Source organism: Nicotiana tabacum, chromosome 20 (assembly GCF_000715075.1).
Source record: "Nicotiana tabacum cultivar K326 chromosome 20, ASM71507v2, whole genome shotgun sequence".
Classification (NCBI taxonomy): Eukaryota; Viridiplantae; Streptophyta; class Magnoliopsida; order Solanales; family Solanaceae; genus Nicotiana; species Nicotiana tabacum.
Genome location: NC_134099.1, coordinates 91,066,242 through 91,138,330, shown reverse-complemented (window position 1 = coordinate 91,138,330; position 72,089 = coordinate 91,066,242). Strand labels below are relative to the sequence as shown.

At 37.5% G+C, this 72,089-nt stretch overlaps 3 protein-coding genes across 5 annotated transcripts; all 3 read right to left on the bottom strand.

Annotated features, from left to right (window-relative positions):
• Window positions 1-2,370: 2,370 nt before the first annotated feature.
• Window positions 2,371-8,453, bottom strand: LOC107807116 (protein EARLY STARVATION 1, chloroplastic). Its single transcript, XM_016631431.2, has 11 exons — window positions 8,064-8,453; window positions 6,548-6,639; window positions 6,229-6,422; window positions 5,616-5,655; window positions 5,363-5,444; window positions 5,147-5,224; window positions 4,927-5,052; window positions 3,933-4,054; window positions 3,238-3,277; window positions 3,011-3,085; window positions 2,371-2,877 (listed from the first exon to the last, which is right to left on the bottom strand). The coding sequence occupies exons 1-11, from the start codon at window positions 8,222-8,224 to the stop codon at window positions 2,727-2,729; spliced, it is 1,161 nt and encodes a 386-aa protein (XP_016486917.1). The 5' UTR covers window positions 8,225-8,453; the 3' UTR covers window positions 2,371-2,726.
• An 11,355-nt stretch (window positions 8,454-19,808) lies between these two features.
• Window positions 19,809-26,658, bottom strand: LOC107817355 (O-fucosyltransferase 16). The gene is made up of 10 exons (XM_016643158.2): window positions 26,096-26,658; window positions 25,844-25,894; window positions 25,654-25,744; window positions 25,222-25,298; window positions 23,889-23,977; window positions 23,563-23,746; window positions 22,471-22,652; window positions 21,834-21,936; window positions 20,975-21,306; window positions 19,809-20,893 (listed from the first exon to the last, which is right to left on the bottom strand). The coding sequence occupies exons 1-10, from the start codon at window positions 26,273-26,275 to the stop codon at window positions 20,401-20,403; spliced, it is 1,782 nt and encodes a 593-aa protein (XP_016498644.1). The 5' UTR covers window positions 26,276-26,658; the 3' UTR covers window positions 19,809-20,400.
• Window positions 26,659-28,602: 1,944 nt separating this feature from the next.
• On the bottom strand, window positions 28,603-31,903 carry LOC107817354 (cyclin-B2-3-like). Of its 3 annotated transcripts, none has more exons than XM_016643155.2 (12): window positions 31,637-31,903; window positions 31,446-31,507; window positions 30,977-31,106; window positions 30,827-30,883; window positions 30,674-30,746; window positions 30,448-30,603; window positions 30,247-30,375; window positions 29,928-30,017; window positions 29,618-29,839; window positions 29,386-29,484; window positions 29,101-29,279; window positions 28,603-28,996 (listed from the first exon to the last, which is right to left on the bottom strand). In XM_016643155.2, exons 2-12 carry the CDS (start codon window positions 31,498-31,500, stop codon window positions 28,852-28,854), a joined length of 1,335 nt encoding a protein of 444 aa, XP_016498641.1. In that variant the 5' UTR covers window positions 31,501-31,507; window positions 31,637-31,903; the 3' UTR covers window positions 28,603-28,851. The 3 variants fall into 3 exon arrangements, with proteins under 3 accessions (XP_016498641.1, XP_075097496.1, XP_016498642.1); XM_016643156.2 differs by having other exon boundaries at window positions 28,606-28,996; window positions 30,674-30,722; window positions 31,637-31,902; XM_075241395.1 differs by lacking the exons at window positions 30,827-30,883; window positions 30,977-31,106 and having other exon boundaries at window positions 28,605-28,996; window positions 30,674-30,722; window positions 31,637-31,902.
• Window positions 31,904-72,089: the final 40,186 nt, after the last annotated feature.

The window sequence follows — 72,089 nt, the reverse complement described above, 5'->3', positions numbered from 1 at the left end:
GCACCGTTGGGGATTGTGACTTGGTCCGTCCCGAGAGATGTTTTTACCGTGTTTTCTACTTGAACTAAATTGAGAATCATCCTTACTTGGATTTAATTGTTACATTTGGGCTTCTTGCCAATTATTTGAATCCTTCAGGGATTGATATCACTGCTTTCGCATATTTTGCATATCATTTGACCTCAGTCCAAGGTTTTAAATACTGTTTTGCAAACTCAGCCATCTTTCTAAGATTTGAAAACTTAAATGATATTTCGGGCTGAGAACTACTGTTTTACAAATTCCCAAGGGGCTTATGATGATTTCTGGACTGAGCATGGATCGGGTTGCGCACCGCAGCAGTGTTATATTGATATTGAGGCCGAGAGCCTGGTTGATTACATTGATATTGAGGTCGAGATCCTGGTTGATTACATTGATATAGAGGCTGAGAGCCTGGGTGATTATACTGAGATTGATATGAGGCCGAGGGCCTAGATTTGATGTCACGAGATGGCTTGATATTGCGCTTGGGCTGTAGGAACCCCTCCAGAGTCTGCACACACCCCCAGTGAGCGTCGTCGACGATAAATAAATGGATGGCTCGGGCTGCACACCGTAGTGGGTACTAGAGTGTACCATCATATGCATTGCATTGCACTCATGCATTTGTTTTTATCTGTTATACATGTCTCAGTATTTGGTACTCTGACTTAATTGACTTGTTGCTTCACTATTTGTTGTTCTAAACTGCCAGTTATAGTTTACTTTGTATTTTTCCATGATTTCTTATTCTCAACCTTTATTTATGTTTATTACTCACTGGGTCGGAGTACTCACATTACTCCCTGCACCTTGCGTGCAGATCCAGGTACACCACAGGCTAAGTGAGGAATTGTTTAGCTGAGCAGGCAGTATCCGGGAGTATTGAGGTAGTTGCATGGCGTTCGCAGCCTTGATCTCTCCCCTCTATCTCTATCTTTTATTCCGTATTTTTCCTAGACAGACTTGTAATAGGTGGATATTCTGTATTAGAGGCTCATATACGTGACACCGGATTCTGTTGGGCTATGGTGTGATATTTTAATTGAACTTCCGCAGATTTTATTATTAATTATACACTTGAATGAAATGACTTAATAAATTCTCTGTGATATTTATCTATAATCTGAATAAGAATTTGAGATAATGTTGTTGAATGGTCGGGCTTGCCTAGCAGCGTGTTGGGCGCTATCATGACCGGGGTTGGGGTCGTGACATTAAATATGCTAATTTATATGGGTTGTTAAATATTTAAACTGAAATATTTGGTCGTAAATTTTCAGTCAAAAAGATATTAAAAGTATCATAAAGAGATGGTAGAATCATGAACGATGTTTGATTAGTATTTTTTCTTTGTTGAAAATATGACACTAATTAGCTATATCATAAAGAGGAGACTTCAATGCCGCGTCACTTCTCTTGAGACGATATATATATATATATATATATATATATATATATATATATATATATATATATATATATATAAAGAGAGAGAATATTAGGATTTGCAACTGCTATGATTCATATAAGGGGTGGTGGGCATTTAAAATTGGTAAGAATAATAACTAACAAGAGAAAGAAGATGATTTTTGAAAATTTACGTAACATAAGGAGGAGAAGCAAATGGTTTATTTGTCTGGTTGAAAGTGAAAAATAATGGAAGGAAGGAATGAAATAAAAAAACAGAAAAAGTATAAAGAAATTGTACCATGAAACTTGAAAGAGGGAGAAGAGCAACAATTTATAAAAAGAATGAGAAAGGAAAGAAAGAAAACAAGGGGGAAAAGGAAAGGAAAAAAGAGGAGAAAATAAGTAAAATTGAATATCCCTACCATTTGTTTTTCCTGTCAGATAATTAGAAGTTTTGGATTGCTACATGTTACGATTAGAACATGAGGGGAAAAAGGGATAGGGATACAATAGAAAAGAAACAAAAAGAAATAAAGAAAAGGAAAAAAGAAAAAGAAAAGGACAAGTGTTAGAAATTAGGGAATTTGAGACGAGATACATTCAATTGAATTATATTCATATTTTTATTTCTTACCCCCCCCCCCCCCCTTTTTTTTAAGTAATATCAACCTTATGAAACATAAGTAATAATAATTCATACTAAATAACAATATAATAAGGATATCGTGGAGTAAGAAGAAAAGGCGAATAACATTTCACAATTGCATCTTTAAGATTTCTAAATTAATATTTGTTCATTTTTCTGTTATTCTTTTATTCTTTCTTTATATTCACAAATATTCAGTTGTTTTCATATTTAACCCGAAATGTTTCTCATATATGTTTTCTATCATAGGATTTTAGGACTGCGCAAAGGGCAGACATGTATACTAGTTCTATAAAATAGGTGAATTCCCTCTTTGGACAAAATCAAACGGGCCTAAACAACATGTCAAACATACAAAAGAAAAGCAAAAACCACAATGTTAAAAGAATGAAATAAATGGATAATAGCAAAAAATTACAAATAAATTTCTGACAAAATTGTAAACTCGCTATTTTAAGAATCAAGCTTGGCCAATAAGACGATGCCTTGTCATTGTGCTAAAGTTGGAGGTGACTTATCGTTTTTTGATAAAGTGTTGTCCATGCCAACTTCGCGAATCCCGACTATACCACTACAACCCGCTGACTCACACCAGTACAGGGACCGGATAACTCTGTCCACCAAAACTTAAGCAAATGGAAAGAAGTCACCTAGTTGGAGGGGACTCATCGTCTGGAGGCACAGACAAACCAAAATCAATATTTGGATACACACCACGAGGTTGTTCTCGAGGTTGTATAGAGAACAACTGGCTTGAATCACCAACCACGTCTGCCCACCCATAGTGAGGTTCATCCCTTGAATAACAAGAAAGTCATTTTACTTTGATGTATCTCGCGACATAAAGGAAAACAAGCAAATATAGCTTCATAATTCAAAACAATAGCTCATAAAGGGAAGTTTTACTGCATATGAGTGAGTCTCACTTACTCATAATACGTTTCTTCATCTACAACCATGTCCCAGCTTTCGCCTGTTGTGCTCTTGCCAAATTTGTGCACTTTGCTGATTCATTAAGAAAAAATAGGCATAACTTGAGTCATTTTTATATTATATCATTTGGTTTTAAAGGAGGAAAACATATCGAGGAAGTGAACTTGCAACTTGCAAGATATCATAGAACATAACGAAATATTAGATTTATAGTCATGAAATACCCATTTCCAAAGTGCTCCTCTCCCCATGTCCTTGACCACCCTGGATAATTAGAAGGAAAAAGTATTAGGTTAAGTGTCACATTAATTGTTCAAGAAATGACAATTAATTTGCCCCTAAATCTGAATATAGCTAGCATCTTTAAAATTATAAATTCAGGAAATCCTTGACATCAGAACTTACAGACGTAGAAACTGATATATTTTGGATGGGTTCCCTTCTAGCTTAAACAATCACTTATTGTAGGAAATTAAGTTGTGCAAGACCATTTCATAAAATGTTAACATGTTTAAAGAAAATAAGTATACGACAATCACAAGCTGATGTTTGTTGATCTTCGCCCTAGATTTCCAATATATACATACCCTTATCTCCACAAGTAATTCTGGTTAGCTTTTCAATCATTTTCTTGTTCTGATTAGACTTTTCAATCTTTTCTTACATCTACTTGAGCTGCAGTACACATTCTTGTGAAATAGATAACTATCACGTTCTTTTTATTTACTTATGAGGTGGGTGTATTCCATTTTGTAGCTGAAGTTTCATTTTAACAAAAGCTTCTGGTTATTGGGTTTTTGTTTCAACATCATAGTCCGTTCCGATAAGTCAAAGGTAAATGTCAACACCCTAGTACTTTAAGGAGACAAAAAATGTGCAATCCAAGTTGACAACCAATAAAAAACAAGATAGGACCTACTTTCACTGCTGGGTGATGCATGCCAAGTCTCCCCTTGTCGTGAACCAATGCCGCCAAAAAATTTCTCCTCCCATTTATCTCCCCATTTCGTTCCCAGTTCAGTTTCTGCCCACTTGTCCGTCCTGAGAAAAGGAGTAATAAAATTCTGTAAGCAATAAAAACCCCTTTTTTCAGTGCCTCGGAACATGGAGCAAGCTTGAAGAAAGTTCTCAACCATTTCACAAGGTGAATAGGTCATAAAATAAACAGTTAAGCACGTTATCATCTTATAATGCCATATCATTAACCTAATTGTACTATTACTGAAGGTTAATATCTCAGCTTTCACATTCAAATATTGTCGAATGAAATTATAAAATAAGTTGAACTTCCTATCGGGATGGTTGTTTATAAAAAAAGTTAAAAGTTTTTAGAAGTTTGTATTTAGATGTTGCCTCTTAAAAATGAAAGATTACCCAATGAAGGGTATCTTGAAAGTACCTAAAATACAAATATTTACTTGACCCATTAAATAGAGTATCGTATAACCTATTAGATTGAAAAAACCGGAAGAAAAAATGTTTGATGACAAAATGAAGTGAATAAATACAGGTGTTTTTTTCCCAAACACAGTTCAAAAGTTTCAATTGCATGTAGATCCTACTTGAGAGGGCCCCCCTCAGTTGAGGGGATACCAGCATGACCAATTTTTATTTCATCCCCCTATCAAATTCTGGAACTTGAGTTTGTTTTCCCCATTAACACATATGTTAGCATAAGAGATATTCATCATACAAAGTATCCATGTGACACAGGATGTAAGTTGTTCAAGGCAAAAACAGACTCTAGGATTTTCAACCAACTGTGCAAATGATTAGCAGGTCAAAGCAGTTAGCACTTAGCAATGCTTAGATGAAAAGTCGACGTTTACCAATCGAGGAGTCTGGAACCCAAAATGAGTAATGGCAAATGAAAAATAAGACGACCTTTTTATTATAAGGGAAAAATAAGATACCATTTAAGGACAGATCCTCTTCCATCATATTGCTCTCCCCATTTCTCCCACCATGACTGTTCATTTAGTCTACCATACTTGTGGGCCCCTTTCTCTGTCCAACCCTTTGCGTCATATTTTTCCGACCTGCAACAGAGTAATGTGCTCTAACAACATAATTGCAGGTAGTTTCATTGTTCATAACAGCATGATTATGAATCTTCCATTTCTCAAGTCTTACCAATTCTCATACCACCCGGCGTTCTCTGTGCCTGATTTTGCTTGTTTTTGTGCACTCCTTTCTATCCTAGCTAGATTGCTGCAGTAAAAACATGCAGCATTATATATTTATAATGGCTTTGTCAAAGCATAAAATCCAGTTATGTTACACCACAACGTAACCAGGAGAATTCAGCAGCTTATGAGATCACAGAAAGTTGGATAACATATATACAACCTCCACTCGTCTTGGTGAAGAACTTCCTGCCATGTTTCCAACCACGAATCTCCTTCAGCATTTTTTCCAGATTTTTCTGCACCTGCCAATCATCAAATAAAACGAAAAATGGATAAATCATGATTTCCCGGAAGAATAAAGTGAAAATTGTTTGACTTCAAAATAATACTCAAATCAATGCTTAAAACGGATACGACATAGAGAACTTGGCCAAGTGAAGTAAACTGATACAACAACAAAAAATTAGCATTACCTAGTTCTTTGTAACCAGTCCAGTCGCTTTTTTCCCACCACTGTCAAGGAGATCAAGAAATCCAATTAAATGCATCCACCTGGGATGATACTAGATAAGGTTATAAAATAATGTCAACAAATTACTATTGCAATCAGCAATGATCTAGCATCATACTATATGCTTACAAACTTGTAAATAGGACTAACTAGAAAAGCCGCAAAGGATATTCCTAGATGCAGATCACTAGCTTTTCTCCAAGTACCCGTTAGTTCTTTAACTCTGAGGGTAAACCTTAGCTTAACAGAAAAGCTCAATAATCTGCAAGCATCCCCAGGATCTAACCAGAATATGCACTGCTTCCCAAGTTCAAGTGTTCAAACATTTTGGTCTCTCATATGTACATATATCAAGTTTTGCCACAAAAAATAATTTGTCAACAGTCATTGAGGCACTATTTTTTTTTTTAAATGGATCTTTGATGATAGACTCGAGAATTTACACAGTTGAACACTCAGTCAATTTAAAATGTGCTACATATAAATGCTTGGCAAAGTATTTCCATGAAACATGTTGGCTGACTATAGTTCTTCAGCATAATCTTATAGAAACATGACTATAAGGACATATGTACCGTTTCTTTCCATTCTGAGGTACCATCATGGCTCTGCCCACCCATCCTTGTCCATCGGCATCGGTATCCATTGTCACCAATATCTTCTCCACTCTTCCGATACCAAGTACTGCCATCTTCATTAGTCCCAGATTCATTGACATTCTCGTTCTGCAGGTTGATGCCCCAATCTTTCTCGTTAGCGATACCGGTGTCTGGAGAAGGAAGCAGAAGTTAGAAAATTATGATCAAGTGCCACTAAGACCCTTGCATAATTAGAGTAGGCGACTGAATTTTGGAAAAATCTTATGAATGCCAAGAAGGTTGGAATCATTAATACCTCGTTTTGGTGGAGAGTCATGGGACTGAGGGCCTGAATTTCTTGGGGTGCAGCGTGGAAAGAATTGTTCTTGCTTTGAAGCAAATCGCGATCTACAGAGTAAAAGTCTATTATGAACGGACAAAAAAAAAAGCAAACATCTGTTTGCAATCAATCATAGCAAGACGAGTCAATTTGAGGCTAAACAATTGATTAAATTTGTTGTTACATATATTTAATTATTAGAATGTAATACAACCTTAGTTTATTCTATTTTGCAGACTAAATGACCCCACAGAAATTTGAAATTTGACTCAACTTAGGTTGCTTTCTACTACTCGAGCTTGGTTGAAAAAACTCTAGCAAAGTGTGGGAGCAGAGGCATTGTCAAGCTACAAACCTAAGCTGAGCTCGACTTAGATATTAATTTATTAATGATTAACCAAGCCTGATCTCGTTGAATAGTTTAGATAACATGATTTTTAGTTTGCACTATATATTTATCAAAAACAAAAACTTATGAACACAACTCATATGCTACAAGCTACATTGATTGTAAATCATTAACAATGATAAACAAGTAGAAGGTTTTGCTCCTACGGGAGTGATCTAGCAGTAGAAAATCCCTAAGAGAAGATAGTAGGTAAATCTTACCATCTGCCCATGTCTTCTTGAGAGAATAACTCAATAACTATGCTAGTGAGCTAGTAGGTATCTGGTGTAGAAATCGAGATGGGCACAAGCCGACATGGATGACAACATTACAGGAAAAAAAAAGTCTGAATTTCAACTAAACTATGTTCTTGGCCAATTTAATTGACTGACTCCTTTACATCCTCATGTGAGGAAGGTTGTAACTCCTATTACATGCATTGCCATAGTGCATTGTTAATGAAATAATTTTACATTGCCTATAAAAGAAAAAAGAGCCTATGTACTAGTACGCTTTAAATGACTGGAAAGTGCAAACAACCCACCTCAAGCTGAAAAGAATAACAAAACTCTAGGTTATTTCATTCACTAATCTCTTTTAAAGTTTATTTAAGTGAAAATTACTATTTACAAAATTTAACAGATAAATCTTTTTTTTTTCCTTCAAAATTCCTCGAACATGGCAAAGTCTAAAACAGCTTATTATCTTAGTAAGACTAGGCTTAATTATTTTACTCGTTCCCAGGTTAGCAAAAATCAAATCAAATTGATGACAAATGTACAACCATTTTAAAAGCAAAATAAGGTTTAGTTTGCACTGTCCCAAATGGAAAACCTTTACCCTCCATTAAACTTTTGCTCTAGAATCACTCCGCAGTTAGTATTGAGCTTCAACCTAAGGGTAAAGTTGGGACCTTTTATCGAAAAATTTGGGTAAAGTTCACATTTCATTTTAAAGCTCTGTCAATGGTAAACGTAAATACAAGATAACGGTATCAATGGACTAAAAGTTGGAAAAATTGCAAAATTGACCAATTTGGGATAGTACACTGACAAATTTGGACCTTTTCTAAGTAAAAGAGTAAAGTTTGAAGGAAAAACTCACTGTGGAGACGCAAAGGGCATAGTAGAAGAAGAAGCCTGGACTTTTACACCATAACTATGACTAATCTTCTTCCGCTGCAACTTTACAACTCCAATTCTAACATCGAGTCTTTTGAGCTTAAGACCGAATGGCGCCGTTAATCTGTGGGAAGGCGCCGCCATTGCAATTTCTCTTTACGAAAATGCCATCGATAAACGTAGAATGAAGGTGAAAGAGGAAGTTTAGGGAGTGAAGTGTATGAAGTTCAAAGTTTAGGGGGGAAGAAGAGAGTTGGAGTGAAAATGGGAAGACTGAGATTTTGAGGAGAGAAATTCGGGGAGAGAATCTTTGTGTTTAAAGGATTGATCTGAAAATTGGTGACGGTGAGCCTGTAAAATGGCCTTATGGATTGCTGCTAAAAGGAGTATTTTAATTTAATTTATATATTCGTAAACACGAGGCCAAGAGTGGGTCCATAGGCTTTGGCTTTTGTTTCCATTTTGCCAAACTAGATTTGCCACGTGTCACTTGGTGAATCTGACGTGGGCCCTTTTCTCGAAGTACATCCAAATGGCAAATCTTTTAAGGTTTGTGTTTATTACATTTAAGCATACCAAATTACCATTTCTATACCATAATTCAAATTAGGGATATAATTAAGGGTTCATTTATATTAGGCATAATTATAGGACTGTATCTTCCCACTTTCTCTTTCCTTTCATCTCAACTGTTCACAACACACACACAACTCACGATGCTCCTATGCTTCCTCTCGTTGATCATCCCCAACTGCCCACCACCGTCGAAGAATATCATATTTTCAGATTCACAAGAAAATTTTAAATTCTTTGATCGAACCGCTTGAATTCCCACTGGAAATAATAATGGCAGAGAGTTCGAAATTCTTTGACCTCTCTCTTTTTTTGGGGGCAGTGGTTGAAGGTTACTGGTTAACACAGTCGATTGAAACTCGAAGAAGAAGAAGAAGAAGACATATTTCCAGAATTTGTAGATATTTTGTAGTCAAATTGTAGTCAAATTAGAAAAATTGTAGATAAATTGTAGACTGTTTTTTGCAGAAGATTTTGTAGAAGCTTTAGTCGTTTTGGATTTGTGAAAACAGAAAATAATGCATCTACAATCAGAATACAAATAATCTATAATTTATCTACAAGATATCTACAAAATAGATACACTGAATTTTAATATCCAAATTCTCATTTCAATTGTAGAATAATTGGCATTTTCGACATAATTGTAGAAGATTTGTAGAAGTTTTAGTCTTCCCAATCTACAATTCATCTACAATTTATCTACAATATATCTACAATTCTACAATTTAACTACAATTTATCTACAATTTCTGGAAATACGTCTTCTTCTTCTTCTTCTTCGAGTTTCAATCTAAAATTTAGTCAAAACCAAGTCTAATCTTCACCAAAACCCCTCAAAATTGAGATATAAACTCCTAAACATATTCCAAATTATTTACAACAACACCCAATCCAAACAAATAATGATTTTTGAAAACCCAAATTTGAATTCAAAGCTTTCAAGCCTTTTAATGGCTATCAATGGTGGAAAATATATGGAAGAACAGATGAAGATGAAGATGAAGATGAAGATGAAGATGAAGAACAGAAATCTCCTTTCCGTTTGATTACTAGAGCTTCAGTAGCTTGCGTTTTTTGAGAATTGTAGTTGAGTGAGAGAAGAGAGATCTCTTTCCGTTGAGGAAGGAGAGAATTACGCAGCAATTCGAATTTAATGTTGACAGAATCACACGCAGATCTAGTGCCTTCATTTTAGCGCGTTTTTTATGGCAAAATCTACCTATTTTTGGATTGGTATATAATTTGTAGTAAAAGTGTGGACTACACGGGTAAATAATAAATTATGAACATTTTTGGTAATAAGGTTTGATATATGGTATAGATAGGTAAAAATCTCATCTTTTAATTACTCAATTGAATGTAATAGGAATATTATTCTATTTGCAATCATGATCTTTAGAAGAATAAAGAACGCAAATCTTCTAAATTAAATAAGTGATCAATTTTTTTTTTGGTAATTTAGTCATACTAGGTATTTTTGTATAGAATTTAGTATTTTCTTAATGTACATGGCAAAAATAAATTGATCACTTATTGTGGACCGAAGGAGTAATAATAGTCAACCTCCATTTTAATGCCACTGGGAGCTACTCACACAAATTATTCATTCCTGTAGCAGGAAATAGGAAAATAATGAGATCGAATTAGATTCTTTAAAATACAACTTTTCAAAAATATATATCCTTTTGTTTTCATTTAGTTGTCAGGGTAAGCTTTTACATGTTCTTTAAGAAAATATTATTAGAAAGTGTAATTTGACTGATTTATTTCTTATTAATTTTTTAATCTCTGATCGTATTAATTTATTTTTAATAAATATGTGAATTTATGTGTCTTTTATTCTAGATCAATCAACGCTAAGGATAAAATTAAAACAATGTAATTCATTATTAATTTTTAAAATAATACTGAAGTATTTAGGAATAATTATTTCAATAAACAGAACAACTAAAGGAGCATTCAAGGAATAATACCACACAACAACAATTTGTTGCGATGATATGGCAAAAGATACATGCTGACGATGAAAACCCAAACTCGCACGTGATATTTTATGGTGAAAGCAAGGCCACATGTACATATAAAAAGAGGACAAAGAATAAAAAGTTTTCACAAAACAACACTTTTGAACTACAAGTAGTAGTAGATAATCAAATCAAATATGGTATGTCGTGTGTGTCTGGATAAGCTCAAAATTATTCGTTTGCAAAACATTCGGCAGGCAGAGTTAAGGGGCGAACAAATTTTCAAACCCCACAAACCTAGATTTAAGTCAAAATCGCGGACGTGGCGATAGACTCGCACAAAATCATATGGTTGTCGACTTGGCGTGGCCAAATCTAAGAATTGGCCCAATTGGTTTTTAGAATCATGATTATGTCACGCGAACGTGTACACAATCACGATAAAACATAAGAACTATTAAGGGAATTTTTCATAAAGCACCATCTTTTAAGTCTAATTAGCCATTTATAGATACCCTTTGCTATATTACGTGTTATAGATACCTTTTATGTTTTTATACAATGTATTTTATGTATTTAAGCTGTTGTATTCATTAATACAACCAAAAAAATAGGCGTAAAAACTGGAATTCCAGCTAAGTTTGACATGTATTTAGTTGTATTCAAGCGGCATTAACGTTAAATACAGAAGGTTAAACTGGTTAAAAACGAAAGGAAATCAAATCACATGATATTCTCCTAATTTAACTCCACGAACTAAGGAAATCAAATCACATGATATTCTCCTAATTTAACTCCACGAACTAAGGAAATCAAATCACATGATATTCTCCTAATTTAACTCAACGAACTAAAACGATCCCTCATTAGTCTGTATTTGAAAGATACATAATAAAGATTATAGCTGAATAAAGAGAAATACATATGAATAATACAGTTGAGTAGAACTGTATACAGTTGAATACAACAAAATACAACTTAATTCATCTGAATAAAACACTTGAATACAACAAAATACAACTGAATACAGCTGAATAAAACTCTTTAATGCAACAAAATACAACTAACTTCTGCTGAATAAAATAGTTAAATACAACTGATTAAAACTGAATACAAGAGAATACGCATAACTTTTTAATACATCTAAAATATATAAATTAATGCTACTGAATACATGTGAATACAGCTGAAATATACATTCGAATACAACTGAATACAAATAGGCGATTTGGGCGATCTAGAGAGAGAAGCAGCCTGATGGCTTCGCCGCCCGGTAGTCAGCTATTAATTCCGGCTGGTCAGCCCCTTAACACATCTGCCCAACCTCCTACAACAACTACAAACAATCCCCAGCCCTCAAATCCCACAAACGAAGCCATGAATTACGCAAAAGCTGTGAACCCTACTTCAACGACCACTGCCAAGCAGAATCGAGCCGCTACAGTTGAACCAATTGCTCTTCGTCTATCAAAATCAACGAATTAAACTTACCCTAGGCGATTATAATGGAGTGATAATGGAGGAGAACTAGAGAATTTGGGTGGGAGGAGAGGTATGAATCGTGGGTTGAGGGAGAAAGAGTAAAGTGCATGCAAAAAGAGAGAGAACGTGGTTAGTCAATTTTACTATGATTATGTGAGAGAAAAGACTAAAAAGGAGAGAGAAAAATATTATTTAGCATATATGGTGCCTTAAATGTAGGATGTAACTATAATTAGATATTTGGCTATAAAGTATAAAAGGTATCTATAGGATGTAATATTTTAAAATGGTATTTATTTAAAATAAATAGGGTACTAAGGTTTTCTATAGGGTGTAAAAATTCCTAAAACTAATAGTATCAAATTATAGCCCATCGGATAAAACCAACACACTCATTAAATGTCGTTCGTCTTTTTTACCCTTTTAAAATAAAGTTCACATTGGACAAAATAGTCATTAGATTATTCTCCTAATATTTAAAAATAATTATTTAATTATTTTTCTAATATATAGAAGCATTTACTTAATTAGGAGTATTCATTTAATTATTTTCCTTATATTAGGATTTACTTTTTTTAATTCTAGAATTCCTGTACTTTTCAATCCAAACTAGGAAAGTTTCATCCACTTTGTAAGGTTTTGTTTTATTAATAAAATTTTTAAACTTTTAACTCCACTCAGATTAGGAGTACTATATTAAGGAGAAAAAAATATTTTAAAAAAGGATTGAAAGGAAACATGTGAAAGATCTCATGCATGTCAACAACGATGGGATTTTGTTCTTATTTTCAGCTTTTGTTTCACTCACTTAATTATTGTAGTGTTTGTACAATTCGTATAGCTTAATTATTGTAGTGTCTGTACAATTCGTATAGCATTAAAAAACATCCAATTAAGAATTTAAATAATATTTTAATTTATTGACTTCAAAATATTAGACACAGTGGCGTACGCAAAAAATTTCGTAAGCGGTGTCACATTTTTTTATAAGTAGACAAAGAAGTGAATAAATAAATAGTTACTATAGTAACCTCATAATTAAAAAAGGCACAAAATCCAAAACATTACTATAAGTCTATAACTGTCTACCTTTTTTTGAAATATATCAATAATAGTCTTATGAAACACTACTAAATATGTCTTTTTTCTAGAATTATTTGATTATACTTATTGTCAATTTTATTAACAAGTGAATTCTAGTTCAACTGTTCTTGTTGTTCCTTAATTTTATGATAGGTCAATGGTTCAAGTCTCAGTAATACAAACTATTTTTGAATAAATAATGTCTCGAAAATGATAAAAACATAAAGTATGCCATCAAACAGATTCGAGCTCTTGACGTCAAGATCACATTAGTAGCACTTAATCACCAGACCAGTGACACTTCTTTGTTTAAGCGGTGTCACCTATTTCTTTTTATATAAATAATCTGGTTTTGCCTATGCTTATACATGTACATTTAATGAATCTTTCCGATGAAGCGGTGTCCCGACACCGCTTCCAATAAGGTGGCTCTGCCCCTATTAGACATCAATAATAATAAAACAAGGATTGAAATAACTCTTAAAATAGTATTTCTATATATGACACAAGAATAAATGTTATTTTTACTAAAAGTAATAATAGTAATAATGTATTAATAAATACATGTAGAATATATAAATAATGTATTTGGTATTCTGTTTTATTTTTTAGAATGTATCATGCATAATTAGGTGAATGACAGATAAAACAAATGAATTACAAATATTATAATTCTGTGATTCCACAAAGGTGTTTGTTGAACAAGTTTTATTCCAAAAACATCTAGTACTGTACTATAAATTAAAATAATTATTTAACTTTTTAATATTTAAAACTTTAAAATTATCAAAAATTTTATTAAAATTTTCTATTTGAATTAAGTAGGACTCCTAATATCAGAAATTTAAAATTGAATAAGATTTTGCTTGCGTTGTAATATCTATCTATTTATCTATACTATATTAAAACACAAAGGCTTTCATTTAATTTTATTTTATAATTCAGGGCAGATAAATTTAATATTTATATAATTTTTAAGAATTTTATATTCATTGATATGGATACACACGCTACGCGCGTACCCTATGACTAGTACTATATTAAAAGCACGAAGACCCTTAGCGAAATGTCGTTTGCCTTTTTTGTCCTTTAAAAATAGAGTTCATATTAGACAAAATAGTAATTTAAATATTTTCCTAATATGAAAGAATAGCCATTTAATTATTTTCCTAATAGATGGGACATTAAAATCAACTATAGTCTTGATTATTAAATTTTTCTATATTTGAATTATGTAGAGAATTAAATTTTTATTTAATATAATTTTTTTTAATTTAAAGCCCATTAATATTAAAAGTTGTAGTAAACTATAATATTTTTTTATCATTCAAAACTTAGAGATTAAAAATACGTACTTGTGCTACCTTTTTTCCGTCGGATTAGCCCTACTTTTGAAGCTACTAAAAGAAGGCACACGTAAGCTATACATATAACACAAAAATAAAATACTCATTATATTTGGCAAAATTAAAAGCAACATCAAATTATTAATAAAAGTTAAAGAACAATAGTTATAATTTATTTTTCGGTAATTGAATTTTCTCTTGAATATTTAAATGATATATTAGCTAATTTATTTTTTGGCCAAGTTTGTCTAAGTATTTATTTTTACATGCTATACGTAAAACGAAGGAGTCAATTTTAAAATTGAGTTTGAAATATTTGCTTTCGTTTCTTTCAACTATTTTTGGCCTATTTTCCTTCTAATGTCTTTTATAACATGACATATTTTAGGTATTTAGATTTTTAACATACATTACCACAGTAAAATTAGGAGTATAAATTTTCATCATACATTAATAATTTTATAATGTTAATAAATAAATTTATAGGAATAACTGAATATATAGAAGATTAATTTTATCTCATTTCTAAAGATCAATATTCAGTTTAGGTAAATAAATATGCAACATGAACCATGGAATAGGTTAAAATTCAAGCGTGAGTTGAAAGAGTAGTAATCCATGTTTTTATCATTTTTGGAAGTGCAAATACTTTTATTTTGTACTCATGTAAAGACAGTGTGTTACTATATTTAGTATTTAATATCTAATGTCGTTGAATTTTGTTTCATTATAAAAATAAAAATAAGAGAGGTAAGCGTAATTTTCAACCACAATAGAAGTTTGTGTTATAAATAGAAGAGAAATTTTCATAAAGCACTACCTTTTAGTTGTAATTAGCTACGGATTGTAGATATGTTTTCTGTTTGTTATAAGATGTATTTAAGTTGCAAAAATAAGCGTGAATCAGGGAAGTCCAGCTAATCAGTTGTTGTATTCGACTGTATTCATGGCGTGAAACATGGGATTACAGCTGGATAGATTATTGTATTCGACTGTATTCACGGCGTGAAACAGGGGATTACACTGTTTTTAAACGGAGGTGAATCAATTAACATAATAGACTCCTAATATAACTCAACAAACTCAATTATAACACACAAATTTTGTATTTTTAGTTATAAAAAAGATTCCCAGCCGAAAAATACACATAATACAGTGGAATACATTGAAATACAATAAAAAAAAGATAGTGAATACAATAAAATACATGAAATACAGCGAGATACATTGAATTACAATGAAAAAAAGACAATGAATACAATAAAATACATGAAAATACAGCGTGATACGTTGAAAATACATTGAAATATATTAACAAAAAATCAAGTTGCTCAGCCCCAAACTCTGTCATCTTTGTTCAAGAACAAACCCTAATTTCTGGCGAATTCGCCGTCGAGCAAAAACCCTGAATCTCACTGTTCCCACGCATCAAAATTATAAATTCAACATCAAAATTATAGGAAGAAGAAATTGCTAAGTTTTTCGCCGACGATTTTTCGATGACCCATCGGATCGTAAAAGTCATCCTTTCGTTTCTATCTGGAATCTTCTTCATTGCATTGCCTTTTTTATTTTACCACACTACTGAATCTCATCTGCCCTTCTACTTCTGCTCTTTCATCACTCTTCCCTTCCCTCTTTCATTCCAAGAAAAGCCTTAATTTTTTGATCTGGGTATTTTTATCCGTCTCCAGTGGTATCGTTTGACATGGGAGGTTTTGAAGGAAATATTCTCTTTAATAAGCAAACATGTTGTTTTTTACTAAGCTAGATGTGGATGAGAGAAATTTTGAGATTGAGCATCGTGTTTTTAGGGAATGGGGAAGAGAATGACATGTATCAAAGTAGAGAGAGAAAAAAAATAATGTAACTGAATAGCGTATTTAGTGGCTTAGGGGTAGGAGGTAACCAAAATTAGATATTTTGCTATAAACATTAAAAGGTATCTATAGAATATAATTTTTTAAATGGTATTTATTTAAAATAAATAAGATGTTAACCTTTGCTATAGGAGGTAAAAATTCCTAAATAGAACTGCTTTCTTTAATGCTTAAAATAAATAATTAAATAATTAAATTAGCTAAGTAGCAAAAGAATGCAATTCAATTTTCCCCAAAAAATATCGTATAAGTAAAAATATTTTTGAAATGGAAAAAACTCCTAGGATACATATATTTGTTCCATAAGAAGTGCATTAACAGTGAAAAATAAAAAATTAAGTAAAATCAGTTATTGTATAATATTAAAAGTCAAATCGGTAAAAATGCAAATTTGAAACAATAAAGATGAAAACGTAGAAGCTAAATTATATTCTATATGAGTTGCCAATAATAATTATTAATTTTTTTAAACATTCCTACAAAGTCAAAATCATGATGAGACCATGGAACATTGTTTGTGAACTGTCGCTTTACAAAGGAAGTATGACTGAGAATCCTTCATTGGATGCAAAGACAGGATGTTGTGAAAGATAACTCGGACCAACATATGCAATGGGTGACAAAATGGGCTAAGGGCAGGACATAGAGAGCTCAACTCTACAGGATGGTATATGCTGAGATAACTCATGTTATTTGGATTGAAAGGAACCTGAGCCTATTTGAAAAGAGAAGCAGAGGAGCTGATAGTATTGCACGAGAAGTAGCCTATTTTAACGTGAAAGCCACCACTGGGATTAGTAGTTTGGTATAACATTTCATGTTTTCATAGAAATAGTTATGTAGGTTTTTGGAACTTGTAAGATTATAGCTGCTGAGGCATACGCAAGCTATGGATATGTAAAACTTTACTGGTGATTAATAAAATTATTAGTTACCCAAAAAAAAATATTCCTACAAATTGAACTCCCTGTATATTTTTAATGCATTTAATTGTTTGTTGTAATATATTAATTTAAAATTAATCATTCTTAAATTTTAGTCATATCTACCTTTTTTTCTAAGAGCTATTGGGCAAATTTATCATTTCCAAATCTCAAAAAGACCAAGAGCTTATATTTTTATATTTGTGTTATTTGCCAAAATCTTTGATGTATTGTGGTAAGTATTTTTGTGTTACCTTTCTTTCCCCCGATATTAGATACAAAAATAATAACAATTTTTATAAGATACACATAATTTTAAGGACTTCTATGATGCATAATTTCTTTTTTTATTGAACTAGCTAAAGTGTAATTAATTCTATCAATTTTAGGAACTCACTTTTTTTTTTGTATCTCAAACACTTCTGTTTGCTATTTATTTTAGTTTTTTAAGACGGTATATTTATTGATATAGGAAACACGTGCAAAAGCGCGTATCCTAAGACTAGTATGTGTATAAAAGACGATATGTTACATTTATTAATTTTGATAAAAATATCAAAAATATTTTTGTAACAAGAACATCATGCTTTGATATTTGAACATTTTCACAAAGCCTCACACACATTGCTCTCTCTTGGTTGTTGCCTACGGATCCGGAAACTTTTCATGTGGCTCCGAGCTGTATTTCTTTTTCTTTTGGATTAAAAAAAATTGTCAAACTCAAATCCAAAATTATTAGAGAGACTTTGGGTTTGAAAACTAATCCAATTAGTTTGGAGTTTGGTTTCGGGTTGATTTAAAAAAGATTGGGTTGATGAATGTGAAGCATATAAGATTGACAAAATTAAAAGTGATAATATTTGCAGATGGTGCAAGTAATAAATATAAACGGGGCATTTGTATTTATACCCGTTTTTTGTGTCACATTTTAACTTGTGCCTGCTTTGCAAAAAAAGTTGCAAGCGTACCCACTTTTTCGCATAACTTCAGCACACGAGGCTGAAGTAGCAAAAGCAATCACGCAAAACTTCAGCATTCTAGTAGTCGGGCCTGAAATTCAGCTCTAGAACTGAAGTTTTTGCGTTGTAAATGGAAAACTTCAGCTCTAGAGCTGAAGTTTTTGTGTTGTAACTAGAGCTGAAGTTTCTTGGACTGTTTATCACAAGTAAATCTTTTTATTCAGAATCTGCAATGTCGAGGATTAATCTTCATACAACAAATATTTGATAATTTGGCTCTGCTCTTTATTTAGCAGTTTTGGCGGTCATTTATACAATAACAATTACTTAGAAGCAATATTCGGTACGGTTTGCTCCAGAAAATTTCAGATACAGACCCAACCAAACACTTCAAGCAATGGATAAAGGATTTAATTGAATAAAGTATAATATCTTCCATGTTACTATCCAACAAAACATATTGCATTTTCTGGAAAAAAAATTGCAACTTTTCCTGTTACTATCACATAAACTAAGTTCTAGCCACTGAATCTTGATCTACAGGCTGAAGTTCAAATCTAAGAAGGTTGAAGCTCGCCAGTTACAAACAAAAACTTTAGCTCTAGAGCTGAAGTTCCCCAGTTATAAAACAAAAACTTCAGCTCTAGAGCTGAAGTTCCCCAGTTACAAAAACAAAAACTTCAGCCCCAGTTACAAAACAAAAACTCGCCAGTTACAAACAAAAACTTCAGCTCTAGAACTGAAGTTTTTTGTGTTGTAACTGGGAAACTTCAGCTCTATAGCTGAAGTTTTTTAGAGTTCCAATATGGGTATCCTTAAATATTCCTTCTCTATCAAACTTGATAAAGCGCAGCAACACATAGGAAGCAACCCTTTGCAAATTGAACGACGATGCTTGCTTGCCTTATTAAAATTGATGTTGCATACAAGTCAGATCTGTTATATATGAAATTATTATTCGTATTATCGCTATATTATTTTTTTAACAAAATTATCCACTTATTAAAGTATTACAAAGCGTCAAAAGCAGTTGAAAAGTATGTTTCAAAAGGAAATAATAAAGTCAAATGATCAGGTCCTTTACCTTTGGTCAATTCATGTAACTACCAGACAGTTTGTAAACGTTTGTGGTTGTTTGCAAGAAGAAAGCGAAAGAAAATGAAGGAAGAGAAGGAGGGGGAGAAAGGGGCTCAAGTTGTTTAAAAAGTGGGTATAAATTAAAAGTTTTTAAAAAAAATGGGTATAGGTTAAATGGGGACGACCAAATAAGGCGTCCGGTGCCATTTTTACATATAAACTGAGTAAGGTTGCTTGAATTGTTCCTGGCATCTCTCTACATCAACCAAATAGTACAATTTAACGTTTCAGTGTAAATACATAGCCAATCCACAACTATATTTTATACTAATACCTCACTTTAACTTCGTTAATTAGAATTTTTAAGAAATGTAAGTGGCTAGAGCCATGCTCACTCCGCCTGATTTACCCTGAATGTGATTGATAAGTACATAAATAAGACTAAACAGAACTCAAACTCAAACTCAAACCTGTCTAAGAAAAGATAAACTCACTACTGTTCCTTTTTATCGAAGAACAATTAAGGCAGGTTATATTTTAACTCTCTCTCTCTCTCTCTCTCTCTCTCTCTCTCTCTCTCTCTCTCTCTCTCTCTCTCTCTCTCTCTCTATCTATGCAATAAAGTTAGCAAGTCAATTAGCAATTAACATTCCCGTCTATGTATACAGATTGTTTGAAGTACAACTTTGAACATATGCCGGTAAAAATGTTCTTGGGGAGCTCCATCTCAGTGGCTGGAGTTTCTTCACGAGTTTAAGCATCATGGATCATAGGCCTCCAAAGCTACTACAATTTCAAGCTCCTGGCCGCAAGTAAGCTCATCAATATCCTATAACTCTTACCAGAATATTTCAAATCAATTCAATCCACGTTGCTGTGTCAGCAAGGCTTCAGCCACAGAATTTGTTCAGACCAAAAAGGCATTCAAAATTGAACACGTTGAAGATAGGTTAACGCCCAAAGGACTCTTTTATAGTAGGGTGTCTTATATACAAGCAAAACCTCTTGAACAGCGATCTTTGATCCTTTCTCAATCTGAAAGCAACTCATCCAATTCAGTTTCCTCAGACGTGAAAGGGTCATAATCAGTACTTGTTTCATTGGACAAAGCTTCAACTTGGGATCTACTAAGTGAAACTTCACCTGGAGGGCTATCCACATCATCTTCATCCTCGGGATCAGACATTTCTGGCTCATAGTCTATATTTTCATCGTGAACTGCCTCAACATCTTTCTTCGCATCATCACTGTCTTTTTTCTTAGCTAGATTGCCTTTACCAATTTTTTTACGACCCCAGTCCATTTTTGATTCAGCCTCAGAATCCTCACATATACACGCTGATGGATTTTCATGAAACTCACCCCTCCCTGGCCTCACCTCCTTGGGCTCCCCCAGGAATCCTCTTTGAAATGTATGAACTTTAGCTGCGAATTCCTCCCATGTCATGTTATTTTTGTTTAAGAACACACGATATAGTTTCTTAGCATTTGGTCGAATGGTAGGCTTATGACCAAAATATCTCCTGTATCAAAAAGAAATATTAGCCAGAATCTAAGTAAAATTTCCAAAACAAACTGAAATGCCCGAAAGGGAAGCAGCATACCTTCGTCCTGCCAAAATTTTTGCCATGTTTCCATTGTTATTGGTGACAAATACATCACTTTCATCACAAACTATGAAGTCAAGAGCAGCCATTCTAGAAGAAAATGCAGAAAATGGTTCCAACTCTTCCTTGCTGGCAATAGTGTCCTTGGAGTAGAAGTTTGGAAACAGGGCCTTTAACGGAGCCAACGTCTCTTCACCTCCATATACTTCACCAGATGCTACATAAATATGAACATCTTTCCCATATCCAAGTGCTCTTAGCATCAAGCCAACTTCTTCAGGAGTTAGAGGGCATCTTCCTTGCCTCCTTGCCCTATCCGGATTGCTGTTCTGCACATGTATCAAAAAAGAGTTTACACACACTTCAGTCCTTTGAGTATATTATCATATTGTGTGGAAGAAAAGTAAAAAGTGCCTCCATTAACCTAAAAGCATATTCATAAAGCACCCTATCAACAACAAAAAAAAAACCTCATAAAAGCAATTCTCTCTCTCTCTCTCTCTCGGTGTGTGTGTGTATTCACATTTCTTTACTGCTTCGCTGAAGCTAACATATATGTATGTACACACATATATAAGACAGAGAGAGGGAGAGGAGAGGGAGAGGGAGAGGGAGAGAGCCATATCTAGGACTCACAAAGATGACAGTAAATCCAGTTTATTTCCCAGATTATCTAGTGTTACTTTTATTCTCTTTTTGATAGATCATTCACCTTGTATTATCAAAATTAAAAATCTGAATAAATACAGAATAGTTCAACGCATGAGTGGAACAAACAATCAAATCTTTAAAGTACATTGCCATGATGATTCAATATGAGGAAATGACCAAAAAACTGATACTCTTGGGGTCTCACATGTAAAGTTTTCCACCTCCGCCGTATCTTTCCCAGTTCAGTCCTCTCCTTATCCCCTCCACCATAGTAGCATCCCGAGAACGCAAGCATATCAGGTTCAAACCTGTTAACAATACACTATAAGAAAACTTTTCCTTCTATAGAATTCCCAAACTGCATCAAATCATTTCCTCCCATCATCCAAAATTTAATGTATCAGCAGAAAAAGAAATACATCAGGCAAACAATAAGCTTTTCGTAAAAAATAATGTAGAGCTTGTTATCATGGTAATTCTTAGCCAGTCATCTCATACGTGATGGACAAATTGTTCAAGAACCAAATTCTTCTAACTAAATCATCATAAGTTAAAAAACCAAATATAACATTTCCTTTCAGCCTAGGTGCATCCGTGAACATTGAATGTTATTAGGCAAACTCTTTAGCTTACTGAAAGGATAATAGCTACAAATAGCATAGCACTATGAGAAACACATGAAATACAACGCACTATGAGAAATGCTCAGGACATTATATTGATTCTGCACTTGAAGGACATTACTAGTGGTAGCCATAAGGAAATGGAGGATGACAATAGGAAAAGACAGACAGAAATACGAAACAGAAAATCAAAAAATCGAGATGGATCATATGACTAACCTTAGGTGAAGGGCAATATAATGCTTGCTACTCCGCCTCATACGCTGGATCAATTTCTCACCCATTTCGAGGATAGGGTCAGAAAACTTCAGGGCATGATAATTGACTCTGCATCTAAGCTTTTGCAAATCTGTATCCAGCTTATTTGCAAGTCGATAGTCAAACTTGCTGATCTGTACAGCCTGTCACAAGAAGCAGACTGCTTATACAGGTCTAAGATATCAACAATAAACAACACTAATAGACAGCATACAGAAAGGAGCAACCCCCTTTCCCCTGCAAGCAATGGTAAGCTAGATAATTTCTGATTTTTGAAATTGAGGACTGATGTTCCTATTGACTGTACAGGCAATTGTAATTCTTCTGGGTTAAGACCCTTAAATAAACGTATTAGGGTTATTGAAGCCTTGGGGCCTAGTTCTCTTGAAAAACAATTTTCAACCAAGATTGATAAATTTGACTCAATAAAGCAAAAAAAAATTCCTCGATCTCCCACCTAAAAGAGTTATAACAAAATTTGGATATTTGAAAGATGTTTTCTGATGGAAAGCTTTCCTCATGCATCCAGCGGGTAGTAACCCCTCTTAGCATCCTAACCAGTAACCAGCTGTACAAAGTAGTGAACTTGGACATAACATAACATAGCAATTCTTCTCCTAAGTTTTTAGCATCAATTGAGTTTACTATTCATAACCAAGCTAATTCATGATTCATCAAAAACTTCTAAAATTTTTGTTTTCATGTGAATCAGTGATCACTTTCCAAAGTATCAATAGAATTTTGCAAGAAGTTTCAGGAAGTACACAAGTATCTAGTGCCTCAGCCCCTTAGTCCAGTAGTTTTAGAAGTTCAGTTACATCAACGGAAAAGGATGCGCAAATTTTCAAAATTTTAAAGGTTTCATAGCCAGACTGTTGAGGTTGAATGTAAAAACTCCAAAATAGCTGGACTGCTGAGATTGAATGTAAATACTCCAAAAAAGTAACAAGCAGTGACCCAAAATACAGTATAGAATTAACAAACGTGTGTTTCTTAGATATGTTTTTATTCATCCAAAAATTACAAAGAAATATAAGTGATGTGAAAACTCACATGTTTTTTCATGAGTACAGGCAATACACGATTTATATAGCATCTCTCATTGCACTTTCTAGGAACACGCATTCTATATGGCGTCCATATCTGTCCTCTTCTAAGCGGAAGGTCTTTTAAAATTGAAACATCTGTTGTTAGATGTTTTATAAACCGATCAACATCAAATATGTCAGAGAAATCACTGCAAGAGAAAAGTAGAGCATTTCACTTTCACAGTAATATGCCGGATCATTAGCATATTAAATGTACATATACAGTAAGTTCAGAGATGGTTAGAGAAACCAATATGCAAGAAAATACTGAATGATTCTTCTAATACTCACCTAGAATCTTTCCAGAAAGACGTCTTGTCCAACTTTGGAACAACAAGAGTAGCATTTAAAATGCGAGCAGCAACAACGGCATCAGTTATCTGCCATAAAGATGGTTAACTATTGAAGGTTCCACACTTTCCACATTTTTGTAGTTTGGTTCCAGCAGAAAGCTAAAGTACACAGGTGGTAATAGAAAGGGGTGCTAATTCAAAGGGTCATATATTAGAAAAGGCATAGATGTTTGTCGTTGTTCAAGGATTTATCAGAATCATGTTACATAGAGAGGAGACGATTGCTCAATTTATTAGTATCTCAAACCATAGACTCATCAGGCACGAATACAGATAATTCTTGTAGGGAGTATTTGACAACCTGTATTTAGCATGAACTGGTAATTCATAAGTGTGTCTTCTGTAGCCAATATAACATAAAAGTGCAAATACCTATAGCTCACTTATCAAATCCCAAAGCATGATTGTGCACACATACTTGCTATCACTGAATATGAAATTTGTATGGGTAATTCATGACCATCACTTCTCTGTCACATCAAATTAGGTGCATCTTGAGGTGTAAAGAATCAGTAATCAATCAATCAATCAATAAACTATGCTTCAATCCAGTATTAGTTGCGGTCAGTTTTATAAATCAAGGATATCTTGCAAAAACTGAATATTACAACAATAATGATATGAAAGAAAGTTAAGAACTGCATGCATAATTCAGCAACACTTGAGCAATCATTAGATATTGTGTCCCATCAGCTGCATAAAGCTTCTCGACCTACTGGTATAGAGCACCTCATAATACATGGGCATCGTTCACTGTGAAATCTGATGCCTTAAATTGTGACTGTGTTGCATGTACTTAAAACAATACCAACAACTAAGCCACAGTACTTAATTAGTTTGGTTGGCTACATAATCTTCTATACCTCCAGCTTCATTTGGGCCTCTTTATTCCAATACTCAGTAATTTGTTCTTTCAAGACAATTAGGGATGCTTCAACCCAGGTTCCAATGTAGCAGGTATCTAGAAAAGCACATCCAAGGCATTCATTATGATGATATCCATTATAAATTGATTAGTTTCACAATCGCGAACATAACGGAATCTTATTCCTTTATTCAAGCTTGCATGTACATTAACTATGTAAAGGACAAAGACAAGTTCATTTGAACTGCACTATGAAACTTGACAACCACTGTAACAATTATCTTAATCATACTAGTGCTAGAACAAAAAAAGAGTTCCTTGATCAAAATCCCGTTCCTTGTTAGTCAACAAAATAAAACATAAATCAGACTCAATCCGAAAAGCCAGTCCAGAATCATTTTCTTACCCCAGTTCTTTGTTGGTTAAGACCTCCACTGGTCACAATCAACAAGAATCGATTTGGACGTGTGATGGCTTGGGCTTCTGCAATTTGAAAGAGTACAAATACTTAATGAGATTTCAAATACCAAATTTAGCTTCATATAATAATTCCTTTAGATTTAAGTTATATACACAGACAGTGCAATGAATTTTTTACATCATGTATTATATAACCTATTATAACAGGTTACTTACCTTTATTCTAAGTTATCAATATGCCATTAAATTGAGTTACCTGCAATTACTTTTTAAATGACATGATTGTTCAAATATTTTTTACACTGTAAGTGCATAAAATTTAAATTCATTCCTTCATTGCTACGTAAACCTACTAGTATAACAAGCTGATTACTTTCTTCCAAAAAATGAAAGCTATAAACAAACTAAATTTACGTACTTGCAAATTTACTGCTGGCATTACTGCATCCATAGAAGAACTTCGAATTTCTCGAACTCCAGAGATCACGATTATTAACTCCTCCACTGATCTAGATCTCAACAACCAATAAACAACATTTAGAAACCTTAGATCCAATCAAATAAAAACTTTACAAATAAACACAATAAAATTCAGATTAAATCCTAACCTCAACACGAAATGGAGAAACTCCAATCTCATTACCACTACCTTTGCTTCCCTACAAATAAAAAACATCGCAATTAAATTAATACTGGCTGTACTTTATCGTATATGAATCAATCATATCAATCAATTAACTAAGCCTCAATACAAAACTAGTAGGAATCAGCTACATGATTTGAACGTTATAAAATTAATATGCAGCTACTAATTAGGTAAATAAATAGCATTTGATCGTGAGCATGATTTGATAATGTACCAAGGAAAGATCATCATGACGACGGGAGCGGCGGAGGTGATTATCATCATTAGGAGACGGCGCGAGGATTAAGATGAAGAGGAATATGACGAGGAGAAAGGTGGAAGCAGCGTAAATGATGGGGATTATAAACCGCCGCGCACGGCTGTGATGCTGGTTGCGCCGCCGTGGGATCGCCATACGGCGGCGGTTGTGATAGGAAGCTTTGAGTAGACTCCTCTTCCTGCAGTCACCCCGTTAGCGGAGCAAGAGGAGAGGGTTTAGGGGTATTATAGGGAATACAGATTTGTTATTCTTTCTTCTTTGAGGAGAGAGGATTTTTCTGTTGGGGTTTTAGCCCATAACGATTAACGACAAGGATTGCATTGTAGGAAACACTGCTATTGTCTGTTTTTTAGCTTTTGGACTGATGAATTATTTATATAACACCGTTTACAGACAATTGAAAAGAAACCGGAAAAAGCTAAAAGAAAATGAAAAAGAGAGGATTGTGTTTCTGATTTTTAGATCTTTGAATTGTTCGTTACTTGAGAAGGTACACTTGGGGTAGAAATAATGACCTTCGGCATTTGAGATATAGAATCCTGTTCCTTTTATATTAAAAATTGCACAATTTAACTTTCCGTAAATAAAATAAAAAGGATAGCCGGTGCCCTAAGCTCCCATTATGCGTGGAGTCCGGAAAAAGGCCGGACCATAAGTGTCTATTAACAATATAATTATGGACAAAATTTAACTGAAAAAACATACAAATTATCCAAGTCATGCGAGCAAAAAGATCTATTCATTGGTCAGAAAAGCAAAATAATAAGAATTGCCATGATTAATAGCCTAGAAATTTCTTCCTCTATTCTTACCTGCACATATCAAAGAAATTCAATTTAATATGGTTAAGTGATTTAATAAAGTAAAAATATATATTAAATAATCATGATTATGTGATAGAAATGTATGCGGAACCACAATACCAATTTCGTATAAATATCCGGGTGCGAGTAAATTTTTAATCCCTTTTCATGGTAATTGCTCTATGTCTCCACCTCATGGTTAAAAGTGGAGGAATTGGACTATTACAACAACTCTAACTCGTTTTTTTTTATATCCACATTCAAATTAGAGAGAAGTAATAGTAAAATAGAAGAGAACCGTTGAATTTTAGTTTGTAGATTGGATCTGTGATTAAATTATGAAAGCTCATCAGCTATTGTTTTCCACTTGAAGTCATTTTCTAATAAATTCAAGATCTCTTTGCATATTAAATTACAATTTGCACCTGTAAATGTTTGTTGATGCAGACTAACAGATGGAGCTGTGATGAAGTAGCTGAGTATTACGCGCCTTCCTGATGCCCGTATCAAACTTTTAGAGTTACGGGGCAATGTCAAGAAAACAGCGTGCACGAGGAAATTGAACGAAAACTTGCTTGTATTAAAAGAGAAACGAATACAAGAGGCTAATGTGGTGCCGGGGGAGACACCAATACAGAGATTTGAATTCGTCTGGTTGGCTACCAATATTCAATATAGGCAAGAGAACTGTACAAGAGCAAGCTTAAATAGCTCCTTATTACTTACTACCAGCTAACGTCTAACGACAGGCGGATGCCGGATGGAGGATTTAAGTTCTATGGATTCATTATATCTTTAAAATTATGGGTTCAAACTAAGGGTATCTAATGGGTGGGCCGGGCCGGGTTTGGTAGGGAAAATTTTGAACCGTACGGGTTTGGAACCGGGCCGGTTGCGGGTTAGGGGTTACCGGGCTTAATGAGTTCGAGTTCATCCGGGTAAAAAAATGAACCGTAAGGGTTACGGGTACAAGGGGCCGGGCCGGGTTAATATTTTGTATTTTGTATTTTTTATAACTATTGTAATTTATATTAATATAAAGTAAAAATATAAAGAATACAATGAAGATGTAAAAAAATTGCATTTATAAATTGCAAGTGCTACATTTATTTCAAAATTCAAACATACCAATTGAAAGAGTAAATTACATTTAACAAGTAAATTAACGAAAAAAGAGTAAATTCAAAGGTTTTTGCAGTGCCTTAGACTCTAAAACCTTGAAAGAAATAATAATAATTGAAATCTAGCCTTTAAACCGGGCCGGGCCAGTTAACCGGTTCTACAGGGATTTTGGTTGATCGGGTTTAACCGGTCCGGTTAATTGGATAAATTAAAGTGAACGGACCAACCCCCCTAACCCCAGTAACCCAGCCCTAAGTACCGGGCCGGGCCGAGTTTCAACCGGTCTGGGGCGGGGCGGGTTTCATGCCCGTCCCGGGTCAACCCGGCCCATTTGACACCTATAGTTCAACCCTACTATTTGTTAGAATTTAAGTGAATATTTACACTTCAAGTTACGCTCTGCGTCGAAAGTTCTGGGTTTAGTTGAACCAGAGTTGTAACTCTACATCCGCCACTGCGTCTAAAAGCAAAGGCTGTTTTCTTCTGAACCATGGTTTCACATCAGTGATTAATATGCAAACAAAAGGATTTGCCAAAAGTGCAGACACAAGATGAGGTAAATATATCAGAGATAAGGATGTAAACAGCTTTTAGACACACAAAATAGTAGCAACAATTTTTAAAAGTACTTGGATCTTGGTATATAGAGCAATATAACCAAACAAAAACATATTTCATATCCACAGAAACTAAAAACCTAATCCAACTTGCCAGAGGCAACTTCTGTTGCTCAGTTGCTCTCCACTTCAAAAACATTCTGTCAGCAGCCGCAAGTAACGTCGTGTGCTAAAAGCTTGCCTCTAAAAGAAAAGAAGCAGGTGGGCATTTTGCAACAAAGCCATATTTAGAGATGCTATACTTTCTATGCACACCAGCAAGCTTCCCAGTTGCAGCATTCTGATGGAAAGAAACCATCAGTCTTGAGCACTCCCTGTTATAGAAAAGAAAACAGACCACAACACTCAGAGGGCTCTCTTTGTGTGTTCGATAAAAACAATTCATTGATTCAAACAAAGAAAAGTAGATAATGCTTACAAAAGCTGATCTCGAGTATAGTGGCTATACTTCTCACAAGTTTTACTCCACTCGTTAAGCACACCTAGAGTACATTGGGCTGTAAATATTGCTGCAGCAGCTAGCATTGAAGGTGGGAACCTAAGCATTTCATACTCAACGAGGCATAGTTCAGTCATGAAAAAAGACAGGAGCTCCACCTGATCCAAGAAATGCCAGTAGTTAGTCATGATTCAGAATGGTTGTCATTTATTTAAGCAATTTTCTAGTACTACATAAGTTCATTTAATCAAATTTCTGACTAACCTTCTTATCAGACTGAGCAGCTTTAAGAAATCGCATCATAAACACATATGCTGTAGGCACTGGTAGGTTGAACTGTAAGGTATTGATCATCAACTTCTCCTGCAGAGAGCACTCAATCAAAGTCAAAGGTCACGCTAGAAAAACATTAGCAAGACATCATTAAGTTTTACTTGAATTGGAGCGGCAGAAACATAATTTAAGGTAAAGCATTAAATTTTGATCTGTAACTTACCATCTCAAGCACCTCTTTTCTGGTGTAAGCCTTATCAGAGATCAAAATAAGATCCTCAACGACAGGAACTGAAACTTCTTCATACTTGCAGGCTAGAAGCATAGCTGTTACCCCAACAAGCTGGAGTTTTTTCCTAATCACTTGTTGGACTGCTAAGAATCTATCGATAAGATTTACGGTCAAATACAAAGTCTCTTCCATCAGATCAAACTTGTAATGTACCTACATATTTGATTGGACATTAGTGAGGCCGGAAATCATTGTGTTACTTCATGGAATTCAGAGAAACTGTGGATCATTGTTTTTATACCTCAATCAGCCAGTCAATGAGAATAGCTCTCATCCTCTCATTAATATCAAATTGTTGTTCCATATAATTTGGAGGGGCACAGCTAGAACTCTGAAATGATATACGAATTCATAAAAGTGACTCCATCAAACAAAAAGCTAGAAAGTTATACAAATTTTATCTCATTCATTGACTCTTAAAGGAGATATCAATAATCTGAATGACGGAAATCAGATGAAGAACCTATATTATAACTTAGATAAAAAGTCCATATCCATACAAATTAAATAAATCAATTAAGCTCCTACGAAAGGTGCAGGGGGTGTAAATAATTGCTGACCTCGGTCTTCTTGTAGTAAGCATGCATGTCATCAATGTACTCCGCTACTGCAAGTGGGTTCTTTTTATCAGCACTATCTATGTCCACAATTAGTGTCTCTTCTACATCTTCCATCTCCATCTCAGCGTCCTACATAAGAATACAGAATAAATTGCGACGCCAGAGATCATCCAGACTAAAGATACTGATCAAATTAATTACCATCCGATCAATTTCCTCCATCATTGCTTCTGTATGTTGCACAAACATTGGCACAGGATCATAGTCGCTTGTGGCCTTGTAATCTTCTGCATCAATAATGATGCAGTCTTCTGATTCATTTTTAGCAGGTGCTGTTTGGACTGGCTGCTTTGTTACCTGTGGAAGATAACAACATCAACATCTCCGCTATAACATAATCTAGGATGGCACTTGTTGAAAACTGTACCTCAACCGTTGGTTGCTGCTGCTTGGTAGCCATTTGTGCAGCAAATTTCCTGAAGCAGCAAGAATCCCCCATACTATTAAAAAAGAAACCAGGCCAATGATAAAGTACTTAACACAATAAGAACTATCTTAACCAACAGAATTAATGTCAGACCTTGTGATTGGTCGATGAATTGGAATGGGAGGATTCTTAACACCATTCGCGCTCTTGCTAAAAGAATTGGAAAGATCAAAATACTTAATGAAATTGAGAGAAACGGACATCTCGGAACTCAAAACATTAAAGAGTTTAATCAGTTCTTACTCAGTGATGCCATTTCTCTTGTGTACTTTACAAGGGTATGCTGGAGCTTCAACTATATTCCCATTTATTGTGCTTAGAGCCCTTCTATTAGGCCCCATTGTCACCTTTCCTCCTCCAGCCCCTAATCCCCCTAATAACAAAACCATAGTTTTCCCATCTCTTAAATTTGGATTCGTAATAATCAAGCTAGGATACATACATTAAACTAATCATGATCTTAACTATACAATCAATCAATCAACTAGACATCAATCGCAAACCAGATTAAATCGACTATATATGATTCTAAGTATTCAAAACCATAGATTTTCCATTTCATAAAATTTGTATTGATAATAATCAAGCAAGGATACATACATTAAACTAATCATGATTTTAACTATACAATCAATCAACTAAGACCTCAATCGACAAACCAGATTAAATCGGCTATACATGATTTTGACTAATCAAAATTCAAAAAATTTACCTTGAACATTTGAAGCCATTATAACACCTTGGCAATTCTCGTTTGATCCAACCATCTTGAACCTAATTGACGATTGAACAAACCACATTAAACCCCCCAAAATTATTTTTAAAAAATGGTCAGAATTTAAAGGGTCACAATCAAGAATCAAGCTAAAGAAAAGATCCAGATCATAAACCAAAAACACCAACCTGCAAAATCAAAGATCCTTTACACTAATCCTCAAAAAGGTCCAATCTTTAGTGAAAATAACCCTAATGTTCCACAAAGAAAAGAGAGAGAGAGACTATTAACAAAACCCCATGAAATAATTCAATGGAGTGAAAAATAAATCTTGAAAAAAAGTTTCTCTCTCTCTTTCTTTCTTTCTTTACAGATTATTCTTGGTGTTATATCTCTGAGTTATTTGAAGATATAGAATCAGAAGGGAAATTATGGGCGGCCTTCTATTTTTGTTTTAATATTTTGAAAATAACGGCTAGTAGATTTATAGCCGTAAGATGAAAGGTCGTGTATGTTCCGAGCTTGGACTTAACGGTTACCCTTGATTCCTCATTCAAAATTCTTATTAAAGGCATTTTATGATGCGCTGGCTTGGCCTTTTTTTTCCCTTTTAAAAAAATCTCTCTTGAGATCCTCGATCAGTCAATGTTTGTAGATAGATTACTATACTACTGTGATTTCACTCTTCTTTAGGCAAAAAAATTATCTTTTCTCCTTTCTGTGCATTTGGATCGAATATCCGAAATCCAAACCGATCTGCTCAATTTCGAATTTCGAATTTCGGATTTCGGATATTTGGATCAGATTCGGATTTGATTTATTAAAATTTTGGATTTTTGGATTGGATTCGGATTTGTATAGATTGAACCCGATCGGAAATCCGAATTTATTAGGGGAAGTATAAATACTAATTTTATTTTTAGGTTAGGTCTTAATTCTTATTTCATTCTCGTTCTTTTCTCACAGCCCGACTCAGACTCAGACTCTAACTGGTCATCGCTTCTTCCGTCTCTTGACCGATCTGCTCCTGCTCGTCGCTTTTCAAACCTGTCCTACATGAAAAGGTCATCAAGATAATGCTGCTTCTAAACAATTCAATATACAAATAAAGGGGAACACTATGAACAAGTTGTACTGTTCCAGCCTTTTCAATTCTTGTTGAATTATTAACTATGTGTATATGGATTAGGACTGATGTTCAAGAACTATGTTCCCAAGAATTAGAACTATGGAGATGAAAAAGAACTATGTGGATTAGGACTAATGTTCACAAGAATTAGAACTATGTTGAACTGTTGTTTATGTTAATTTTGTTCTATTATGAACTGTTGAATCCGATCCGAAAATCCGATCACCAAACCGATCCGAAATTATGCAATCCGAAATTTCAATTCGAAATGTGCTAAATCGGATTCGATCCATGCACAACCCTACTTTCAGTTTTTTCTTTACTTTTGAAGACTATGGAATGCTTTCTCTTTTATACGGGTATTGGTTAATATGAAAATTATTTGAAGTTGAAACGTGGCTGGTGAATGTGATTATAACAAGATAACTGTCTAAACTATCAAAATATCTTGTCAAGTATACGAAAGACCTAGAGATATAAACATTATGTCGGAGAGAACATTTAATTACATTATTACCTTACTAGCATTTACAAAATAATGTGATTGAGTTGCTTGTGTTTATGATTAGAAAAGAAAGTAATCCAAATTTAAATTATGTATGTGTACTCTATATAAGCAAATGAAAGACATAATAAATGGCAAAACCAATGATAAGGGTGATTCCGAGCTCGATGAAGAACCTGCCCTTTCCAAACTTGCACTTATGAACAACTTAAGAACAAAAATAAGAACTTTGAACAACAACGAGAATTGAAATAAATTGCTTTGATATGCGTGTTACAATGTGTCACATGAATAATAAGCTTTCCCTTCATATAATATGGGAATTTTACCCTAAGTACAATTCTAAGAAAGGTAAAAATCTTTTGTTCACCAATCACTGATTTTTCGCCGATACGAACCGAGATTCACGTCGTGATATCCAGTAGGGCACGAACATCACAACCCTTTGTTAGTCGTGTGCAGTCGTTTGGTAATGCTCTTCGAAGTCTTAATCCTTGAACTAAACTCGGAGGACATGAGCCCAATATCCCCGATGGTAGGTGTTTTGCCCGAGCCCCAATACGAGGGGATCCTCGCTCTGACTTTGATTCACTATAGTGACGTTTCTGCTCCGTTTGAATTACCAAAAAACCGAGGTGTTCAGTGAGCCCGGTTTTACCCGTATACAGCTAGTCCCCTTGTTTCTCAGAGAGTAGGCTTGCCGAAATGATGGAAAAACGATAGATGATTCTAATTGCTTCCTTCGTGCATTACGAAGAGGGAGCTGAAACGTCCCATCAATCGCGATGTTCTGACTTTGGACAAGTGTCGCTCACCGGCAGGTTGCCTCCGAATGCGAAGCGTCAGCTATTTCCCTGTAAAAGCTTACTCCTTTTGTCCTTTTTCTACTTTTCGACCAAATCACTTCCTTCGAGCTTTCCTCTCATCAAACCTTCATATCTTTATCCTTGTTCTTCAATTTTTGTAGCAATCTTCAAACTTCTGCCTAGATTTTTTTCAACTCTTCATACCCTGTTCTTTATTTTCAAAACCCGTAAAAACTTTGCGTTCATTTCTCAAATTTTCAAACACTCCCCCCAGATAACAATGGCCAAAACATCGAAAATCATTCCTCAATCAGTTGCCTCTTTATCTTCTCAACCGGTCGTTGGTACTGAAGCGGTTGCCCCCGAAGTGGTCGTCCTTGAAACGGCTTCCCTCATTATGGTTGCTAACAAATCGGTCGCTGAGCCTCCTTTGAAAACGTTCATTCCTGGGGGCTACTCGATTGCCGATAACTTTAAGGTTGAGAAACCTTCACGCAAATAGGACAGGGTGAAGGGGTCTCGAGGTACATATGTTCCGTGACTGAGGATGTTCTTCCCATAGTTCGTAAAAACTGCAATTGGGAAGGCAATGACGTAGTAGTCCCCGGGCCCGAGGATGCCGTTATTACCCATGTGGAGGGGTACTTAAGTATTTACACTTATCCCTTTACGATGGGTCCCGCATACCTGATCGTTCTGGAGTTCTATAAGAGGTACGGGGTGTGCCTCGGAAAAATTCATCCATCAGTGTGAAGGATCGTGATCCTCCTCCACTACTTTATGAATAAAACCGCATCTCGTTATTTCACGATCGACCACCTGCTTTGATTATACAGTCCTCGGATGTTCCGAGGGGAACTGATCAAGCTTACTCGTCGGGCCAACAAAAAATTGATCAGATCGACCAGCTTTGAAAAGAGATGGATGAGATCCAAGTCACAGCCAACAGGTGGAGGAACAAGATGGATATGCTGGCCTCGGAGAAAGAAACCGCTCTCGTAAAGCTTTCTTCAGTAGAGGTTCAGCTCCAGGTAGTGCAGGAGAAAGCTGATAAATAGGCTAAGCTTAGTGAAGATCTCCAAGCACAACTGAGCTCGGTCGTCGTGAAATGGATTTCTCCCGGACAAGAGCTCGACGCAGTGAAGTACCAATTGGAGATGACTTCTGCTGATGCCGAGGAGATGGTGACCCAATACAAGGCCGATATTGAGGCATCCGAGGTCCGCCTGAAGACCACTACCGAATACGTGAGGTGACTGTCTCGTAGGGAGACCCTCAAAGAGATTCATGCTCGAGGCTTTGATCTATCTGCCAAGATCGAGGAGGCCAAAAGACTTGAGCTCGAGGCCAAGAGATTAGTCGAACCCAAAGGTGAAGAGGGCTGTGATGACCAGATAGGTCATCTTATGTTTTTTAACCTAATTCTGCACTTCGAAACTTTAAATATATCATTTTATTCCTCCTTAATTAGCATACACAACCCGAACATGTTTCCGGAAAGCTTTTATGTTAAAAGCTGAGAAAAACATGAAAATTTTCTTTGAAATCCATTGGAGTTGACTTCGGTTAACTCTTTGAGAAAATGGACTTGAATTTGTATTTTGACGGTCCCGGTGGGTCCGTATCGTGATTTGGGACTTGGATGTATTCTTGGAATCAAATTCAGAAGTCCCTAGCCTGAGATATCGGACTTTGTTGAAATTTGAAAGTTAAAGGCTTAATGAATTTGAAATGTTTGACCATTAGTTGACTTTTGGATATTGGGTCCGTATTTTAGTTCTTGAACTCGGTATAGCTCTAATACCATATTTATGACTTGTTTGTAAAATTTGGTGAGAAACTAAGTTAGTTTGACGTGATTCAGACGTCCGATTGTAAAAATAGAAGTTTCAAAGTTTTCTTGAAAATATCGTTTGATTTGGTGCTCAATTTGTAATTCTAGGTGTTATTTTGGTAATTTGATCGTGAGAGCAAGTTCGTACGATGTTTTTAGATGCGTGTGCACTTTTGGTTTAGAGCCCTGAGGGCTCAGGTGAGTTTCGGATAGGCTACAGAGTGAAATTGGACTTAGAAATGTTGCTGGTATTTCCAGTTCTGGTACAGGCCTTTGATATCGCATTTGCAAGATCAGGCATCGCATTTGCGACCTCTGAGGGTTTCGAATTTGCGAGCTACTCATCGTATTTGCGAAGAGCAGTTGGGCCACCTTATGTTTGCATTTGCGATATGTACTTTGCATTTGCAATGGGGACTGGGGGGATTCTTCGCATTTGTGATCATGGGGTCGCATTTGCGATTAGGCCAGTCCCCAATTGCAAACTATTCTTCGCATTTGCGAAGGAAGCAAAAATGTAGAGGGCTTCGCATTTGCGATGTTTTCTTCGCATTTACGGGGTTCACATTTGCGAATCCCAGGTCGCAAATGCGACATCTGCAACTGATCAAAAATGGGACTTAAACGAGATTTTTGGTTCATTCTTCAAAATTTCAAACTCAAGAACCCTAGAGGCGATTTTTCAAAGAACTTTACTTCCCCAAATCATTGGTAAGTGATTCTAAACTAGTTTATTTCAATCTTTCACTACTTTTCCTAAGATTTCAATCTAAAATCTAGAGTTTTCATGGTGGAAACTAGGGGTACCCTTTTGGTAGAATTAGGAATTTTTGAAAAATAGGGATTTAGACCTCAAATTGAGGTTGGATTCCAAAACAACTTATATAACCGGGCTCGGGGATGAATGGGTACTCAAATTTTGGTCCAAATTTCGGGTTTGGACCAAGCGGGCCCGGGTGTTGACTTTTTCAATAATGACCTAAATTGTGTTCTTTACATTCGTGGGTAGTTCCTAAGGCTTAATTTGAATTGTTTGGTTGGTAAATTACTAGATTCTATTGGTTCAGAGGCTTGTTTGAAATGCAAAGCGGTGGTTGAGCTTTGAGTTTGGTCTTTGGAGCGAGGTAAGTATCGTGGTTAACCTTGACTTGAGTGATTAGAACTTATTTGTCTATTTGCTACATGTTTAGTTGTTGGGTACAATGTATATGTGAGGTGACGGGTACTTATGCGTAGTTGTCAAGTTATAATATGCGGGTGAAACTTGTTCTTTGAAATTGTTGCCTTCCTTGATCATATTATCCATGCGTAGATTAGTTAATTGTTAAATTGATCATTCTTATCATGTTTATGTGCTTTGGTGATAATTGATTATTGATTCCGAGTTGAGATTGGTATTGTGGAACCGTTGTTGAAGTAAGGCTTATACTTGTTGATCCTATCTCCTTGTTTTTACTTGTTCATTATTATGTGGTAAGGGAAAGTGTTAATACACGAAGGGTGATGCCATGTCGTATATGAGTGTTAATGCACGAAGGGTGATGTCGTGCTATATTATGAGTGTTAATGCATGAAAGGTGATGTCGTGCCATATTGAGAGTGTTAATGCACGAAGGGTGATGTCGTGCCACATTATGAGAGTTAATGCACGAAGGGTGATGCCGTGTTGTTTCTGTTGATTTATATTGTGCGGTTGAGAGTGAAAACATGAAGGGCGATGCCGTGTATTTTGCCTTATTGTGTTGAATTACTTTCACTGGTCAAAAGCATATTGATTGTCCTGGTTATCATTTCTGTTGAAACTCTCATATCTTGTACCCCTTTTAGAATGTCCCTCTCCCGATATTACTTGTCTAGCTCTTAGTTGTTGTTATTTGGTACATATACTGTTATCTACATAGGTTTATTATGTAGGTGTCTTGTCATAGACTCGTTACTACTTCGTCGAGGTTAGGCTCGACACTTACCAATATATGGGGTTGGTTGTACTGATACTATACACTGCACTTCTGTGCAGATTTTGGCACCAGCCCTAGCTGATCGTGAGGTTAGCAGCTGGACTTGCTCATCAGGAGACCCAAGGTAGATCTGCTGGTGTCCGCAGACCCTGGAGTCTCTTCGTAGTCTTATTATTTTACTATTTCTTTTCTTTCAGAACAGTGTATTTCTTTCAGACTCTGTTTGTAGTAAATCATAGTAGCTCGTGAGTTGTCACTCCAGATCCTAAATGTATCAAATATTATAGGGTATATGTCATTCCGCAAATCAGTTTTAGCTTCTATTTAGCTTAATTATTTTTGTTGTTAAAATTGACTAAAGTTGACTTAAGAATCCTCTAAGTTGGCTAGCCTAGTAAGTGAAATGTTAGGCACTATCACGGTCCTGAAGGTGGGAATTCTGGATCGTGACAAGGGCTCCGAAGGTTCTGAGTACTCCGAAGGCCTTAACAGTTCCGGTGATGACTTGGGCTCTGGTGAAGATCAGGCATGAATGCCTTAGGTTTTTTAAGTTTTTGTGTACGTACTTTTTGTTTATTTTGAGGCCGTTTTTGTTGGGCTTATGTAAAGATATTCCAGAATATATATAATTCTCCCCTTTGACAACTTCAACTATTTTATTATCTTTTCATAATTTTCATTTTCACAAATATTTCTAATGCCTTAGCATAAGATCTAATGTAATAACAAGTCATTTGTTTTTCGGAGGTTCAAACAGAACCCGACCTTGATACAATTTTTATTTGCTCGAAGCTTTGGAAACTCAGAGTGACCGAGAGTTTTCAAAAATGCTTAAGTATTCTTAGATGACGCTTTTGCCGAGGGTAACCTTTTGGCAGTTTTTGAATTTTTATTGAAGTACTTGTGTATTGATTTATTCGGACGTCTCCGAACGATTTTTAGGGTGGCCATATCCTTTTAGGTTTGGGCACTGCCTAATAGGTTTTGTGCCTCCGTGTTTCGATAACTCGAGCCACCCGAACTTGTCTCTGACGGTAGTCCCCGAGTGGGGGTAGTCTTTTGGGCTCGGATAGAGGTGGCCCTTGGGATCGATACTCTCCGAATAAGAGTATCCCTTAGACTCGAATGTGGGTAGCCCTTGGGATTGATAGTCCCCGAACAGGGATAGCCCTTAGGCTCAATGCTTTAAAAGGTAGAAATATGTAATAGCAAGGTGGGAACTTTCTTTCATTTCTATGTGTAAAGTACATGATTGAAAGCGTGCAAAGCTAGGATTGCAGCTACGGTGGGATACGCGGGCACGATTCATTTGCCGTGTGGACCTTACAATTAATCTTAACCACCGAGCCTAAACTGTTTACTTATAAAGTTCCCTCTTATCTTGCTAAGAAGTCCAAATCAATGGTGATGGCCCCCAGTATTCGAGGTCGATCTTGTGAGGGCTCGGATATTGTTGATGCCACTTGACTCCGATTAAAAATCGGTCTTCAATTCTAAGTTAGCACAATTTATTGTTGCCTCGTAAAAACCTTGTCGGAAAATCCATTTAGGACAAAACCGATTCAAGGAAAAAAGAGTACAACGTGTGCTTTCAGACCTAATAGTCACACTCCCCTTTAATTGGTTCCTGCAAGTGTTAGTCTGGTTCACAATATTATAAAAAGGTGAATGAGATCGTACCTTAGCAATAGTACCGTTTCAAGTGAGTCATGTTCCAATTATTCAGTAACTGTGCACCATTTCCCGCTTCAAGTTTGTATGAACCTTTGCCGGTAATCCCGACGACTCGATATGGTCCTTTCTAATTTAGTCCCAACTTTCCTTTGTTTGGGTTCCGGGTATGCAGTGTTACCCTTTCTTAATACTAGGTCTCCGATATTGAAGTTTCAGAGGTTGGCTCTTTGGTTGTAGTACCTTTCGATCCGCTGCTTCTGGGCGACCAACCGGACTAGGTCGACATCATGCCTCTCATCCAATAGTTCTAGGCTCTTGCTCATGACTTCACCATTTGATTCTTCGATCGCATATCGGAACCTGAGACTCGGTTCCCTCACTTCGACTGGTATTAGAGCTTCAGCACCGTAGACCAACAAAAATGGGGTGAGCCCAGTGCTAGATTTTGAGGTTGTACGGTATGCCCACAAGACTTCGTGCAAAATTTCCTTCCATTTTCCTTTGGCATCGATCAACCTTTTCTTCAGGTATTGAAGTATGTTCTTGTTTGTAGATTCCGCCTATCCGTTTCCACCGGGGTGGTAGGGTGTGGATCGAATCTTTTTGATCTTGTGGTCTTCGAAAACTTGCTTACCTTGCCGCCGATGAACTGCTTCCCGTTATCATACACGATCTTGGCCGGTATCCCGAATTGGCATATTATGTGATCCCAAATAAAATTGATGACTTCTTTATTCGGATTTTCTCGAATGCTTGAGCTTCGACCTATTTAGAAAAATAGCCAATCATAAACAATATCCAGGAGCCCATGGTTGGGGACCGACAATGTCCATTCCCCATTTTATGAACGGCCAAAGTGACAAGAATGAGTGTAGTAGTTCTCTGGGTTGATGGATCATCGGAGCATGTCTTCGATAGCCCTTGCATTTTCGTACAAAGTCCCTTGGGTTTTTTGAATAAAGAACTACTTTTATTTTATCAGTTAAATAATGCATTTGTTTTTTTGAATAAATATAGTTTGAATACGGTCTTCAATGGAATAAACATAATTATATAAAAAGCCGACAATATTGGGGATCTCCGAACCCAATTGAGCAATTCTGCATAACTGCAAATTGCGTAGACCTGAGACCATATTCACTCTTTTGTTTATTTGTCATAATGTCCGTCACATTACAACAACAATAATAAATTTAGTATAATTCTGTAAGTGGGGTCTAGGGTAGAGTGTACGTAGACCTTATCCCTACCTTGAAGGTAGAGAAGTTGTTTCTGGTAGACCTCCGACTCACTGTCTCTCACATTATTTGTTATACTATGATGTGGTGATAACATCATTTTAAAAAAGTGCTTGTGGGAAATAATGACAAAGTTGACATTAAAATATGGCGTGAAACGGTTTTTTTTCTTCTTCAAAATATTATTTTGATGATATTATTTTTAATATTGATTTAAAGAAGATTGATCTTACTACTTATATGCAACCATCATTCCTTGGCACGGGAACATTGCACATTACACATCTCATATGATCTAGCTTTCATCGGCTACTTCTTGAAGAGCATTTCGATTCCATAATTATCTTTTTTTTTTTCTTTTGAAAAATGCATAGTGAAAAGGGACTAAGGGAGCAATGTAGTCAGTTCAGCGAAATTATTGCAGAAATGACACAGGTAGCCACTCGAAAGGGCTGCTATTTAGGAATTAGCCTGTGTGTCCTAAATTTCAGTTTAATTTTTCAGGACAAAAATGTTTTGAAGTTATGATTTTTAGTTTAAAATTTCAGGACAAAATAAGTATTGGCTAATCTTTAAATAGCATCCTTAAGAATGGTTATTTGTGCACTTGCCCCAAAAAAAATTCAAAGTAATTTATCACTTATTCTACAAAGGGGCCAGTGAAATGCTCGAGTATTGGGAAAAAGGTCAGATTTATCCTTCTACATTAGTAAATTATCCACGTTTATCCCTAGTTCTACTATTCGTCCAAATATATCCCTATCGTTAAGAAAGTAGTCAAAAATGTCCCAACCTTAATGGCTATCATTGTGGCAAAGGACCCTCTCAATAAAAAATTCCACATCATTAAATAGAAATTGTGGACTCTATGTGTATCCAAAAATAAATTAGAAATGAAATAGAAAAAAGTAAGAAAAAATAAAAGGAAACGATAAAGAAACTTAGAAAAAAAGTAAAAGATCTATTCGTGTGGTTGGATGTTTTCGAGCCCAGTCGTGTTTTAGCTTGTACGGTCGCTCGGTCTTCATTGTTTGAGCGCATCAGGGAGAGGCAGTATGATGGCTCTCATTTGCTTGTTCTTAGGTATACAATGCGACACGGTGATGCCAAGCAGGTTACGGTAGGAGATGATGGAGTTTTGAGGATGCAGGGTCGTGTATGTGTGCCTAATGTGGACGGACTACGGGAGTTGATTCTAGAAGAGGCCCACAGTTCCCGGTATTCTATTCATCCGGGCGCTGCCAAGATGTATCAGGACTTGCGGCAACATTATTGGTAGAGGAGAATGAATAAAGATATAGTGACATATGTGGCTTGGTGTCTAAATTGTCACCACGTAAAGTACGAGCATCAGAGACCTGGTAGTTTGCTTCAGAAGATAAAGATTCCTGAGTGGAAGTAGGAGCGTATCACTATGGATTTCGTTGTTGGACTCCTACGGACTCATAGGAAGTTCGATGCAGTTTGGGTTATTGTGGATAGACTGACCAAGTCAGCGCATTTCATCCCTGTAGCATTTACCTATTCTTCAGAGCGGTTGGCAGATATTTATATCCGCGAGATCGTTCGTCTTCATGGTGTGCCCGTGTCTATTATTTCTGATCGAGGTACATAGTTTACCTCGCATTTCTCGAGGGCAGTGTAGTGTGAGTTGGGCATGCAGGTTGAGCTGAGCACAACATTTCATCCTTAGATGGACGGACAGTCCGAGCGCACTATTCAAATATTAGAGGATATGCTCTGCGCTTGTGTTATTGACTTCAGAGGCTCATGGGACCATTTCTTGCCGCTAGGGAGTTTGCCTGCAACGACAACTATCAGTTGAGCATCCAGATAGCTCCCTATTAGGCATTATGTGGTAGACGGTGTCAATCGCCAATTGGATGGTTTGAGCCGGGGGAGGCTCAGTTATTGGGTTTAGATTTTGTACAAGATATGTTAGATAAGGTTAAGATCATTCAGGATAGACTTCTCGCCGGTCAGTCTAGGCAGAAGAGTTATGCCGATGGTAATGTCCGTGATGTTGCATTCACGGTCGGAGAGAGAGTGTTGCTTCGGGTATCACCCATGAAGAGTCTAATAAGGTTTGGAAAGAAGGTCAAGTTGAGCCCTAAGAACATCGGGCCTTTTGAGATTCTTGAACGAGTGGGAGAGGTGTCTTACAGACTTGCGTTGCCACCTGGTTTATCAGCGGTCCATCCATTGTTCCATGTGTCCATGCTTCGGAAGTATCACGGTGATCCATACCACGTGTTAGACTTCAGCACTGTCCAGCCGGACAAGTATTTGACCTATGAGGTGGAGCTGACAGCTATTCTAGACCGACAGACTCGCCAGTTGAGATCGAAGAGTTATCCTTCAGTTTGAGTGTAGTCGAGAGGTCAGCCCGTTGAGGCAGCTACCTGGGAGTCCGAGTCCGATATACGGAGTAGATATCCCCACCTTTTTTTCCAGCTCAAGTACTTTTCTATGTCTGTTCGAGGACGAACGGTTATTTTAAAGGTGGAGAATGTGATGACCAGGTAGGTCATCTTATGATTTAAAATCAAATTCTATGTTCCGAGCCCTTTAAAACCTTATTTTACCCCTCCTCGATTTACGTGCATAGTTCGGGCGTGTTTTCGAAAAGTTTTTGTGTTGAAAGTTGATAAAAATATGGATTTTTGCTTAAAAACTTTATTTGAGTTGATTTCGGTCAATATTTTTGGTAAACGGACCCGGATTCGTGTTTTAACAATCCTGGTGGGTCAGTATCGAAATATAGGACTTGGGCATATGCCCGGAATCAGATTCGGAGGTCCCTAGCTCGAGTTATGAATTTTTGATAAAAATTGAAAGTGTGAAAATTTAATGGTTTTTAAGAAATTATTAATGTTTGATTTTGTTGGTATCGGGTCCGTATTTTGGTTTTGGAGCCCAGTGCAGGTTCATTATAATATTTAAGACTTGTACGTAAAATTTGGTGAGAAACAGAGTTGGTTTGACGTGATTCGGACGTCCGGTTGTGAAAATAGAAATTTCAAAGTGTTCTTTAGAATTTCATTTGATTTGATGCTAAATTCGTGATTTTATGTGTTATTTTGGTGATTTGATCACACGAGCAAGTTTGTATGATGTTTAAGACTTGTGTGTATGTTTGGTTTGGAGCCCCGATGACTCGGGTGATTTTTGGATAGGCTATAGAGTGTTTGGAACTTAGGAATCATAGCTGGTGTTCTTCAGGTCTATAGACTTCGCATTTGCGAAGAAATTATTGCATTGCGAGTAGTGGGCGGGAAGGGCTGTCACACCTCCTTTTTCACCTACACCCCGGAAAAGGGTATATGTAAAGGGAGTTTTTCTAATTAAAGGACAATCGAAATGAGATTTATTTTAAGAAATTTAGAGTCGCCACTTGGGAGATTTATGGTGTCCCAAGTCACCGATTGAATCCCGAATCGAGGAAAATATGACTCTGTTTAACAGTCAGTGAACCAGAAATCTGAGTAAGGAATTCTGTTAACCCGGGAGAAGGTGTTAGGCATTCCCGGATTCCGTGGTTCTAGCACGGTCGCTCAACTGTCATAATCAGGTTATTTATCTGATTTTAATACATGTTGAACCTATGTGCCAATTTTAGCTTTCGACCGCTTTTATTCAATTATTTTTAGAGAAAGTTGAACGTCGTTTAAAACGTTTCTTTGGATCGCATCACATGAAATGCACCCGCAATCCTGAACACATTTTATTCAACGTTTTTGGGATTTGATTTGGGTCACATGAAATGCACACCCGAGTTTAAGAAGGTAAATTATTAAAGCGCACCTAAAGTGACTAATGCGTTATTATCTTTGGGGAGGGCTGTGAAATTCGCTAAACGGCCCATCTCGAATTCTAAGTATTTTATTATAGACATTTAAGAGGACCCCGCAATTTATGCATTTTGTTTAGCAGAGCTCGCCTCATTTATTATTTAAAGGCCAACCTAAAGCAAACTACAATTTTCTACTTAGTTTCTCTCTAATAATAAAAGAAAAGCCCTAATTAATTAGTATTGTTGAAGAACTAATATACTTACGTCCTTGACTTTTATTCAAAAATTCAGTAATTCCCTTGGGCTTCAAGCTCAGCCCAGTAAGAATAAGACATAGTCAAAACTCAAGTTGGGCTTCGGACAGACTTCATTCAGGCCCAACTGTGAGCACGTGATTTTTGTTGCACGAAAACTACTCCAAAAGAAATCAAAAATAAAACAAATTTCATCTGTATACAATTTTTGAGAATTGGCGTGATATTTTGGTAATTATTTTGTCCGTAAATGTTTACCCTTGTTATAGTTAATTGAAAAATACAAAAATACATGTTGCATGCATATTTAGGATTTAATCATGCATTTAGGAATTAGTTAAACCATCATTTAGCTCTAAAAGGAAAATCAAAAAATATATAAATATATATACCTTTTTATTCTATTTTTTGTCTTTGAGTGATTTTATTTTAAGGTTTTAATTTATGTGTTAATTGTTGTAAGTGTTAATTAATATTTGTGTAGTTTTATTTTTAATTTTACAATTTAATTAGGAATTGTGTTTAAATTAGAAAATTAAAAGAAGAAAAAGAAGTTGAAAAAAATGAAAAAATTCGGATTGGACCAAACAAATCAGGCCCAAATCGATACATAGACCTAGTCCAAATCAACCTGGTCTCACAGATGGTGAAACGACGCCGTATTGGCATCCCCATTCCGAACCATTGATTGATTCAAATGAACGGCCCAGATTAGACCATTCACTTACCCAAACGACGCCGTATAGGGCTATATGATCTCAACCGTTAACCCAATCCTATCCAACGGCCTCAAACCATCCCCAGATGCCCGACCCATTTAACCCCGGACCAACCGGATCTCCTTTTAAGTGGAACGACACCGTTTTACACTAGCCAAGGGATCCTGGCCATTGATCACTTTCTATCCAACGGCCAGGATCAATTCTTCTAAGCCGTATATAAGCCTAACCCCTTTACCCTGCCCCCCTATCCAAACACCCCCCCTTCCGTCGTCTCTCTCAGAGACGAACCAAACATCCCGTTTCAAACCCTAGCCGCCACCCCTCACTCTCGCCGTAAACCCGACAACCACGACGCTGATGACCACCAAAATAACACCCCTGATACACCCAACCACCCTGAACACGAATCCGTTAGCATCTTGCCTCGAATCATTCCCTATCGTCTCGAATCTTTATTTGAAGGTTCGAGCAAAACCCCCATCTATACCAACCAACCCCAGATTCACACCGGTCACTACCCTGGCTTCACTCGTGATCAAACCAAGCTTGGTTTGGTTCGAATCTAGGTAGAGACCCTCAAGCCCCAAATCAGACCGTATAAACCCTAGAACTCAAAGCCTTGGGGATCCGTCCAGTTTAAACAAATGATGGGGATCTAATAGACCTTAATCGAGGTGTTCTCAGTTGAGAACACTTCGATTAAAGTCCGTTCGACCTCAAATGATCGAGTTTGGTTCAAGCCTGGGTCGTTTTGTTTGTGAGCTTCCAAGGTAAGTTTCTCTTTCCCTTCTGTTCTTGTTTGAATGCTGTTTTTGTTTGTTAGCATGTTTAGTTAATTTGTTGATTTTTCTGTTATTTTCTTTCAATTCTCGTCGTCTTCATAAGACCTTTTATTTGGTCGACTCTTCTTCTGACCATTGTTAAATACGTGTGATAAGATACGTATTCGATTTGATTAATATCATCGAGTGGTAATTCATGTAGGTTCCCTATTTTGTGCAAAGCTGCTGAAATCATTTGGTGCCCTGTTTAGTCTTATTTGTTTATGGATTGATTGTTCTATGATATAGCTAGTATTGTCGATTGGATAAATGTCGTCGATTAGTTTTACAGGTTTGAATGCTAGAATAATCTGATTCATACTGCTTCACATTTTTGATCGAATCATTGTTTGAATTTAGTTGTGAATTGGTTATAGTTGTAGTACATTAGAGAGCAGTTAGCAATCAACTGTTAGGGCAGTAGTTCAGATTCCCAGAGGGGTATTTTGGGATGTCAGAATCCTGAAAATTGTTCAATTTTAATGGTATGTCAGTATAATACTAATATACCACTAAACTAATGAATAAAATAGGGATCAATGGTGGGAGTGATAATGTGTTAAGTGCCTTTATTGGCTGGAAATCAGAAATAACATGGGCTTTTAATAAAGAAGTGAAGATCTGACACCATTTTTTAAAAAAGGGGGGGGGGGGCTGAATAAAAGGGGAAATCAGAATATCATGGGCTGAATGATAAAAGGGGATTAAGGAGTGCACATGGGAAAGAATATACAGGCTGAAAAAGCTAAAGCTGGAATAAAAAAAAAGGGGCTGACTGGTCTTTTAAAACACACTTCTTGGTTATAAATAAGAGGCTGAGGACAGATTGAGAGAGGACTGGATTTTGATTTTTAGGAGTTGAGTACTAGAAAAAAAAATAGATTTGGGGAGTTGAAATAGGCTGAAAGTTGAGCTAATTTTCCAGAACTAAAAGAGTAGTTTGAGAGATAAAAGAGGTTTCTGTTACACTGTTGAACATCAGGACTGTAGCTGGTACTGTTTTATTAGTCTTTATGAGGTTTTTCACTGTTTCTGTTGGAGTTCTGTTAATACTCAAATCTGCACTGGTTATTTGTTACTATTAACACTGGTTGTTGCTGCTTGGTTTTCTGAAGTTACTACTGGGTTTTCTTAAGTTGCTACTGGGTCTTAGTCTTTTATTGGGCTATCTCTGTCACTGTTACTGGTTTGTGGCTGTTCTGTTAACTGTGTTGCTGTGTTGTTGCATACTGCTCTGCTGATCATCACCCTCTTCTTCTTTTATTTCAATACCAGGTACGCTTTCCAATAGACTATGATGTAGCTGGGAGGTGTACAAGTGAAATGAAATGCTCATGGGAATTAATGTATCATGTGGAGTACCTATAGTTTAACCAATTATGTGATAAATATTTGTATAAGTTTCATTTTTGTAATTCGATAAGGATGCATGATGTACTCTTTTACTTAATTGGGACTATTTGTTTTTTTAGCTTTAGTGGTAGTCGTCAGTTGCAGATCCAGTTGTAGTTGGTTATGTAGTTTGTGGAATGAACAAATAGTTAATGGATTAGTTGTTTAGATTTCATCTCTAATTGGTTTGGGTATTTAAGGCAGACTTTAATAGGTTCGTGTTTAATTCCATTAGTCTCAATCACATACAAATGATAGTTCAAATCAACTTGGAGAATGGTTGGTCTGCTTTAGCATTTTTGTCAACCTCGTATGCATATTATAATTTCAGCTTTAGTAGTTCATTTATAGAATAAGGCACGAAACAATCTTCCATTTTTCGAGTTCGAGTGCATTTTTTTTGTTAGCCTCTAGTGTAAACCTAATAACCAATAAGAGGCCCGAACTCGCTAAGCATGTAAATCCATTAAGACTTTTTCTTCTTTCGTATTTAGAGACGAACTTAATAGAGAAAATGCAGTCACTTTAGGATTATCCTTTTAAAATAAATGAGACGAGCCTCGCTAAATAAACTGCGGGGCCCTCAATAAATGTACATTTTAACTACTTAGACTTCGGGAGGAGCCGTTTAGCAAACTTCACGGCCGTCCCCAGAAATAAGAACGCGATAGGCTCTTTAGGCGCGTGTTTAATAATTTCACCTTCTTAAATTTGGGTGTGCATTTCATGCAACCCAAATCCAAATCCCAAAGCGTCGAATCAAATGTGTTCAGGATTGCGGGTTCATTTCATGCGACGCAATCCAAAGATATATCTCAGACGACGTTCAATTTTCTTTAATAAATAAATAAAAGTGGTTAAAAGTTAAAATTAGCACATAAGTTACAACATGTATTAAAATCAAGTAAATAAGCTGAACATGACAGTTGAGCGACCGTGCTAGAACCACGAAACTCGGGAATGCCTAACACCTTCTCCCGGGTTAACAGAATTCCGTATCCGGATTTCTGGTTCGCAGACTGTTAAACAGAGTCATCCTTTTCCTCGATTCGGGATTCAACCGATGACTTGAGACACCATAAATCTCCCAAGTGGCGACTCTGAATCTTAATAACAAATCCCGTTTTGATTGTCCTTTAATTGGAAAAACTGCTTCTCACCCCTCGCGGGGCGGTAAAAAGGAGGTGTGACAGCTCTGGCGACTCTGCTGGGGACCTCCAACCCAGAACGTTTTGTTCAGGGTTCAGAATTCGAGCTTGGAATAATTGTTGTATTTGGCTTTGTTTGATTTTGTTACACGATAAGTGCCTAATGTGCTTATTGATTGCCTTTTACCGCTTTGATATTATGTGAACTGTATATAAACTGTGCTGAAACCCATCTCCTCTCTGAGTCTTCTGAATCATGAAGAAGGGTGTACTTTGTACGACTTCTTTTCTGTATAGTGTCAAATCTCAATTTAGAACGAGGTTTGGATAAGTTGCAAAGCCGGCGAAGCTTCTGTATTCCCGGATTGCTGCCTCCCCCTCGGCTCGAGCTATCCGCTTGGGTAAGCCAGGTCTATAACAAACACCCAGGTTTTGAACCTAGAATAACTCAACTTCATGCCGGATCCCTAGTAGGAACGCTTACCTGCATCATGTGCATGTTGACTCAGGGGACTCAACACAGGGGTTGGGTCCGTCTAGGGCTAGCAACCTGAAAGGAAAAGACCGTCCTGATGCATCCTATTTGTTTTCTGTGCATTTATTTGCTCGGGCTTGCATGTTGACCAGCTTCTGAATCTTGGGAATGCTGGAAATTTAAACAAACAAAAAAAGAAGAAAAAAGGGTCTATCATCTTTAGTTGGTCTGGTCTGCAAAAATGGAAAATGAAAATATATTTTGTTCTCTTATGGGAAAAGAAAAAGAGTCTTGATTTTTGTTTCAAAATAGTTTATTTGCCAACGGAAGCGAAAATATGTTGTTTTTAAAAGTAGTTTTTAAATAGTTTGTTTAATTTGGCGAACTACACCGGTTTGATTCTCACCGGATGTGAGATACGTAGGCAGCCCGAATCGGGTCCAACCTCCCCTTTTGCTAAAATAACCAAAATATGTCAAATGTTAATTTTATCATAAAGAAGTTGGGTGACGCTGTTTTGTCAAAACATAGCCGAATGTTCCCGAAAGGGACCCCGGAAGGCTGAATTTGCACAAACGGCCAATTTTGTGATTTTTTTGACCGGTAGACCTACACAGCCTTAAAATCTTCATTCCCGAAGTGCTGAAAGGCCGTATCTGAAAACCGAGTCCTTCATCTTCAAAATTGAAAATGGAATATAGATAGTTTTGTTTTGAGTCGAATAAAAGTTTTTCCTTCTTTAATCACCTTAATAAATGTGCAGGATGAGCACAAATCAAAATGAACCGTTCTCAGTCTTTAGCAAGGTCCCTCTACAACTCCACATGTGGTGGAATGATCTGAAAGACGATAGTAAAGAGATAGTGGGAAGAATTTTGGGAGGTTTTGTCAATCTGTTGAATATCAAGCCGAGGACAGATATCCTCGAGGCTCTAATACCGTTCTGGGACCCAACCCGCAATGTATTCCGTTTTGTTGACTTTGAACTTTCACCTACACTAGAGGAAGTCGCAGGATATGCGGGATTGAATGGGAAATTGAGGGGACAATACTTGCTTTCACCAAGACCAGTATCTCCGTACGGGTTTTTAGATTTGCTAAACATTAGTCGGAAGGTTCAAAATGATGATTTGTCGAGAGGATGCTGCACTCTCCAATTCTTATATCAATGGTATGGTACTCCGCAGGGTTTTGAAGAGCCGAACCTCGGACTAACTCATGCTGGGATTAGGAACAAGTGGGAGGCGAGACGTACTTTGGCATTCATAACAGCATTCCTGGGGATCGTGGTTTGTCCCCGCAAAGATAAGAAAATAGAGATAGGCCTTGTAGGGATGGCTGATGTTGCAATCAAAAAAACTAACAATACTGTTGTCCCTTTGGTTTTGTCCGAAATCTACCGAGCCTTAACTATATGCCGAGAAGGAGGCAATTTCTTCCAGGGATGCAATCTGTTACTCCAGCTGTGGATGCAAGAACACCTCTGTCACCGAGTAGGATACATGAATCACGGGTTGACCGAAAAAAACTATATCAGTGGTTTTGAGAAACGGATGACAGGAGATTTATTCCCCGAAGGTGTCGAAGCGTGGCTTGCACGATTAAGGTCAATAACAGCTGACCAAATTGAATGGGCATTTGGATGGTTGCCTGATACTGAGGTAATATACATGGCGGCCGAGGAATGTCATATTCTTTTGATGGGAGTTCGTAGTATCCAACCATATGCTCCTCATCGGGTATTGCGCCAGCTAGGAAGATTTCAGGTAATTCCCACTGATGAGGATCTAAGCAAGCATGCCATTGAGTTGAGCCCAAGAGTCGTATTCCCCGAAGGAAAAATTAGAAAGCTGTGGCACGAATGTAGATTCCTTGAGCCCGAGACTATGGTTCGAGAACTGGCTAAGGGTGAGGTAGACCCAAAGTACAATGCTTGGTTCGGGAGAAGGTTCCATATTCGTCAGAGACCTGCTAAAAGAGCTCATGTCCAATAATTTACGGATGATTCGCAGGAACAGTGGGGTTGGTTGGCGAGAGAAGAAGGTTACCGGGCTGAAATCGGGAAGCTGAAGCGACAAGTTGAAAGGCTTAAATTTGAGAACAGCGTGCAAGTTACCTCGGAGCAGGGTGAAAAGAATAAATTAACCAAAGAAAACCAGGCACTGAAAGCCCGAATTCGCCAAGTCAGTAAGAGTAACAACGACCGACAGAAACGTCGCTCCGATGAAAGGTTGATAGCAGAGTTGAGAAATCATGTCAGCAAAAGCCGAGAGGACTTGGAGAGATCCGAGGCTTGCATAGCAAGAACACGGGTCAGATGGGCAAAAGGTACAATGGCACGGAGAAAGCATCTACAACAAGTCATAAGGGATTCTGAAATAAGCATTGGACTATTAAGAGAAACAAACTCCACTCTTCAAGAGCGGGTCTTTAAACAAGCCCGAGATGCCTGGGCAGACAGAAGGCGTTGTTATTATTTAATGGCCAGAATGGAAGAACAAATGGAGAGGTTTCAGGATCGACTCACCGACAATGCTCAAGTACTGGGACTAAAGAACCGACGAATAGAGCAACTGTTCGGGGAAAGGGATAACATCCGGGGTAGGATTGATGAGATTGGGCACTACATCTACATGAGATGTCTAGCATGTGAGCAAATACCTCGAGATACACTTCTTGCCTCCATCATGGGCTACGTCCACCGGATCATGAATGAGTTGAAGAGCTTGCAAAGGGGTCTTACACCAAAGCCCGCGGAAAGGCCGAACGATGCCTTACGGGCACCTAAATTGAAATCTTTAATGTATCCCTAGTTCGAGTCTTGTTTGTTGACTTTATGGGTCCGTTATCTTCCCATATGTTGTTTTTTCATCGAGTCAGGTTAAGAATTTTGGAATCTGTATTTTGCTGTTCTTTGTTTAAAATAAGTAGCTTGTAATAGCAAATTTTGGTGATGAATTGAATGATTCCAAAAGAATTTTATGTCTTTACTTTGTGGCAGAACTACGCCCGGTCTGATTCACGCGGGGACGTGATACGTAGGCAATCCACATAAGATTCGACCACCACTAAAAAAAAAAATAATAGAGAGGAAAGCGGAGGGTTCCCAAAATACTTTAAAGGCACAAATAAAGCAAGCCGGGATGACGCATGCGGTTGGAGCAAAAACATGTTAGAAATGGTTAACTGCTTAGGAACATTGCATCCTTAACGTGCAATTACCAAATCTGTTAAACTCTAACGCTAACAAGTTTGCTGTTTTCCAAAAATACCAGACAGTTAGTTGTTAAAGCGTTCTGGAATCACATCATTATCAAACCAGATCCAAAGGACCTATACCAATAATCATGACTACTTTAGAAAATAGTGTCGAGGAAGAAAGGCCAGTAAGCCAGTTGCTGAAAGAGGCAATGGAGAAGATAGAGAGGATCGGATTGGAAATGAACGCGATGCAGTTAGCCTTGCCTAAAGTACAAAAGAGCCATGAACCACCCGTTACTCCTACAGTAGGGCATATGCCGGAATACCCTCACCATGGCCCTTCAACAAGCCTCCCGAATCACCACTATTATCAGGGGAGAAGCCCCTATGATTCCCAAGCTCCATCACCCCATCAACATTTCCCACCACCAAATGTTCCCGTTTTTATGGGACCCACACCAGCCACGCTGCAAAGAGCAACTAGTGAGCCGTTGTTTCAGGCTCACGATGCGCAATACTATCCCCCTGAACCCACATTCAATGCACCAGAACCCCATACCTATAATCCCCACTTGGAGGTCCCAGCAGAGATTGAAAATCTGGCTAGGGTTCCAGAGCAGGATGAGGTAATGAGGAAGTTCAAAAGCCTGGAGCAATCCTTCAGGAGCATGCACAGATTGGGCAACCAGGTCAGCGTGGCCTACAAGGATCTATGCCCTTTCCCGTACGTCCAACTCCCAGCAGGGTTCAAGATGCCCAAGTTTGACTTATACGAAGGGCACAGTGATCCTATGGCACATTTACGGGGCTTTTGTAGCAAAATGAGAGGAGCAGGCGGCAAAGATGAGCTACTGATAGCTTACTTTGGTCAAAGCTTAAGTGGATCGGCATTGGAATGGTATACCAGACAAGATCCCAGCAGTGGTACACTTGGGATGACCTAGCACAGGCTTTCGCAGGTCACTTCCAATACAATCTCGAGATAGTCCTTGACCGTCTCACATTACTGAGGACCGGAAAGAATCCTGGGGAGAGCTTTCGTGAATTCGGTTTTCGCTGGAGAGAACAGGCAGCCAGGGTTGATCCTCCCATGAGAGAGGGGGAAATGGTGGACTACTTCCTGCAAACGCTGGATCCAACTTACTTTGGTCACTTGGTGATGACGGTTGGAAAATCCTTCAATGAAGTAGTAAAAATAGGGGTTATGATAGAGGAGGAACTGAGGTCCGATAAAATCTTGAATTACTCGGCGCTTAAGACAACAACTCAGGCTATCCAGAGCGGCTCGGGAGGTGCGTTGGGGAGGAAAAAGAAAGAAGAAGTTGCCACGGTTGAGGCAGGCAGTTGGTCCAGGTCCGGCAAACGATACTACAACCAACCAAGACCCCACAATCCCAACTATCCATATTCCCTATACAGCCCACCACAACACTACTATCCGCCTCAAGAACCACACTTCTCCGTGCACCAAGCCCAAACATACACTCAGCCTCCGATTCGCCCACAATGGCGCGCGCTGGTTCCCCAAAATGCCTATCCTCCACCAAGGGCCTACAGGAACCCTCCAGGGGTAGATTTCCGAGGAAATCAAGATTCTAGAAATGAAAGGCTACAGAGATAGAGAGCCTTTACTGAGTTGGGAGAAACCTATACCGCCTTGTTCCACAAGTTGAGGCAATTAGGTTTATTGAGTCCTGTCGAGCCTAGGTTGCCAAACCCCCCACCCCAAAATGTGGACCGATCGATAAGCTGCGAGTACTGCTCAGGAATGCTAGGGCATGATACCGAAAAATGTTGGAGGTTGAAGCGTGCAATACAAGATCTCATTGACGCCAACAAGATCGAGGTCCAGACGCCGGAGGCTCCCAACATCAACCAGAACACATTGCCAGCGCACCACGAAGCTCACATGATCGAGCTTGTGCACAAAGGAGGGGAGCCAAAGAAACCCCCACAGACAGTGATGATGATCCGTGCCACTCCAAAAGAAAAATCGACCGGTGGGAAAGAAGGGGTACAGTTGAAGGGGAAAGATGTCAAGCCAGTGATGATATTAGGGAAGAATCCATCCACCACAACGAAGAAACCAGAGCGAGCCAAATTGGTAGTATCGGGAGCATCATCTGCACCCGTAGTTGTTGTGAAAGGGGTCTGCAGGGAACCGGTCATCATAAAGCCGGTAGTCCAATTGCTAGTGATTGATATCAAGGCCGTGCCTTGGAAGTATGAAAAGGCAGTGGTAATGTACAAGGGAAAGCAAGTGGAGGAGGATAGTTGTGAGGCGCAGGGACTGACTCGATCAGGACGGTGTTTTACTCCATTGGAGTTGATAAGGTCCAACCTAGCAGTAACAAAGAAACCTGTGTCAGAAGAAGAGGTGGAGGAATTCCTGAAAGAGATGAAAGTGCAGGATTACTCCGTTGTCGAACAATTGAGGAAAACACCGGCCCATATTTCGTTGTTATGACTATTGATCCGTTCTGACGAGCATCGCCGGGCCTTGATGAAAATACTAAATGAAGCTCATGTGCCCAATGAAATTTCAGTGAACCACCTTGCAACGATTGCCAACAAAATTTTTGAGGTAAACAGGGTAACGTTCTCTGATGACGATTTGCGCAGAACATAATAAAGCTCTCTACTTGACTGTCCAATGTAAAGATTCAGCAGTTACTCGGGCGTTGGTGGATAACAGTTCAAGTGCTAATATTTGTCCATTATCCACACTGAACCAGTTGAAGATTGACCATGATAGAATCCACAAGAACAACGTTTGCGTCCGAGGATTTGATGGAAGTGGAACAGACACCGTGGGGGATATTGTACTCGAGTTGACCATCGGCCCGGTCAAGTTTACTATGGAGTTCCAGGTATTGGATGCTGCGGTATATTATAACCTTTTGTTGGGACGACCGTGGATCCACGTGGCCAAAGCAGTACCATCCACATTGCATCAAATGGTCAAGTTTGAATGGGACAGACAAGATGTCGTGCTGTATGGGGAAGACACTGCGTGCACCATGGGATGTGCCATTCATAGAAACGGGTGACGACAAAGGGCCTTGGGTGTACCAGGTTTTTGACGGGGTTTTAGTGGATAAAATTTCTGAAGGCGAAGACCTCCCACTCCCCAAGATAGCTCCCGCAACCGTCATGATGATTTCAGAGATGTTAGGTAATAGGTTTGTGCCGGGAAAAGGTCTGGGGGCTGAACTTCAGGGGATTGTTCAACCTGTCTCCTTGCCCAAGAATTTAGAGACCTTTGGACTGGGGTTCAAACCTACTGCTGCAGATGTAAAGCGAGCACGAAAAATGAAGAAGAAAGTTTGGGCTCTTCCCAAACCAATTCCGCGTCTTTCCAGATCCTTTGTTAGAGCAAGTGCAATGGGGTCACCGGTCCTAAAAATTCTCAGACCATTGATTGGGATGGACGGGGATTTGAATCAGAGCTTCGAAAGGCTGTTCGCTGATGTCAATATGATAGAAGTTGGAGAGGGCTCCAGCAGAGCAGACATACAGTTTGTGGGACCTAAGGCCAATACCAACAATTGGACGGCTACTCCTCTTCCTACCCGGGGGGAGTCCTGGTAGTAGGCTTTGATTTTTCTTTCTTGTTTTTTGGATTATTCCAGGGTGTAATCCAAATCTCATTTTATTTTGTAAAGTGTAAACCCTGTTATCCCGTATTTTTAATAAAAGTTTCTCTTCTTATCTTGTTTTAATTTTGTTTTATTCTTTTCTCTTTCTGAACAGTTCTCTTTTTACTGGTTCTAATGACATGGCATGCACAACGGATCTTTGACCTAGTCTAAAAAATCAATCTGACTCTGACTTAATTGTGCAAGAGATCGATTATGATGATGAGTCCGAATACGACGAGGATGAAGCCTTCGAAGAAATAAACAGAGAATTGTGCCAGTTCGAAGAGAAACCCAAGCCTAATCTGAATGACACCGAAGCTGTCAATTTAGGGGATGCAGACGATGTCAGGGAAACCAAAATCAGCATCCACATCGAGTCAGACATCAAGGAGGAATTAATCAAAGCCCTCATTGAGTTCAAAGATGTTTTTGCGTTGTCATATGATGACATGCCAAGATTAAGCACCGATCTAGTGGTTCACAAATTGCCCACTGACCCGGCATACCTTCCTGTCAAGCAAAAATTGAGGAAGTTTAAGACGGATATGAGTGTGAAGATCAAAGAAGAAGTGACCAAGCAGCTGCAGGCAGGTTGAAGCTAAAACTTTCAGGTCGGTAACCAAGAGGGCAGTGGTGGATTTTGTTCACTCCCATATCATTTGTAGATTTGGGGTCCCAAAAGTGATCATCACAGATAATGGTGCAAATCTTAACAGCAATTTGATGAGAGAGGTATGATTGCACACCGCAATTCCACCCCATATCTTTCCAAGGCGAATGGAGTAGTTGAAGCAACCAATAAGAACATCAAGAAGATACTGAGGAAGATGGTGGAAGGATCTAGACAATGGCATGAGAAATTACCATTTGCATTGTTGGGTTATCGCACTACAGTTCGGACTTCAGTAGGCGAAACTCCTTATTTATTGGTATACGGAACTGAAGTAGTGATACCAGCAGAGGTCGAAATTCCATCCCTCCGGATTGTCGCTGAAGCCGGGATTGACGATGATGAATAGGTCAAAGCTCGACTGGAGCAGTTGAACTTAATAGATGAAAAAAGATTGGCAGCTGTGTGTCATGGCCAGTTGTATCAGAAGAGAATGGCAAGAGCATACAATAAGAAGGTGCGCCTCAGAAAATTCGAAGTAGGGAAGCAAGTATTGAAACGAATCCTCCCACATCAGGTCGAAGCAAAAGGCAAGTTCGCCCCAAATTGGCAAGGGCCTTATATTGTGACCAAAGTGTTATCCAACGGCGCTTTATGTCTCACAGATGTCGAAGGAAGATGCATCGACATGGCTATCAATTCTGATGCAGTCAAGAGATATTATGCGTAATTTCTTTGATTATGATAGTTATTTGTTCGTTTGTTTGTACTTGGTACTTATTGGATAATGAAATGACGGAGGCAATTCTTTCTTCTATCCAAACACTTTTAACCTTTGCTTCCCCCTTTGAGCCTTATTTATTCTTTCATACCCCTCTTTTGGAGTCACTAATGAAAAAAAAATGAAACAAGAGAAAAGTCACAAGAAAAACAAAGGAATCGAGTGAACTACGTTCGACTTGATTCCTCCAAGAGGATACGTAGGCGCTTCACGACTCGGTCGCAATGTGACAAAATGTCACGAAAAATCAAAAGTCCCCCAAGCAAGAAAACTAGGGCAGAAGTTATGTTTTTTTTAAAAAAAAAAATTGGAAAAAAAAGAGAAAAAAAAGGTTTGATCCCAAGAGTTGTAATATCTTACCCATCAAATTATTCCTTGATAACCTTTTCTTTTCTTTACCCACACAAAACCCACATCTTATGTCCAAAAAGACCTCCCGATCGTTATCTAAGAGGCGCCAAGTCAGGCAGATGAAAGCCAAGGGTAATACACTGGTCCTCGACCGGACGAGGGCCATAAGCTGAAGAAATTGATAGGCAAAAGAATGCCCAGTAGAGAGAATCTTATCGATAACACTCTGACCCCCAACTGAAAAAATAAAATGAGAGAGTCTTATCGGTGAAAACCTTCATAGGCACCATAAGGCGATGAGAGCTGAGAGAAAGGAGAGAGTCTTATTAGTGAAAACTCCTCGAAGGGCACTATGAGGCGACAAGATGAGATCGGCAGAAAGAATCCGCATATGGCAAAAGTTAGGCACCTGTTTATTCCCGGCAAATGAGGCCATCAAGAAGATTGATTGATACAAATAGACTGGGTCGATTAATCCGGAATGCACGACATGATCGTGGGGACTAGTCATACCGTCCAGATAAGTTCTTTCCTTTTCTTTTCCCCCAGCATTTATTCAGAAAGATTTTTTCTCTTTTTCTATCTTTTCATTTCTTTGTCTAAAAGACTTTTTCTAGAAATTTGTTTTTGAGAAGGAATTTTCAGAGTTTACTACCAGTTGCCATATTGGTACAAAGCGGAAGGTGAAGGGGACAGGCTAAAGACAGGGCAATAAGACAAAAGGCGTTTGTTGCAAGACCAAGTGACAAACTGGCCTAGAAAGTTAAGGGAAACATGGAAAAAAGCTGGAAAGCAACGGTTGAGGAACTTATGGACCAAGTTCCAAGAGGATCCCCAGCAGAACTTCGATGAATCACTGACCAAGTTCCAGGGTGGTTGGACAACACAGAAAGGGGGAATGAGAAAGAGAGAATTCATCCGCAGTAAAATAACCCCAACAGTCTTATCCTCAATAACGTTAACCCCGGATGATAACATTTTGTCCCCTGCAGTATTGAGGGAAAATAAAACTTTTTAAGGGAGTAGTTTTGGAGTTGAAAAATACTCCTCCAGTGTGTTTTGAAACAAAAAAACGGGGAAGGGATAAATGGAAAAACCATCCCCAGCAGAAATAGCAAGTAACGTTATCCCCAACCAGTTTTGGGAGCGCAGAGCAAGGGAAAGGGAAAGAAAAACCATCCCCCAGCAGGAGTGACACGATCACTCACCGTGTTTTAAACTAACATGATTTTCTTTGATTTCTGCAGGAAAATAAAGGTTGATGATGGTAGAAAGACACGCTACAAGGAAGGTCACCAAAACTGGGGCAGAAAATTTTCTGCCGTTGTCAAATATTTTCTCGGAGGAATGAGGAAACAAATTCAAATACTTTCATGTTTTTTAGATAAATAGGCGCCCACCTGTATAACAAGAGGAATACTTTTCATGTTTTTAGATAAATAGGCGCCCACCTGCATAACAAGAGGAATACTTTTCATGTTTTTAGATAAATAGGCGTCCACCTGCATAACAAGAGGAATACTTTTCATATTTTTAGATAAATAGGCGCCCACCTGCATAACAAGAGGAATAATTTTCATGTTTTTTAGATTAATAGTCGCCCACCTGTATAACAAGAGGAATGCTTTTCATGTTTTTAGATAAATAGGCGCCCACCTGCATAACAAGAGGAATGCTGGCGCCACCTGCATAACAAGAAGAATGCTTTTCATGCTTTTAGATAAATATGCGCCCACCTGCATAACAAGAGGAATACTTTTCATGCTTTTAGATAAATAGGCGCCCACCTGTATAACAAGAGTAATACTTTTCATGTTTTTAGATAAATAGGCGCCCACCTGTATAACAAGAGGAATACTTTTCATGCTTTTAGATAAATAGGCGCTCACCTGTATAACAAGAGGAATACTTTTCATGTTTTTAGATAATAGGCGCCCACCTGTATAACAAGAGGAATACTTTTCATGTTTTTAGATAAATAGGCGCCCACCTGTATAACAAGAGGAATACTTTTCATGTTTCTAAATAAATAGGCGCCCACCTGTATAACAAGGGAATACATTTCATGTCTTTACCAATTAGGCACCCACCTGTATAACGAGGGCATATTTTTCAGTCTTTACATTTCAGGTCTTGAAATCCGTAACCCACCAGAAAGCAGAAGGTTACAACAAGAGGTCCCGGCGCATATTCAAGAACACGATCCAAAAGGAAGATAAGACAAATCGCGAGAGAAGAGGCCTTTGAACATCAAATTATTCCTAGCATAACAAATCTGATGAAGAAAGTCGTATCCCCAGAGGAACTGCCTAAAAACTTAATGAAGGAAGCCATATCCTTAGCTGACCGAACAAGACAGTGAGAACTGGTATTCAGAAAAGCAAAAGGCCAGCGCCATCCCCAAGTCTACGAAAAGGAAAAGCGGCGGAAGATACACAAGTCGACAAAAAAGCAAAGCAACAAAAACAAGTTGAAGATAGATAAGATCTTATGATTCATAGTCTAGCATAACTTCTTGTTTTCTTTTGACACGGTGTAACAAGGAGATCGGTAAGGTAGTGGTAATAGCACACTACAGCAGTAACAGTAGAACCACAGTTCCCCGGTAGCCCCAGCTACCAAGATTTCCCGAACTACATTAACCTGATTCCCCTTTAGCCAGGGATATGTAGGAAACCTTTGAAGCAAAGGTTCAGTTAAATCTTTTCAAAAAAATGCTTCACACGGAGTATTCCAACGGGCAAAAATCGCTCGTATCCGCTCACTTTATCTTTGTACGAAAACTCTTTGTGTTTTCGGACAAAGAGGGGCAGCTGTGAGCACGTGATTTTTGCTGCACGAAAACTACTCCAAAAGAAATCAAAAATAAAACAAATTTCATCTGTGTATAATTTTTGAGAATTGGCGTGACATTTTGGTAATTATTTTGTCCGTAAATATTTACCCTTGTTATAGTTAATTGAAAAATACAAAAATACATGTTGCATGCATATTTAGGATTTAATCATGCATTTAGGAATTAGTTAAACCATCATTTAGCTCTAAAAGGAAAATCAAAAAATATATAAATATATATACCTTTTTATTCTATTTTTTGTCTTTGAGTGATTTTATTTTAAGGTTTTAATTTGTGTGTTAATTGTTGTAAGTGTTAATTAATATTTGTGTAGTTTTATTTTTAATTTTACAATTTAATTAGGAATTGTGTTTAAATTAGAAAATTAAAAGAAGAAAAAGAAGTTGAAAAAAATGAAAAAATTCGGATTGGACCAAACAAATCAGGCCCATATCGATACATAGTCCCAGTCCAAATCAACCCGGTCTCACAGACGGTGAAACGACGCCGTATTGGCATCCCTATTCCGAACCATTGATTGATTCAAATGAACGGCCCAGATCAGACCATTGACTTACCCAAACTGTATAGGGCTATCTGATCTCAACCGTTAACCCAATCCCATCCAACGGCCTCAAACCATCCCCAGATGCCCGACCCATTTAACCCCGGACCAACCCGATCTCCTTTAAAGTGGAACGACACCGTTTTACACTAGCCAAGGGATCCTGGCCATTGATCACTTTATATCCAACGGCTATGATCAATTCTTCTAAGCTGTATATAAGCCTAACCCTTTTACCCTACCCCCTATCAGAACACCCCCCCTTCCGTCGTCTCTCTCAGAGACGAACCAAACATCCCGTTTCAAACCCTAGCCGTCACCCATCACTCTCGCCGTAAACCCGGCAACCACGACACCGATGACCACCAAAATAACACCCCTGATACACCTAACCACCCTGAACACGAATCCGTTAGCATCTTGCCTCGAATCATTCCCCATCGTCTCGAATCTTCGTTTGAAGGTTCGAGCAAAACCCCGATCTACACCAACCAACCCCAGATTCACACCGGTCACTACCCTGGCTTCACTCGTGACCAAACCAAGCTTGGTTTGGTTCGAATCTAGGTAGAGACCCTCAATCCCCAAATCAGACCGTATAAACCGTAGAACTCAAAGCCTTGGGGATCCGTCCAGTTTAAACAAAGGATGGGGATCTAATAGACCTTAATCGAGGTGTTCTCAGTTGAGAACACTTCGATTAAAGTCCGTTCGACCTCAAATGATCGAGTTTGGTTCAAGCCTGGGTTGTTTTGTTTGTGAGCTTCCAAGATAAGTTTCTCTTTCCCTTCTGTTCTTGTTTGAATGCTGTTTTTGTTTGTTAGCATATTTAGTTAATTTGTTGATTTTTCTGTTATTTTCTTTCAATTCTCGTCGTCTTCATAAGACCTTTTATTTGGTCGAATCTTCTTCTGACCATTGTTAAATACGTGTGATAAGATACGTATTCGATTTGATTAATATCATCGAGTGGTAATTCATGTAGGTTCCCTGTTTTGTGCAAAGCTGCTGAAATCATTTGGTGCCCTGTTTAGTCTTATTTGTTTATGGATTGATTGTTCTATGATATAGCTAGTATTGTCGATTGGATGAATGTCGTCGATTAGTTTTACAGGTTTGAATGTTAGAATAATCTGATTCATACTGCTTCACATTTTTGATCGAATCATTGTTTGAATTTAGTTGTGAATTGGTTATAGCTGTAGTACATTAGAGAGCAGTTAGCAATCAGCTGTTAGGGCAGTAGTTCAGATTCCCAGAGGGGTATTTTGGGATGTCAGAAGCCTGAAAATTGTTCAATTTTAATGGTATGTCAGTATAATACTAATATACCACTAAACTAATGAATAAAATAGGGATCAATGGTGGGAGTGATAATGTGTTAAGTGCCTTTATTGGTTGGAAATCAGAAATAGCATGGGCTTTTAATAACGAAGTGAAGAGCTGACACCATTTTTTAAAAAAGGGGGGGGGGGGCTGAATAAAAGGGGAAATCAGAATATCATGGGCTGAATGATAAAAGGGGATTAAGGAGTGCACATGGGAAAGAATATACAGGCTGAAAAAGCTAAAGCTGGAATAAAAAAATGGGGGCTGACTGGTCTTTTAAAACACACTTCTTGGTTATAAATAAGAGGTTGAGGACAGATTGAGAGAGGAGTGGATTTTGATTTTTAGGAGTTGAGTACTAGAAAAAAAACCAGATTTGGGGAGTTGAAATAGGCTGAAAGTTGAGCTAATTTTGCAGAACTAAAAGAGTAGTTTGAGAGATAAAAGAGGTTTCTTCTGTTACACTGTTGAACAGCAGGACTGTAGCTGGTACTGTTTTATTGGTCTTTCTGAGGTTTTTCACTGTTTCTGTTGGAGTTCTGTTAATACTCAAATCTGCACTGGTTATTTGTTACTATTAACACTGGTTGTTGCTGCTTGGTTTTCTGAAGTTACTACTGGGTTTTCTTAAGTTGCTACTGGTCTTAGTCTTTTATTGGGCTATCTCTATCACTGTTACTGGTCTGTGGCTGTTCTGTTAACTGTGTTGCTGTGTTGTTGCATACTGCTCTGTTGATCATCACCCTCTTCTTCTTTTATTTCAATACCAGGTACGCTTTCCAATAGACTATGATGTAGCTGGGAGGTGTACAAGTGAAATGAAATGCTTATGGGAATTAATGTATCATGTGGTGTACCTATAGTTTAACCAATTATGTGATAAATATTTGTATAAGTTTTATTTTTGTAATTCGATAAGGATGCATGATGTACTCTTTCACTTAATTGGGACTGTTTGTTTTTTTAGCTATAGTGGTAGTCGTCAGTTGCAGATCCAGTTGTAGTTGGTTATGTAGTTTGTAGAATGAACAAATAGTTAATGGATTAGTTGTTTAGATTTCATCTCTAATTGGTTTGGGTATTTAAGGCATACTTTAATAGGTTCGTATTTAATTCCATTAGTCTCAATCACATACAAATGATAGTTCAAGTCAACTTAGAGAATGGTTGGTCTGCTTTAGCGTTTTTGTCAACCTCGTATGCATATTATAATTTCAACTTTAGTAGTTTATTTATAGAATAAGGCACGAAACAATCTTCCATTTTTCGAGTTCGAGTGCATTTTTTTTGTTAGCCTCTAGTGTGAACCTAATAACCAATAAGAGGCCCGAACTCGCTAAGCATGTAAATCCATTTAGACTTTTTCTTCTTTCGTATTTAGAGACGAACTTAATAGAGAAAATGTAGTCACTTTAGGATTATCCTTTTAAAATAAATGAAATGAGCCTCGCTAAATAAACTGCAGGGCCCTCAATAAATGTACATTTTAACTACTTAGACTTCGGGAGGAGCCGTTTAGCAAACTTCACGGCCGTCCCCAGAAATAAGAACGCGATAGGCTCTTTAGGCGCGTGTTTAATAATTTCACCTTCTTAAATTCGGGTGTGCATTTCATGCAACCAAAATCCAAATCCCAAAGCGTTGAATCAAATGTGTTCAGGATTGCAGGTTCATTTCATGCGGCGCAATCCAAAGACATATCTCAGACGACGTTCAATTTTCTTTAATAAATTAAATAAAAGTGGTTAAAAGTTAAAATTAGCACATAAGTTACAACATGTATTAAAATCAAGTAAATAAGCTGAACATGACAGTTGAGCGACCGTGCTAGAACCACGGAACTCGGGAATGCCTAACACCTTCTCCCGATTTAACATAATTCCGTATCCGGATTTCTGGTTCGCGGACTGTTAAACAGAGTCATTCTTTTCCTTGATTCGGGATTCAACCGATGACTTGGGACACCATAAATCTCCCAAGTGGCGACTCTGAATCTTAATAACAAATCCCATTTTGATTGTCCTTTAATTGGAAAAACTCCTTCTTACCCCTCGCTGGGCGGTAAAAAGGAGGTGTGACACCAACCTTGACATTCAGGCTTATTAACTTGCAAATGATGGAGCTATTCCACATTTATTCAAATCAACACTTGACATACTCATATGTTCATCTCAATAAAATTCAAAACAGCTAGACGTCTAAACCGACTGGATTGGATTTATATTCTAAAATTCAGATTTTTCTTATCTATTTACCTACTAGTGAACTTCTGGATATTACTAAAGGCAAAACAAACTGGAAAATGTGAATTCAATTTTAACAAAAATAGTCATGAATATAAACCTCAGATGAGCAGGCTAAGCAACTTACTTACGAGATTTTACTTACACTAACACGAACAGGTTAATAGCTTAACTTCACACTTTATTCACATCTAATCATCATACAGCTAAACTAAACTACTTAATGAAACGCAGATGTTGATATGAGTAACTAATCTACTGATCTTAGCTACTACAATACAAAGTTGTTTGAGACGTCTCTTCAGCTTGAAATTAAAATTAATGTGGATATCATACGCTGATCTCAAAATCAATTGCAACACCCAAACTATTTCTGATTTTTTTTAAAACAAAACCGTTAAACTAAAGCAAGTTCTAAGCTATACTAAGGCTACAACTGGATAACCACAAATTAACAGTCCCAAACAGTACAATTAGGTACAAATTATGCAGTCCGAGTTTCATTTGAATATAAATCCAATTAGACTACACTACACAGTTACATATCATTAATATCTACTTAACTACAGATGTATAGTCGTCCAAACATGCATAATCCAGTAAACAAATGTCTGAGTACTTTCATTTCATGTTCATCTCAAAGCTACATCAATTTGAGTTCAAGTGTGCACCTGGAAATGAAAGAAGGAAGCAGAAAAATGAGGTATCAGCATTAACCAACAGCAGCAGTAGTATTCAACACCCGAAAATGAACAAGCGGACTAATTTTGAAACCAAGGGATGTGATACGATAGTCAGACCCTAATTTCAGTCTTAGTGAATCAGCAGACCCCAAACCAGACTCAACTTAAACCCTTTTTATTATCAGCTAACCAGGAACTGCTTCCATACTAGAAGAAAACTTCAGAAAATACCAAATGACTCAATGAAACAATGTATTTTTCTGAAATTTTGCAATCGTTTTTTTTTCTGTATCTATTTCTGTGTATCTCTCTTCCTATATCTCTCTTAGAATCCCTTTCATGTTTTCTTAGCTCTCTGCCCCTGTATATCCTGTGTATCCAGAGTGTATATCGAGTGTATACCGCTCTCTCCGCCCCCTTCTTTTTTTTTTCCTCCCCGAATTTCCTAGCCTTCTACCCTCTTTGAATGTTCTCCCCCTCTGACCATGATTTTCAGCCCTTAAATGGGCATTAAGTTAGTGCCATTTCCATTACCCATTCCCATTTTTCAATTATCTACACTAGCTTAGTGCTTTTATTTAATTTAGTAGTGCATTTTCTAGACCCTACCATTGTAGAAGCTTCCTAAAGTTAGGTAAACATTACCCTTATTGAACAACCCCTAAACCAAATTATTCTACCAAATTAACTTAATTATCTCTGAATAATAATTACCACACCTAATTAAATACCAAATTAAAATAAAATTCGAAATTAAACAATAAAAATGCAAAATATATTTTTTTGTGATATTTTCAATTTTGTAAAGCAGATAAATTACTAACTGATTTAAAAATGCAAAAATTAAATCCTAGATGCGAATGCAACATATTTTTTGTATTTTCAAGATTATGTAAAGATAAAAAATAAGGTACTATTTTTGTATATTTTTATTTAAATTTATGAAAGATACGTAAGCTAAAATATTTTTTGTAATCTTTCATTTTTATGACGAAAATAAAGTAAAGAAGTCAAAAATAGTTGAAATAGTTATATTAGGCCTACATTAAATATTTACATGCTAAAATATAAAATTTTTTAGGTAAGGTCAAAAATCACATGTCTACAACTGCCCCTCTTTGACTGAAAATACGAAGTATTTTCAGACAAAGAACGACTAGACATGTTTTTTGACCCGACCCTTTTATTGAGGAGACAAAAAAGCTAAGAGGAAGGAGAATGTGACTGAGCCCTAGTATCTGAGCTGCCTATATATCCTTGGCTATAAAGGAATCAGGTCACATGTAGTTCAGAAAGTTTCGGTAGCTGGGACTACCATGAAGCTGTTGTTTTACTGTTATTGCTGTTGCTGCTGCTGCTGCTGATACTGCCTACTGACCTCCTTATTACACCATGACAAAAATGAAGAAGCTAGACTAAGCTATAATCTATGCATTACAAAGATTTATTTCCAAACTTGTTCTTGTGACTGATGTTGCCTTGTTGCTTTGTGCTTCCTCCGCTGTTTCTTTACTTCTGGCTCGACTTGTGGTCTTCCTTCTGATTTCTGCTGGGGATTTTTGTTGTAACCCTCCGCTTTACTGACTTCAAACTTCAATGTATTCCTCTGTTATATGGGCGGGCTCCCAACTTCAAAACTTGAAAAATGTAAAGACTGAAATGTATTCCCTGCTCTCCAGGCGGGCTCCTGGCTGCTAAACTTGAACTGCTTCTCCCTGTTCTCCAAGCGGGTACCTGATTGCTAGACTTGAAATGTATTCCTTGCTCTCCAGGCGGTCTCCTGACTGCTAACTTGAAATGTATTCCCTGCTCTTCAGGCGGGCTCCTGAATTCAATCAAAATAGACGAAAACAAAGGAAATTTTTTCTGCCCCAGTTTGGGTATCTGGGAACATATGTAAGTGTAAAACGAATCAAATTACCAAATATCAATAAGAACTTGAAAACTAAAACTTGAATTGTACTCCCTTGTTCTCTAGGCGAGCTCCTGACTGCTGAACTTGAATGTATTCCCTGCTCTCCAGGCGGGCTCCTGACTGCTAACTTGAAATGTATTCCCTGCTCTCTAGGCGGGCTCCTGACTGCTGTGCTTGAAAGTATTCCTTGCTCTCCAGGAGGGCTCCTGAATTCAATGAAACAGATAAAATAAAGAAAACTTTCTGCCCCCGTTTGGAGGTTGGGCACATATGTGAGTGTTAAACTGAATCATATTACCAAATATTACTAAGAATTCGAAAGCTAGGTCCCATTATCCAGGGGGTCCTGGCAATTCTTACCTAAACGATAATTTTAAATCTAAGTTATATCTTCTAAAGGTGTGACTTCCACTAAATCTTGTTTTCTCAGAGGGTCTTAAAGCTATCCCATTATCCAGGAGGGTCCTGAAAACTCCTAATTGAATCATATCTTAAACATGCAAACATTGAAACCAACTTATATTCCTTTGGGATACATTTATGCTAACTTATGCTACTCATGATTGTTTTGAATTTTAACTAAGCCACATTTTCCAGGAGGGTCCTGAAAATCAAAAAGAATCAAACCTGTTTGGTGACTGCCTTTCTCTACGGAGGGTTTCTCTGAAACAACCAAAATTTCCTGTCCCTGTTTCAATCAAAGAAAAATCTTGTCAGTTTAAAATGTGCTGGTTGGTTTGTGGCCTTGACTTTGAGGGCGATTGCTCCTTCACTTCCCATGATAACTGATTTCCACTCGAGGACCTTGCTTGCTCATGGACTAACCACTTTCTCAGTCATCCTTATCACAGAAAATACCCCTTCTCCGTTCAGACCCAATTCCCTTTATCTGTTGCATTGCTCATGAACTGACATTTACCAACCTTTGTGTTTCACCGAAAATACCTTTGATTTGTTCACCTAACACCCTCCATCTTGTTGTATTGTTCTTGGATTGATATGTACCAAACCTTTGTATTTCACATGAATCCCAAAGCACGTCAATTACCGTCCACTCAATGTGCATGTTGTTCTTTCCTGACTTAACCCACTGGCATTGGCCTTGAGGTCTATTGCTCCTTCACTTGCCATGACAACTTTGATTTCTTCTTGGAAGACCTCGTTTGTCACTCGTTAAACACTTTCTTTGTTGATCTCATCACAGAGAATACCTTTGACCCATTCACCCAACATCCTCTATCTGTTGTACTGTTCACGAGTTGAAATATACCAAACCTTTGTATTTCTCATGGACCCCAAAGCATGTTGATTGCTACCAACTCAGTGCGCTTGTTGTTCTTTCCTAACTTATGCCACCTTGATGTGCTGGCTAGATCCCATTTTGTGCAATTGGCAAGCTGACGGCAAATTTTGAAGTCATTTCTCACTTGTTCTGACCAAACCGACTCAGAAAGAGGAAGTAAACAAGACAAAAGGAACATAGTAAAGAACAAAGGAAAAAAATGATTCCTAACAAGAAAACTACAAAGTAGAAACCTATCAGATGTGAATACCAACTCTAATGACCATGACATGCACCTGTGGCCTATTCTGTTGAGCAAGTCTGATGTTCAACTCCTGTTACACCCCTAAACCGTAAAACTGGGTTTCAATGCTCTGATTATCCAATCTGATTCACAATCCTTATTCGACATGTGGTGCCCGAAGGGTTTTCACTATCAAGCCTCTCTCATTTTTGATTCTTTCTCTCCACTTACTGTCGCCTTACGGTGCCCGCGAGGGTTTTCACCAATAAGACTCTCTCATTTTCATTGTTTTTCTGCTTGGACCAGAGTGTTGCCCCTGATATGAATTACCTCTCCTTGCTTGACTTGGTATTCCTCGAAGACTGATCGGAAGGTCTTTCTTTGGACCGTAACGTGGACTTTTGGATGGGGTTAGAAAGAAAGGGTATCAAAAGGCTCAAAACAACTCATCATGGGTTCAAATTTACAACTTTGGGAACCAGATTCCTTACAACAACCACAATTTTTGCCCTAGTTTCTTGCTTGGAGACTTTTGGATTTTTATTTTGATGAGACCGAACCGTGAGGCTGCCTACGTATCCTTAAAAGGAATCAGGTCGAACGTAGTTCATGTCATAGGAATTACTTTGTTGTTGTGATTTTCTCTTTTCTCTTTCTTTTCTTTCTCTTTTTTTCTTTCTTTTTCTCTTTTTTGCTTTCTTTTTCTCTTTTTGTTGTTTTTTTTTTCATTTTTCTTCTCTCCCTTTTTGTTCTTTTCTTTTCTCCTTTTCCTTTACTTATCTTTCACGCTTGTGTTTCTGATCTTTGCTACTGATTCCGAAAGAGGGGTATGAAAGAAAATAAACAAGGCTCAAAGGGGTAACGAAGGGTAAGGTGTTTAGATAGCAGAACAAAATGCCTTCGTCATTCCCATCTTCAAAACATGCCAAGTACAAACAACACAATTAAACAAACCAAGGAAAATATTCGTAACATCTTTTGATTGCGCCAGCCTTGATGACCATATCCACACATTCGCCTTCTACATCTGTTAAGTACGAAACACCATTGGACAACACCCTCATTATGATGAACGGCCCCTACCAATTTGGGGCAAAATTGCTTTTAACTTCAACCTGATGCGGCAGGATGCGTTTCAACAGTATTTCTTTTTGTTCTACCTGCCCCAGTTTCACAATTCGGGCTTGAAGTGATCTCAAAATGCCTTTACTTTTTTCAAATGTCCCTATCATCTTCAAATTGTTTCATTGCTTCATGACTAAACTAACTTTTTAAGATCAGGCTGAGAATTACGGGTGCATGTCATGTCACTAGAGTCAATAGGAAAAGAACTATAAAAAGAAAAGAGAACGAAACAAAAATGACTAAAAATAACAGAGAACAGAAAGTTGCATTAGACAGATGGTGAAAGGGTTTGAACAACAAAACAAGCAAACTAAACTGGGGTTACAAACCTAGAAAAAACCTAGACAACACTAGACGGGCTACTATGACTAAACAAACTAGGCAAAATAAAATGATAGAAGGGTTTGAGTCACCAGACAATATCCGGGTTACAACCCTGAAATAACCCGGACAATAGAAATGACAACAAAATAAACCACCAAAACTCCTCCCCGGCTAACCAAGAAAAGAGCATCTTTCGAATTGCCAAGCTCGGCATCTTAGCCACTGAATTTTCGTATCAACATTACTAGGACCTTCACAAACTTCCATTACATTGTTCTTAACAAATTGCTTTTGGGTTCCCTTTGCTGGCTCGTTCTTAAGATCAACCTCTGATAGCACTGAAAACTTTGCAGCGCGTGGACCTTCGAGGATCTCAGAAGAATTTTCATATTCCTTTTCAAAACAAATCATACTCACCATATGCGTCTCATTACGAGAAGGCGATGGACTTTGGTTAGTGTCTGCTACATCTGGATTTTGCACGACAATGTCACCTGCATCAATAAGCTTCTGAATTGCTTTCTTTAGATTCCAACACTTCTCTATATCATATCCCGGGGCATTTGAGCAATATGCGCACCTTTGAAAAAAATCAAACTTCTTTGACAGAGGGTTTGGCATTTTTATATGAATCGGCTTCAACATGTCCAATTGCTTCAACTTTTGGAACAAAATGACATATGACTCTCCAATAGGTGTGAAAGCCTTTTCTTTTTTCAGCAACCTCTCATTCTTAAATGCTTGATTGGGCCGAAAACCTGATCCAGGGGGTTTTCGATAGGCTCGTGGGGGTGGATAGACATTTTGTGGAGCTGGGTACTGAGAGAGTGATGTACGATTTTGGGAGTTCTGTGGAGAGAAGTGGCATTGGGGAGGATCATCTGGTGCATCAAGATATCCCCGGGGATGATATCGAGGCTAGAAGTGTTGATCGGGAAAGCCCATCGGATCATATTTTCGGTTTCTCTTGCTTACACCCGAGCTTACTGGGATGTTCTGAATGTCTTTCGAACAACTCATGATTTTACCTGATTTGATTCCCTCTTCTACCATCTCCCCCATTTTTAAGACATCATTGAAAGGCTTTCCCAAGGCCGGGATCAAATGACTGAAGTAGGTGGGCCCCTGGGATTTTAGGAAGAGCTCAACCATTTCTTTTTCACCGATCGGGGTATTGACTCGAGCAGCCTGCTCCCTGCACATGATTCCAAATTCTCTAAAGCTTTCCTCCGGCTTCTTTTCCATTATGGATAGGGAGGAGCGGTCTGGGGTAACGCCCGATCTGTATTGAAAGTATCGAACAAAATCTTGAGTCATGTCACCCAATGTAGGCCAATTACCATCATCTTAACGATTATGCCATTCCAAAGCTGCCCCAGTCAGGCTCCCACTGAAGTACGCCATCAACAAATCATCTTTCTCGCCAACACTTCTCATTTTACTGCAATAATCCCTCAAATGGGCTACTGGATCTTCACACCCATCATACAAGTTAAACTTTGGCACTTTAAACCCCGCGGGCAGGCGAACGTCAGGGAACACAGACAGTTCTTTGTAGGACATGCTGCACTGATCTCCCCTTCCTTGTTTGTTCTTCGAGGATTGTTATATGCCTATCAGTCTCCTGGGTATACCCTCTTTCCTTTCTCTTCCTATGAACCTTTCATTTTCAACATGCAACTTATACCGAGGGCTCTGTTTGTATGAGTTGGGAACTTTGTGGGCAACCTCTGAGGGGTAATATCGGGCATCGTGAGCTTTG

Excerpts from the sequence above, each read along its gene's own strand:
- LOC107807116 (XM_016631431.2), bottom strand. The coding sequence starts at position 8,224 with ATGGCGGCGCCTTCCCACAGATTAACGGCGCCATTCGGTCTTAAGCTC. Across the intron at positions 5,445-5,615 it reads GACTGGTTACAAAGAACTAG|GTGCAGAAAAATCTGGAAAA; the intron begins GTAATGCTAATT and ends GATGATTGGCAG. Across the intron at positions 5,225-5,362 it reads CTTCACCAAGACGAGTGGAG|CAATCTAGCTAGGATAGAAA; the intron begins GTTGTATATATG and ends TTTTTACTGCAG.
- LOC107817355 (XM_016643158.2), bottom strand. The coding sequence starts at position 26,275 with ATGGCGATCCCACGGCGGCGCAACCAGCATCACAGCCGTGCGCGGCGG. Across the intron at positions 22,653-23,562 it reads CTGTACTCATGAAAAAACAT|GCTGTACAGATCAGCAAGTT; the intron begins GTGAGTTTTCAC and ends TTCTTGTGACAG. Across the intron at positions 21,307-21,833 it reads GGAGGTGGAAAACTTTACAT|AACAGCAATCCGGATAGGGC; the intron begins GTGAGACCCCAA and ends ATACATGTGCAG.
- LOC107817354 (XM_016643155.2), bottom strand. The coding sequence starts at position 31,500 with ATGGTTGGATCAAACGAGAATTGCCAAGGTGTTATAATGGCTTCAAAT. Across the intron at positions 30,604-30,673 it reads AGCAGCAACCAACGGTTGAG|GTAACAAAGCAGCCAGTCCA; the intron begins GTACAGTTTTCA and ends TATCTTCCACAG. Across the intron at positions 29,840-29,927 it reads TCATTGACTGGCTGATTGAG|GTACATTACAAGTTTGATCT; the intron begins GTATAAAAACAA and ends TCAAATATGTAG.